Source organism: Cryptomeria japonica, chromosome 8 (assembly GCF_030272615.1).
Source record: "Cryptomeria japonica chromosome 8, Sugi_1.0, whole genome shotgun sequence".
Taxonomy (NCBI): domain Eukaryota; kingdom Viridiplantae; phylum Streptophyta; class Pinopsida; order Cupressales; family Cupressaceae; genus Cryptomeria; species Cryptomeria japonica.
This window is the reverse complement of record NC_081412.1, coordinates 94,652,359-94,724,447: the sequence shown is the minus strand read 5'-3', so window position 1 is coordinate 94,724,447 and position 72,089 is coordinate 94,652,359.

Genomic DNA, 72,089 nt, shown 5'->3' with positions numbered 1-72,089 from the left:
CCATGATCTCTCCCTCTAAAATGTATCGGCCGTGTGATAGGCAGATGCTCGTATGCCCAAACCTGTAGTAGTGTCACTCCACAGCCTAGTCCCACTGATCCATGGTAGACAAACTGGTGAAGCTCATAATATAGGTGGGCCAACAAACATGGACCCCACACATATCTGGTGTGATGCGTCATCAGTGTCTCCAGTGCTCCTCCCCAGCCCACTGCCAACCCCCGTGTCGCCCTGTCCGGACATAGGAACCCACTGATGGCTCCTCCGATCACAGCTGGCAAAGCTAACCCTGTCGCGGTCATGGTGTCCCATGCCACATGTCCTGCTCTCATCTCTAGGCCGGGATCCTGGAACACCCATCTCAAAGCCTCTCTGTCGCCGTCACAATCATATGGAATCAAGTCTCCATCAATCGGTATCCGCAATATCCTGTACACATCCTCGAGGGTCACTGTCATCTCCCCCATCAGCAAGTGGAAAGTGCATGTCTCTGAATGCCATCTCTCGGCCAACGCAGTCAGCAAACCCATGTTTGCCCGAAACTCAGGCACATATAATACATGTCTAAGGCCCATCTCCTCAATGGCAGCTCTATCCTGGAATGACAACTCCGGTCGCAATCTCTGTGTAGATGGGAATCTCTCCCGTGACTCTAGCATAGGCAAATACTCCTGCAGTCAAACAATCAAATCATGTCAGTCATCATGGCATTCACTGTTCATCACAAAATGCTACTTGCTATCTAAATGTATATGGTTATCTATCCTAGTGACACTCACTGTTCATCACAAAGTGTTGCTATTTATCCTAGTAGTGCTCCCTGTACATCACAAAGTACTACGTGTGTGACACTCCCTGTTCATCACAAAGTACTCTATCTTGGTACTCCTTGTTCATCACAAAGTGCCTTGATCTATCCTAGTCTTCCTAGAGGACCTGCTTGAGTGTATCCTCTCAGTAGCTTATCCAATCGATAGCGTATGTTCATCACAGAACTGCCGATTTGACCAAGAAGATAGAAACTTGTATTTTTCTGACACAAATGCGTTTCTACCTCACAAACGCGCCTATAGACTACACAAGCGCGCCTACACAATGCAAACGTGCCTATTTGACATAAACGTGCCTACATTATGCACAAACGCGACTTTGGCACACAAACGCCCCTTTAGGACGTAGACGCGCCCGCATATTGCACAAATGCGGTTCTAGATGTAGACGCGCCTGGCACCGACACAGGCGCGCCTGGCGGACACAGACGCGCCTGGCACCGACACAGACACGGTTGCACATTTTTGCACTTTTTTTGTGCCCTATTCCTAAGCGCATTTATTGCTAACTAGCATGCATTAATGACAAAATTGAATGCGTCAAAGTACGAGGAGGTTTGGTGGTACTTACCGGCTCTCCTACCTCTGCTGGTCTCTGAAATCGGTGAACGCGGTCGAATCTGTGTACGAAAGCCATCGCTGCTAACTACTGCTGCTCTTTTCTTGCTCTGCACTATGATCTTGTGAAGCTGTAGATGACAATGAGGATGTATTTTCCCCCGTGGTCTATCTTATAGCCTACCCTAGCCCTCGCCTTCATTTCCCAAGTCAGTCTTCGTTATCCCGTGACTCTGTCACTTTATCGGGTCAATCCATTCTAGCCTTTCTTTCTTATCGAGAGATTGTCTGCAATCTTTTCAGACATTTTCATCCAATCTCTCGAGGGGGCATATCATTCCCATTCTGGGGCAACTCTGTATCAGTACATCTTATCTTCTTTGAAACAACGCGACAAGCCGCATTGTCTCAAAGAGGGGCAAAATGTAGACACCTAAAATTGTCCAGTCTAATTAAATAAATATTTTATTTATTTAATTATCTAAGCCTAATTCCTCTATTAATTAAATAAATCTTTATTTATTTAATTAATTCATTTATCCTCTTCTAGCCTTATTTCTCATTTAAATAAATACATTTATTTATTTAAATTATCCTTTTCCTAAATTAAATAAATATTTTTATTTATTTAATTATCCTACTTCTTCTATTAATTAAATAAATCTTTATTTATTTAATTAATTCATTAGCCTTTTCTACCCATGACACATGTCATTCATCTCTTAATTCATACACTACCTACCCCTTTCATTATTTTGGTATTTCTTTTACCTACCCTCTAATCTTAGCCGACCTCTCTTTTTACACCTCTCAATCTTATCCCTCCATTTCATATTGTGTCTTCTATTTAAGGAGATGCCTTCTTCATTATAAAACCCTAATGACCTAATGCCTAATCACTCATGCTAATGATCATTTTGACTACACTACGATCCTACTTGCAACCACATTCCGTTCTTTGTTGAGCTCTTGTGCATATAAAAATCTAAGAGCAAATATATCCAGCAAGATCAATGGAGATAGGAAGAATGGAGATCAAAACCCTATTGGACATGTGATGGCATAATCTTTGTGATTTTGTTTTATTTTGCATTGTCTTAGGTAATCTTCATATGTTATGGTGGATCTTTGTTGTTGTTAGGCTAGGGTTTAGTGGTTGGATTCATTTAGCCTTTCAATCTTGTTATTATTGTTATCCATTTTCACCATATACAATTAGTATCAGGGATGTCTACAAAATCTTAGATCTTTGGTTTTCCTTTCTCCACTCTTCTTATTTCTCCCATCACTAGCCTTTTATCTTTGGCTATTGATTTAGAGGACTCAGGTTCCCCCTCTTCTATGATAACCACCCCTTTTTTGGATAATGTGGGGATATCAACAACATGTTGCTCCTAAAATTTCTCTCGCTTACCCCTTGCTTCCTTCCTCTAGACATCCTTTTGGATTATCTCATCAGCATGTTGAATGAGAATGATCATTCTGGCAATCTCATATTGGAATTCCTCTCTGAAAAGCCCCTTGTAGTTTTTGTCTTCTTTCATTCTCTCCTTCTCTATCTTTTTCTGCAACTCCCTCTTCTTCTTCCTTTGGATAGCTTCACCTAGAAGAGCATTTCCTAGTAGGTATTCCATCTCATAGAATTGGTGATGGTAGCCTCTTTCTTTGAGCTTATTCAGCCTTAAGTCCCCTATGTACCCCTCAGGATCATAATTTTTGGCTATAGCAACCTAAAGTTTGTAGTTCCTGATCAAGAAACCCTAGATCTTCTCCAAATTATCATATCCAATGTTGAATTCTCTAAAGCTAGTGGAATTGGGGAGATTCTTCCCCTTTATTTTTAGGAACTAATCCTTATCCAGCCACATCATCGGCCACATGAATTCCAAGAATGCAAACCTAGGAGATACAAATATTGGTATCATATGAGGAGCCTTCTCAAATGAATAGCACCTTATAATTGTGCAGTCATCATAAAAGAAGTCTCCAAAATTATGGCTAAAATCCCCCTCTACATACTGTACATCTTGAGCTCTACAAGATTTTATTCTTAATACCTTAATTATGTGCACAGGTAGCCTTGCCATCACAACAATCAACATATCCAAAACCCTTTTTACAAAATAAGTAAAGAAGACACAATAATCCCTAAAGTGAGATCCCTTGTCCCAAACTTGTGTCCATATTTGAATAGGCCATAGTAACCCTCTCTGTGGATCTAGCATTGTGATGTTCAATTTTGGTGACCGTGTTGACCTATTTTGATAGAAAATTAATTGGCACACCAAAGAATAGTGCTTGAAGTCCAGTGGAGTTGTTTCATCCTTTGCCCTCATTAAGATCTCATATAACTTGGCTTGGAGAATTGTAGGAAAGTCAAAAACTTCATTGGTGTCTAGGTGTTGAATGGATACTGCCAGCATCATGTAATCCACTGGCAACAAGGTAGGCCTACAATCTTCTCCTAGGTCCTAGTACAGGGCATAGTATATCCTTATAAAATAAGTCTCACACTTATCTAGTGAAAAAGGTTCAGTCTCGAAGGGTAGGATATAGCTTGGGACAATCTTGGAGAGCTTTCTCAAAAAACATAGGTAGATAATCCCACCTGATTCTCCCCTTATTCTTCTCATACATCCTCAACAAGGCCTACTTGTTGATCCCCTTAATGGCTGACCCATCTAGCCCAAATAATTCAATGACAACCTTCTGAGAGATATCCAAACAAACTTGTCCTTGAATTTTTCTGACAGTAAGAATTGGGGGGTCAAATTTCTTAGCCAATTCTCTGATTAACATTAGTTCAATAAGTATATTTGCGACCACTAGCTTTCCTAATTTCAACTTCTAGGGGTTGGATAGTGGGCTACATTGGTCCTTGTTTCTATAAAAGGTGTGGAAGACATCCCACCCCCTATATCCCATAATGGAATCCCTCCATCCAACCTTGGTGTCTCCCCACCTTATCCTAGTTGACTCCAATAAGCTTGAGTCAAGGAATAGGTCTAGCAAATCCTTGTTCAGGACCTGGGTCACTCTATTCTACCTCTTAGATAATTCTTCCAATTTAATCTCTATTTCTCTCTCCACTTTAGCAATTGTCTTGGGAAGCTCAATTGGTTCTATTGGTTCTTCCTAAGGTTGTGGGGTTTTCTCTGCACCAGAGGTAGATTCAACCTTCCTTTTGAGAGGGGTTCTCTTCTTTACTTCCCTCTTCTTTGGTGGCTCCTCTACCTTCTCCTTGGGTTCCTTAGTTGTCTTCTCTACAAATTCTTCCTTTTCAATCACTGGTGGGGTCTATTGAGCAGGTATTTCTTCCGTGGAAGCTCTAGCATCTCTGTCCTTGTTTGATTTCCTTTTCTTAGGAATGGGCCTCCTTGCTTTTAAGGCTAGGGTTTCCTCCTTTGTCTCCTCCTCTAAAATCATAATTGCAGCCTTCCTTCCTTCCCTCTTCCTCTTTGCTTTCTTGGGGGGCATTGGCTTTAGCCTCCTCAGCTTGTGTAGGAGCTAGCTCAAGGTTTGGCTGAACATCTGGGGCATCTAGTATTTCTTGCAATGGGGCTATCATACTCAAAGGGATGACATGGGTAGCACTAGGGACACCTGAGTTGGTTCCAACCTCTTGGGTTCTCTTAGCAGCAAATCTTGTGGTTTTCTCAATGGGGGAGGCCATAGCTAACTTATGGAGAGTAGGAAATAAAAAACCTAGGGCTCTAAAAAACACCTACACCACAAAGAGGGTGCTTGAAATTAACTTACTGGTTTGTTGCTTGTGTTTGGATGCCTTAAGACTAATTGAATTTGCTTTCTTTTTGCTCTACGACTACTCTTCAATCACCTGAATGCTTGGTGAAGACGAATGTAGAAGATTTTTTCTTTTATTCCTATGCCATTAATTCCTTCATGTAAAAGACAGTTTTCGTTGGCTTCAAAAGTTTGAATTTCCATCGTAGAAGATCAACTGAATGACCATGATCAATCCTTGACTTCCTTTGACTATTGAGTTGGTGCCCTTTGTATTTCCTCTTTGGCCACCTTTGCTTTTTATGTTATATCAATCACCATGCGGGGCAATAAATGTCATGAGTTTGTTGTATTCTCTTTCCCCGGGCATCCTTTTGCAACTTTACTTACTACTCCGGGATAAATTTTCACCATCTCTAGCTTTTTTCTTATCCTGGGGCCTATTTCTCTGATTATTTTATCTCTACGAGATAAGAATTACTTTGAATTTCATTCCTTTCTTATCTCAAAGAAAAGCTTTATCCTTCTTTATTTATTCTCACTAAAACCGAAAATCAAGCTACCACTACGCCTTGTGTTTCCCCGGGATAAGCTTTTCACTTTTTCTTCCTTTGCTATTTTTATCCCAAAGCTTGGAAGGATGCACCTCCCAGCCCCCTGAGATAGGCCTTCTATTGTATTTGTTTTTGCCTTTTTTTTTTTTTAATCCCAAGCCTCTTTTCTTTGACATTCGCGATCCTCTGGGATAAAGATTTCATTGCTCATTTACTAATTTTCTTATCCCAGAGCCCAAGTATCTATGTGCATATTCTCATTGAAACCCAAAGTATCGCTTTGTATATACCCTCTATTCCTCTGAGATAAATTTTTCTTTGTTCCATCTTGCTTCCTTACCCCAGGACCACAAGAAATGCTTTGCTAACCACCGCGGGATAACATTTTCTCTGTCCACAGCCTTATATTCTTTTCCCGAGACCCAACCTCTATTCTTGATAAGTCAGTCAGGGAAAAGAAAACCCTCTTTGTTTCTTTGTAAAATTATCCTAGGGCCTTTCAAGGCTAATTGGAAACCTCCCTAGGGCAACTTTTCTATAGTGATTTTACTTTCGTAAGTTACCCCGAGATAAAAATTTATCCTCTTGCAACTCTTTGTTAGGAGTTACCTCGGGCAGTCTTTGGATGCTCCCTTTTGCTCCTTGGGATAACTTTCCTTCCTTTGTTTCTGTAAAGTGGAAAATCATGATTGAACCCTAGTTGCTCTCCCCTCTTCCAACTCCAAGGAGAGAGAAGGGAGATTCACTAGGGTTGATGGTTTTCACTTAGGGGAGAGACTTTACATTCAAAAGAGGGGTTGAAACCCACAAGATCCAATCCCACACAATGCAAGATTGGATGCTAAATGTGTTTCAAGGGTTATGACAGCAAGGCTACCCTCTTTTGTAAAGAATGTGCATAGGAGAATTAAGCTAGGAATGCGTAGAAAGTGACAAAGATTCGCTTGTAAACTGAGATAGGGATATAGGATGAAGCTGCGGACCAGGAATTAGCAGTAAAATGTCGATACGGCGCTGTCCTGCAAATTTGAGCAAAAGTTGTCGGGATGATGGTGCCCGGTGCCACAGTCCTCTGAAAAATCCGCGAAACAAAGGGGAATCTGTTCGTCTCTGCACAAGGATTCTAGATCTTCAATTTCAGCCATGTACCTGCAACCTACACACAGAAAAGCGAAGACGATTGGGGGGTTAGGGATTAGGGGTTTGCCTTTAGGTCAAACCCCAGTTTTGGAATTAACCAAGAAATGAGCAATGCTGTAAATGTAAATGTCTGTAATGTAAAACAAGTACTAATACCTTGTTGTAAGGATGTTTGTATCCTTATGTGCGAAGGTATAGATGTTGTATGTTGTAAGTGATCTCCTCTTCAATGGTTGAATCCTTGTCTTGAATGCAACACTTAGCCTTGAATGGAGACTTAGAAGGAATGCTTGAATGCTTGAATGCTTGAATGCTTGAATGCTTGAGTATAATTTCCATGCTTGTATATCATATATCCTTCTTACCCAAATGGGAGAGGAAAATGTAGTTTATATACTTGTCATTTAGGGCTGATAGACTAATTTTCCCGACCTTAGGCCGACCAGGAAAGATAATTTTCCAATTTGCAAACATAAAGACCCGAAGTCCAAAAGAGTCCGGGCCCAAAATAGGACCCAGGGACCAGGGCGTTGGGCGCCATGGTCCTGGGGGACCAGGGCGCTGGGCGCTCTGGTCCCACCTCCTGGGACAGCAGGGTGCAAGAAAATGCAGTTTTTGGTGTCGTGAGCAAGTTTCGGGGTCTCCATTCAGGTTGCGTGTTGCGTCGCCATCGTGAAGACCGAAATTAAGTCGAAATTGCAAGTGTCGCAATTTTAGGACGCTACATTTAGCCCCCACTTTAGCGGGAGTATGTATGCTCATACTTCTAGTAAAGTACAAGGAAACAATATTGAAAGACTTTCACCACGTCAAGGAGGCAAGACACACCAAGCCCCCAGTGGACTAAGGATCTTACAACTTCGATTGACAAAGTAAAAGGGAAGATCACGAGGGAGAACCATGACTGTCAGTAGTAAGGTTCCCTCACTATGAGTCATGCAAGAAAGATGTCAAAAATTTTCAAGGCAAAGCTAAATTTGTCAAGAAATTTTCAAGTATCTTGAAAAGATATGAACGGGATGTATGCCCCCCTACGTTAAAGCGATCGCACATGCCTCACCGGGGGTGATTGTTTTAACGTAGTGATACACATAAGAAATGAGAAAGGAAAGGAGCACGTTATTGCAAGGATTTAGCCCCCAAGTGTGAGATAAACCCAAGGATAATAGACACAAAACATAAAGCACGAGGTGACTTCACTTTCCTCGGGGTCAGTATGCTGTATGATAATTCATGTATATCATATGTATGTATGCATAATTGTTCTTCATTCCCCAATCAAGGAAGGTCACCTAGAAGAAGGGAACACGTGTCTTTTGAGTCAACATGAGAGAGACCAAAAGAGATCTCAATGCTTTGCATCATCCTCAAGTAGACAACACCAAGGACAACAAATAGAAGAATGAGAATAACATATAGAAGAAGTAACACAAGAGAGGAGGAGAGAATCTGCTATGCTAATGTAACTAGTCTAGCACGTCATCTACCCCCCGATCTTGCTGATCAATGTTTCGGGAAGGCAGGGAACACGCTAGAGGAGGAACATTCAACACAGCAGATGGAGCTATCACAAGATCCAAACAAGGGCTATGTTCATGTTCCAAGCCACGTTGTTCTTGTCTAGGAGCTAGGATAAGTGCTTTAGAAAATTCATTAGATAAATGGTTATCAACATCAACAAGTTCATATTCACTATCAGAATGAACAGGAGAAGTAGCATTTTCATCATGAATAACATTTTCATCTATAGCATCATCAAAATTTATAAAAATAGGGTCTTTAATTCACACAGGATCAAGACCATCATGCATCTTATGTTTTGGAGATTTCGGCTCAATCGTCAGCTGAGGAGAAAATGGAATAAAGCTAGCTGAAGGTGTTTTTGGGGATTGCAAAGTTTGAGAAGCAGCTGCTTGAGCTCTAAGATGATGCCTTCGTCGGCGTTCACGTGCAGAACGATTTCGTCTAGTCTTAGTAGGAAGATTAGGAGAAGATTGAGGAGGAGGAATGTTCTCATCCTTATCACTTGGGTGTTTAGGTTGTGGTCTCTTAGGCTAGATAATAGGAGAAGAAGAAGGTCTCTTCTCTCTATAAAAAGAAGGAGGAGGAACTGCTCCATATAAAGGAGGAATTTTTGGTTTAGGAAGAAGACCGAGTCCATCATGACGAGGAGGTATAGGTCTACTTTTAGAATGTTTATTAGGCATAGACATAGTCAGATCCATAGGAATGGGTTGGGAATCTTCTTGAGGAAAGACATTAGTTTTATCTTTCAAAGGAAGAACCTCCTTCTCAAGAATGATAGGAATGTCAAGTTTGGGTGTTCTAGGTTCACTTAGAGATAGGATCATATCTATTTTCCACTTTTGATAAGATTTGAAAAGATGATCACTTCGCGGAGGAAGAGATTGGAATTGTTTAGGCCAAAAGTAATCAATAGGAACGCTAGAAGTTCTTTCAGCTGGTTTAAAGAGACTATGATTGACAGTAACAACTTCACCATTATGGGGAAATTTCAAACACTTGTGAATAGGAGAAGCAATAGCTTTCATGGAAGATAGCCAAGGATAGCCAAGCTTCACACGAAATTGTTCAGAAGATGGAATAATAGCAAAGTTCACATCAAGGGATTTGTTACGGACCTCAATAGGTAATGTAATAGAACCAATTGCGGGAGAAGAAAATGCATCAAATAGTTTCACAACCACATCTGTTTTGTCATAGACCACTTGATTCAATTGCAAAGTAAAAAGAAATTCTTCAGTAATAACATTAACCATACAAGAAGGATCAATAAGCACTCGACGGCAAGGTGTGTTCTTGACTTTTGCAACTATATATAAAGGACCATCAGGTGCCCTGATAGTTTCACTAGAATCAAATGTGATGGAAGGTTCTTTAAGGTTTTCTTGCTGCTCTACAAAGTTAATCACATTCGGAGTCATAGACACAAGACCATCAGATGAAAGAGAGGAATCATTAGTCTCAATCGCATTAGAGGTATGAGAAGGTAATGGATCAGTGAAAATCTGAAGATTTTGATTAGGAGGAGCTACAGATGTATTGCCTTTATCATTCACTCCAGAAATAGAAATAGTATTATTATCAATCAAATCTTGAATTTTACCCTTTAAAGAAAAACATTTTTCAATATCATGCCCAGACTGACGATGAAATTGACAAAAAGCTTTGTTATCAAAATAAGGTGAAGTAATCTTTGCAGGATCAATTTGTCTTATAGGAGGAAGAGTAAGCACATTTTGTTCCAATAACTTATTCATAATACTATGCAATGATTCATTCAAAGGAGTATACTTTCTTTCTTTCTTGAAAAATTTAGAAATAGGAGGCACACCTGATGCTGCATTCACATTGTTGTTGATGATGTTTTCATTGAATTTGATGGAATCTTTGTTCGGTTTAAACTTCCCAAATGGTTGTTGACTGCTATCACCCTTATCACTCGGAGCCATAGGATGTGATTGTTCCATTTGACTCACAGTCAGTTGATAATTGTGAAGAGTTGCACACAACTGTTGGAAAGAAGTAAACTCAGAAAATAGAAGTTTGTCTCGAATATCTTTTTGTAAATTAGAAATAAAGATTCTTTGAATATCATTGTCAGGTACTGGAAAGGAAATTTGAGCATACAAATGCTTATATCTACCAATGAAATCAGTCACTTTTTCTTTAACACCTTGTTTACAATGCATTAAATCAATCAAAGTAACTTTAGGACTTATATTGTTTTGAAATTGTTGAATGAAAGCATTTGCAAGTTGTTCGAAAGAAGTAATAGAATAAGAAGGCAACGAGCAATACCATTGTAGGGCTTTGTCTCTTAATGTTCTAGTGAACAGTTTTGCAAGCAACCTTTGGTCATAAGCAAAATCAGTACATATTGTTTGAAAAGTCTTAACATGTGTTAGAGGATCACCTTTACCATTATAAAGCTCCAAATGCGGGATTTCAACATGTTTAGGAGGGATAGCTCGAACAATGTCAAGAGAAAGTGGGCTCACAACATCAAATGTGGGCACACTAAACTTAGATTGATTCATAGAGGCAATTTGTTGCTGTAAAGAAGAGACAGTTTGTGCAAGATTGTTAATGGTCGCTTCAGTCGAAGAATTCATATTAGATGTGTTAGATTGAGATGGAGGTGTTATGTTATTGAAAGAAGGTAAAGAGTAAGGTGGTGGGACACTATGATAGTTAGTCATAGGAGATGATTGGACAAGAGGAACACTACAAGGAGGAATGGAATGGTTAAATGAATTGCCCCCTTGCGTCATGTTCATTTGTGGAGATATAATAGGGACACTCATTGAAGGAATGAATGAAGAAGTCGGATTAAATGAAGGAAGAGGGTTAATTGAAGAAGAAGGATTGCCCCCATGACTGGTGATCACAGGAGGAATGTCTTGTGTAGAAGTAGCCATTATGTTTGATGTAAAGGTAGGTACGCTAGCAATAGAAGTCATCAAAGGAATAGAATGATTGACTTGTGTAGGAGGTTGTGTATAACCTAAAGTTTCGGCACAACTCTTCATAGGCATCACATTCGAATCCACAATGTGTGCAATACCATGCAAAATATCAATTCCATTCTTATCACTTTGAAGCATATGTTTTAGACCCTCAATTAAAGGAAGAGCTTGACTATCAGGGTATTCTTGAGACATCCAGTGTCGAAAATCGTCAAATTGGTTATCCAATTTCGAAAGTTGTTCTTCAGAAACCTCATGGAGAGCTTCTTCATCATTAGGAGGATTAGAGGAATTACCCATGTCCTCGTTAAAAAGACTATTCAAATTAGGTTCCATCTCCTCAGTAGTTAAACCTCGGAAAGACTTAATTCTACGGCTTCGTCTAACGGGAATAGTGTAAGTAGGGCTTATTGTTGTAAAACTCATGCACTAGAGAGAGAGAGAAAGTTTTGAATTTGGAGGTAGCAATTTTCAGTAAAATCAGCCAATCTTCTGGATTTAAGCTGTTAAATATAATCAAGACAATCTCCCGAAATTTCAGAAAAAATGTCAGGGACCGTGGCGCTTCGGAGTGCACACGGTCCTGGCAACTTTTTTTGAAATTTGCAAGGATGAAAGTTATGATGATTTTAGAGCTAATCTAAAAAAATTGAGTGATTTTACGATCTGTAGATAGGCCAAATTAAAGTTGCAATCTCGAAATTGAACCCTACCAAGACTGTCGAAAAATGCAAAAATTTGAATTTTGAAAAAGAGAGGGAAACTGAAATTTTGAATTTTATGATTTTAGAGGGAATGTCAAGAGAAATGCAAATTTTGAAATTTAAAAATTGACTCAATTTCACGCAAAATTCAATTTTGAAAGCGGAAATTAAAGTTGTTGTAATTAAGCACTTAATTTCAAAAGTCACAAATTGCAAGAATTTAAATAAAGCACTGAAATTTCGAATGAATGACAACACACTTTTCAGATTTAGGATAGTAAGAACACAATTTTGACACAAAATTTCAATTTCAATGATTTTTGAATGATTAGAAGCGTTAGTCCAAGCAATCCCTAGACCAACTTTGACTTTAATTTTGAAAGTGTTATAATTGATAAAATCAACCAAAATTCTGGATTTTAGCAGGAAAATACAGTAAGATCTAGCTCCCAAAATTTCAGAAAAAATGTCGGGGACGATGGCGCTCGGAGTGCACACGGTCCTCGCAACTTTTTTCCAAATTTTTAGGGATGAAAGATATTGTGATTTTATTGCGGAATCCAAAGTTACAACTGATTTGGAGATGTTTTGATCAGTGAAATTGTCGGACAAAGGTTGAATCAAGAGGGTTTCAACAATTAGGGTTTTAACACTTAACCACTTAATTTTCAAAATTAAAGCACAAATATGAATTGATAATTTGTAATAGAAGGGTAGATCTGAAACAAGCATTAACATTTAGACATTTCACAAACTTAATTACTAAAAAGAAAATTTAGGGTTTTTATGCAATTAACCTCTAAAATTTTGCAAAAGATCAACATGGAAATGTAATCAAGGAATCCAATTTTTAGATCTAACTATGAATAATCAGAAAGGATGTTCACATTGGGTTCACCAAAATGTAAAGCGGAAAATCGCGATCGAACCCTAGTTGCTCTCCCCTCTTCCAACTCCAAGGAGAGAGAAGGGAGATTCACTAGGGTTGATGATTTTCACTTAGGGGAGAGACTTTACATTCAAAAGAGGGGTTGAAACCCACAAGATCCAATCCCACACAATGCAAGATTGGATGCTAAATGTGTTTCAAGGGTTATGATAGCAAGGCTACCCTCTTTTGTAAAGAATGTGCATAGGAGAATTAAGCTAGGAATGCATAGAAAGTGACAAAGATTCGCTTATAAACTGAGATAGGGATATAGGATGAAGCTGCGGACTTGGAATTAGCAGTAAAATGTCGATACGGTGCTGTCCTGCAAATTTGAGCAAAAGTTGTCGGGACGATGGCGCCTGACGCCACAGTCCTCCAAAAAATCCACAAAACGAAGGGGGATCTGTTCGTCTCTGCACAAGGATTCCAGATCTTCAATTTCATTCGCATACTTGCAACCTACACACAGAAAAGTGAAGACGATTGGGGGGTTAGGGATTAGGGGTTTGCCTTTAGGTCAAACCCCGGTTTTGGAATTAACCAAGAAATGAGCAATGCTATAAATGTAAATGTCTGTAATGTAAAACAAGTACTAATACATTGTTGTAAGGATGTTTGTATCCTTATGTGTGAAGGTATAGATGTTGTATGTTGTAAGTGATCTCCTCTTCAATGGTTGAATCCTTGTCTTGAATGCAACACTTAGCCTTGAATGGAGACTTAGAAGGAATGCTTGAATGCTTGAATGCTTGAATGCTTGAGTATAATTTCCATGCTTGTATATCATATATCCTTCTTACCCAAATGGGAGAGGAAAATGTAGTTTATATACTTGTCATTTAGGGCTGATAGACTGATTTTCCCGACCTTAGGCCAACCAGGAAAGATAATTTTCCAATTTGCAAACATAAAGACCCGAAGTCCAAAAGAGTCCGGGCCCAAAATAGGACCCAGGGACCAGGGCGCTGGGCACCATGGTCCTGGGGGACCAGGGCACTGGGCACCCTAGTCCTAAAGGACCAGGGCACTGGGCACTCTGGTCCCACCTCCCGGGACAGCAGGGTGCAAAGGAGGTTCAGGCCAGGGTGCAAGAAAATGCAGTTTTTGGTGTCGTGAGCAAGTTTCGGGGCCTCCATTCAGGTTGCATGTTGCGTCGCCATCGTGAAGACTGAAATGCAGTCAAAATTACAAGTGTCGCAATTTTAGGACGCTACATTTTCCACTATTTATGTTATCATGGGCAATTTTTTAATGATCCTCATGATGCCATGTGGCAATTTTTTGTGACTAGCCTCTTTAAAATTTTATCTCAGGGCATATTTCTCCATCCCCTATTCGCCTGCAAGGTAAATTCCCTTCACTAATGATTTTTTATCTTAGAGTATGGACCACCAAAGATGCTTCACTTAAGATCTGAAATAAGCACATGGGGAAACCTTAAGGGTTTAAGACCATGGCACGGGGAAACTCCTTAGGACCCCGTGAATACTTAGACATTAATAAAAGGCCATAACCAAGACAAAGGGTTTTCAAGGGAAACTGACCCGACACAAAGTTCTAACACTCGGGGCCGTTAAAAGAATGACATAGACCCCTTAATATGGCAACTTAAAATCGGGAATCACCAGCAGCTAGTCAACTTAAAATTAAAATAGTGCCCAAAGGGAAAACAAATAATTTGAAACAAAGAAAAACCCATGTCCTTAAACCCTAAACCCTAGGGTTTTCAAAGTTCTTATAGGCTATCCAAGGAGGGAAAAAATCATTCCAACACTCCCTAAGGTCTCTAGTGTATTGGATCTTGGTGTGACTAGATAATTTAAAGGTGAATACATTATTTCTTTTGACAAACGGACCTACCTAAGATTTCTTATGGATTTTCTTAGAGTTTAAAATAATCTTACATTTAGGGGTTATAAATTTAATAACGTAGAGAGAAAGATGGTTCTTATAAGATATAATATATTTAGTGTATTCATTCATGATAATAAACAATGAATCACAATTACCATTTATTAAGAGACTCTCTTTTATGATAAAAAACTATGCATATTGATTAGCGTATCTAGATTTTATTTGCACCCATAAATAAACAATAAATTATTCCTACAAACTACATGAGTTAAATAAATTAGGTATTCTAAGTTTCTTGCAAGGAAAGCATAAAATATTGAAGGTTGGAATAGATTATACTTTTATTAAATCTGAAGAAAAGAATTATCTCGAGGATGAGCACATTATAGTTAATCAATTCATTAATTAAAATACTATTACAAAACTTAAGTAAAATAATTTTTTATCTCAAAAAATAAAATCTATTACAAGAGTTCAGAACCATCAATCATCATATACATGCACATGATATAGGCTTTATCACTAGTAATTTATAAAAAATATAGATATTTTACTTTGTATCTCACTAAAATTAATTGTTCACATCATAAGAACATATAGAAAACTCCTAAGACAATAAAAAGAAACTTATACATTCTATCTTTAGTTACAACAGAAGACTTTTAGGGCTTCTATTTTAAAAATATCTATCCATTTTTTCTTTTTTTTTTGTATACAAGAAAGGACATTATACCGTATTACCATCATATCCTTTTCTAAAAGAAACAAAAATAACCATGTTAATTATATATCAAACTCTATCTTTTCCACAAGCTAACATGGGTCTACTAGTGTAAGAGTTTATGCTAAAAAAGATGTTGACACATATGTCTTAATCATATAACATGAGACAACTAAGACTTCTAGAAAGACACCTTAAACCTATGATAACCTAACATGTGAATAGGGTCCACTAATAAATTAGTTACATGAAAAACCTTATTTACACCAATGTATTCTAATTACTCAAGCGCTATTTAATTTTACTTTAAAATTATTTTATTTACTACTTAAACACAAAAATATATATATATTTAAGAATTTCTTTATTTTTATATGAAGTCTTTTTTATGTATGGGTAAAAATAATTATATTAATTTAATAGAAACATATTACATTTTAGAGCTATAAGATTTTCAAATGTAAGAGTCATTACTAAAGAAAGAAGAGGGAAAACTTGAGAATGTTTACCTCTATCTTTAACTCTAGGTAGAATCTAGAATACATCAAATTACCTAACTAATAAAAGAGAAAGTATTTATTCCTTTTCAATTTGATTGTTGTGAATAAGTTGGAAGAGATGAAAGTATTTACTAGAAGGAACAAACCTAAGTTAGAAACATATCAATGACAATTTGTTCTCGCAATTCCACTAGGCAAGGCATGTTACAACATTCTATTTCTTAGGAATATGAACAAAGGAGATGAACTCAAAATTCAAGGAAAGATGCAGGATCTAGTCCATTAAATTTTTTTATCTAGGTCATGAGAACCCTTTTTATTCAAAAGGGAAGTCAATATCATGTAATTAGATTCATAAATAACCTTCCTCCAACCCAATCCACAAGACTTTCAAGAGTAACCATAATAACTCTCACTTTCATCAAATTACTGGAACCATTGCCCATAACATAAACTAAATAGAAAGGACACCAAAAGAACCATTAGTATTAATTTTTAAAAATATAGAAGGGGGAGAGAACCACTTACCACAACTATTCACCTTCTTGGAAGACTAAGATTTAAAGCTAGATAAAAAAAAATTAAAAAAATTGAAAGCATTTGAAAGAAGAGAGTTGGAAGAAGATAAGATCCCACAAAAGAATATTTGGACAAAATATTTCCATTGAGAAAATCCATAATCTTCACCTAACCTATTCAAGAAGATATCAATGACTCTAAAATATTTTATGATTCCTCTCTAACTAATCTGCCAACGAGTAAAAATAGGACTAATATCCTAGGAAACTACAAGGAAAAAAAATGATGTTAGAGGGTGAATAAAACTCATTAAAAATTTAGTTAATGATGAAAGATGAATAATAGGTCAATACTTTAATTAATTGAAGAGGCGAGATACTTAAGAAAAATGAACATTTTCTTCACTATTGCCATAAAAAAACATATTTTCAAAGACCTAGAAACCCTCCTTTCAATATTATCCAAAGTTAGAACTATTTATTTTGTATATTAATTTTAATTATTTAAATATCATATATTATTTGAAAGTCTACTTTCTTGTTTTTTTTATTTGAAATATATAATAAATATAAGATACCTATATATTAATCTTTAAGTTTACAAAAAATAACCCTAAAATTTAAATTAAATAAATTTTATTTATCTAGTGTTGCTTTATGGTTATTCTTGCACTCATTTAACTAGGCTAGATTAACATTATAAGAAATTAATTTTGTTTATTGTTACCAAAATTTTGCACATGCCAAATTTGGTGCCCTAATGAAGCATGGCACTCATTCATTCTAAAGAGATCAAATCATGAACCAGGAAGAAATGCACTATTTTTTCTAACTTGTTTGCTTCATGTGCAGATATAGGAAAAGCAATGCATCATGTGGGTTAAAATGGGCTCCCACAAGGGTTGAGCTCAGCATCTTGTAGATCATAGAAATATTTATGCTCCTTCACAGATGAAATGGCAGGGCTGATGTAAGGCCAAAAGAAACTCAGAGAAAATGCAATCAGCCTATGTAAAGTTTTTACTTGGGTGCCAAAGAGGGTTATTTAAAAAGCCAGAGAACTTCCAAGTGTTTTCAGTCACCAGGCATGAAGAACATTTATCCCACATTGGTTGTGGGGAGGAGATTTTTTGTATTTAAAACCAAAGTCACATATAACTATAGTGTCAAATCTTACAAGATTTTGGCAAGAAGAGGCATCTTGTGGCCTGGTGGACCCCACGCGTGAGCACATCTCAAGATGACCCAAATTTTGCATTAGACTATAAAGAAGAAGGTAAAGGTTGAGCAGATTGATCACATTCAATGGTCAAACAAAAGATCTAACGATGGTCGCTAAGGAGCTATGGTTAGATTCTCATCGGATATCATCATGACTTGGCGACTGATGACATGGTAGGCAGGTGGTGCCCAGGCAGATCTCCAGAGCCAATCAAGCACTGACACATGTTTTCTACTTGTTCTTTTTCATCTGCAGTCAAAGTGTCATACAATTTCTCTATATTCTTCAATTTCCCTTCCTCTGTAATTTCATTCAATAGTATGTCAAGAGGAGCCAAGTTTTGTTTTGTTCTCTTCTTCTTCTTGGGTGTTAGTTTCTTCTTTGGTGTAGTCTTCTTAACCGGAGATCTCACTGCTCGTTGTTTCTATCTTGTCCTCCTAGGTGAGGGTGTGGTTGTCGGTGAGGGATCCCTTTTCCTTACAACTCTTTTGAAAGCTGTAGGCATGTCACTCTCCGAAGAAGTTCCTACCGGTGATAGATGAGTCTCAGGCTATAGAGTTCCTAGCTCATCCTCAGTGATACAGGTTTGTTTTAACACATCTTCTTTAACAACTTTTGCCTATCTAGAGCCTCTTCTCACAACTGCCTCAACCTTTTTCACTCTCTTCTTAGATTGTATTTGTTTTTCTATAGTCTCAGCACTACCAAATACTTCTTCCTTTAGTTCGTTTGGAGCTTCCAAAAGTACTTTAGCATAAGTTTCAATTATATGATCATCTGTCTCATAGCCCATCTCTGTTACCCAGATTGTTCTTGGGATGACTGCTTCCATCCAGATTTCATCCTTATATTTGTCAACAATCTTTTGTGATAATCTGATTCTCTTCTTCATTTTGGCCTTAAGTTCTTGAAAGAAATCATGGATATTGTTTTCTTTATCTTCTCCCATATTGTTGAATAGTTCTATTATCTGTTTACCTACCAGTATATCAAATCCAAGTTCTTTGTAGCCTATACTGGTAACCTGTTTGGTTATATGTACCATCAAACATACTAGCAGATTTCTAAATGTAAAAGTTCCTTTCTTATCCTTCTTAATCTTTCCTAGGTTGTCAATTAACTCATCCTTCAACCACTCACATATATCAATCTTTACATTATCTGTGATCATGTCATAAGCACTTTTAATGCATAAACTTGAAACTAAATTGAGTCTATTTGCATGAGGTGCCTTATATCCTAATATCATGCTAATAAACCTTACATTGATGTTGGTTACATCATTGACTCTTAAGGACCTTTTATCACATGTAGCACCGGTTAGCTTAGTAACTAGGTCATTTGAGACCTTCTTGGTTTTATCTGGCCTTTTATCGGTGGTCGGTAACCTTGTGATAGCTTTCACAACTTCCTTGGTGATTTTGTTAATTGCATCTAACTAGAATAATTCACCATGTACCCTGCTTAAGACTATCCTAATCACATCCTTGGGAAATTCAGGAATGCAAAGGATTTTAGTAAATCCTAGGGTTTCAATGATTTTATGTTCTGGTTTCACATTTGATAGTTTTATACATAGTTTTGATCTCTTCATCTCCCAATTCCTCTATGTTGCAATGAATGTAAATTCTGGGGTCTTCAGCATAAACAACTCCTTTTGGTATTTGTGAGAAAGCACCTATATTGTCATCTTTCTTTGCTACTTTGGCAACTAGTTGAAATATGGGCCTAGGGCATTTTATGACCTCGACTATAGTAGGATATGCTATATATTCAAGTGCAGAGGTGGATGCCATGATGATAAATACCTTTTTCTATCTTGGATGGATTGATTGCTTGAAGTGCTTCACCTCTTTGCTTGAAATTCCTTAGCTTTGCAAATTTTGTGCTCTACGAATGTTTGAAATCACAGTGAAATGAAATGGAGCCAAAACCACAAATTTATAGTGTTTATTTGCCATCTACCACATTTAATGCATGCCAGTTAAGTATTTAGTTAACATTGTCTGCCGATAATGAAGTAATTTCCAACTTCTCATCTCTAACTAAGGGAATAATAGCACATGTGTCATTAGATTGCCAAAACCTCAAGGAAACTTTCTTCAATTTGATGAAGAACTTCCTGCTGATGGAGCACTACTCTGTCCTGTTGGTGAAGTATCACTCTATCCTGCCAGTGAAGCATTGATTGGTTCTACTAGTGGAGGAGTATTCCCAACATTTAGATCAGCTTTTCTAATCCATTATTTTGAGAATTCTTGCTTAACCTCTTCAACTTTTTCTTTACCTTTCAAGCTAGAACTTTTGTTGTCTATCGGTGATCCTTTACTTCTATAGAATTTTGCAATATGCCCAATCTTGTTACAAGCATAACAAGTCACATTATTCTTCTGAATAGCTTTCCCATAACCTATGCCGGTTTGTGTTCTGCATTGATTAGATAAATCTCCAAATCTTCCACAAACATAACATCTCACATTCATTCTACAATTTTTAGAATTGTGACCAACTTTGTTGCATTTTCAACATTGACTGGTGGGTGTGTTGATATTCTGATAATTTCTAGATCTACATTCATTTTCTCTATGACCATACTTATTATAGTTAAAGCATTTTCCATTGAATTTATAAGCATTAGGTTGCCTTATCAGTTTGTTGTGATCCTGTGTGTTTGCAGTACCAGAGCTTTCACCAACTTCAAAGCCAATTCCAGAAGTGTCACCTTTAGGTTTTTGATTCTTCATTAAGTTACCAAGTTCCTCTGAGCTTTTCTTAAATTTTTCTTTATGTTGATTTGTAGTTTCTAGTTCTCTTTCTAAGACTTCTTTCTGTCTCATCAGTTAATTGGAGTCATTCTGAGTGTGCATCAGATCTGTCTTTAATAAATCATTTTCATAGCTAAGTCTTGTGTTCTCATTTGTTGCATCACTTAGTCTTCTGGTCAATTCTTCTTCATTCTTCTTCCTATCTTCAATCTCTTTACAAAATCTCATGGTCATATCTTGCATCTCATTCTTTGTAGTTATGTTCTCCAGTTTTAGCTTACTTAACATGTCATTAAGTGATTCCTTTTCATCATTCTCATTTTGCATCTTTTCACAAAGTTCTCTTCTCTTATTTCTTGGAATAGTAAGATTCTCTTGAAGTGCCTGAATGATATCCTAAGCTACTTTTAGATCATCTTCTAGTTTGATATTTTTCAATTTTTCTGTATCATAGTCTAAGAGCTGCTTCAAGTTGCTTCATCAGATTTTCCATCTTTATCGATGTCAAGATCTTCCTCAAGCTATTAGGCTTCTGAAAATAGAGGACCAAGTTCTGATACCAATTGTTAGGAATCCCATAGATACTGAGAGGGGGGGGTGAATCAGTATCTAGCCAGTAATTAGAATTTCTCAACTTAAAACATGCAGAACATATTATAATAGTGTACTGGTATGCAAGAAATAATGTAATAAACAGAATTAAAAACATCCACATGAAAATCACACCATAACACAAGGATTTAATGAGGAAACCCGGTGTGGGAAAAACCTTTGTGGGATTTGTGACCCACAATATCCACTTACTGGCCAATAAGAGAATACTACTTACAAAAGGGGGCCTACACATGCAAGAAGGCCAATTGCCTAGAGCTCACTGCTTAATGGGAAGTCTCACTGACTTACAATGTGGATTATACAGATCCAATATCTTGTACTACTTTATAATAGCATCTATAATGCCTAATCTAGTGTCGGTTTCTGCTCTATTCTTACATAAAAACTTTAATCTATATTTCGCATAATAGGTCTGCCTAATATCTTCCTTTTCTTCACTTCCATTACTTACAAAATGTCTACAATGATCTCTTTTATATATAAGAGTCATTTTACAACTTGCCAAGTCAGCTTACAAAGTTTTTACAATAATAAACAAAATTTAATATAACAAAAATCCTATCGGCCTCTGTGCTGATATGCTTCCTTTCTCTGTGTTGGTGTCGGTGGTTTGAGTGCCGGTGTGGAGTGTGATCGGTGTAATGCCTTGCTGGTGTAATAGGATTGTAAGGTTGTCATCAATGACAAAACCTTCAATCACATACAATGTCTCATTGGAGTGTGCATATGCCAACATAAACATGGCACAAGAGAGAAGATTAGTCGGTGCTAAAGATCAAGCAAGTTCAGGAAAGATCAATGGTGATCGTAGAGATCTAACGGTTGTTGCTATGTCGCAATGAAAAGATGTACACTAAATTATCACCATGACTTGGTGACTGATGATGTGGAAGAATAGAGAGTATAAGACCAAGGACAAGTGGCAGATAGGTGGTGGTCCAATGGCTAGTGACATGGCACAGATGGGCGACCTCGAGTAGATCTTGGTCACGATGAGTCCCGTAAATGTTTCATCAAAATCCTAGTTCCATCAACATCAAGCAGATCTTGGTCACGATGAGTCCCAAAAAAGTTTCACCGAAGGCTCAGTTTCATCGACATAATAATATTGATGAAATTGGTAAGCGGCTCACTGAAGGAGTAGTTTGGCCAAAAGAAGAGATCCGACAGAGAAAGATGCGTGGTGACTGATGATGTGGCCATCTAGGTGGGCTCAAATAAAATGAGGATGTACCACATGGTATAGAGAAGACAAAGAACTGTGGGCAGACCAAGAGTAAAGATTGAGCAGATTGATCACATCCAACGGTCAGGTAAAAGATCAAACGGTGGTCACTAAGGCACTAATGAAAGCTGCACACTAGGTTATCATCACGACTTGGCAACAAGGTGGGTCCAGTCTAGATGGCGGTCTAGATGGAAGACAAAGTGGACTCACAAGCAAATTAGAGGCTGACACGTGGAAAAAAAATTCTACAGATGAGGGGATGTCTAAGTCAACCTTGAACTTGAACTTCAAAGTGGTTCACCATTTCAAAATGGTTCAATGGTTATAAATGGCTCAATGGTTCAAACTACAAAGTGGATCATCATTTCTAAATGGTTCAATAGTTCAAATTCCATTAGCATCACTCATTCCCATGGGCCCAAGAAGATAAAAGCAAACAAGCATACTAAAAGGCAAGAAAGTTCCTGACAGATCGATGGTCATTGCTATACCACAAGATAAAAATGCTCGATGGATAATTAAAGCGACTTGGCGACAAACGGTGGGGCCTGCAAAGAAGTAAATGAAAAAGTTAAATGCAAGCAGCCATGGTCAATGTAACCGATCCAGTGGCTGGCAATAATATTAAATTCCACGGTGGACTCAGAACTGGTTGTTCAAATAGTGAAAATCCTACCAAGTAAGGGGATGATTTCTACATGAAAGATTAATACAATTGATTATCTGAATATGCAAGTGTTACATATCATTGGAAAGCTCACAAAATAGGGAGATCATTTCCACAACCATTTTTAACAGAAGTTTTCAACTCGGAGAGCAGTTGCCAAGGGATGCATAAATTTTTTTCAATGAGATTTCTTTTTAATATAGTCATAGTTCAGTTCATCATGCAACTTTCACATGGGGATAGCTATTTTTCGCATTTAGATATGCAGATTTTTAAATAGGAGGTTCATTTTTTTTAATGGAGCTATTCAAGGTGAGACTAGCAATTCCACATTCAATAATGAAGGTTTCTCTTCATGCAGGATCAGTGGCAGCCTTTCTGAGCAAAAAGATTTGTATTTTACAGTATTATGCATGAGTTTTTATGTCATTTTGGGGTAGATTCGCCCAAGAATTTTCTCATGCAGTCACTTTAGGGTTTTGAAGGGGATTCATTATGATTTCTATATATTCCTTCTCTCCTTTTTTCCCTCTCGTTCTTTCTTTTTTGCATACACATTTTTGCAAAAAAGCATTGTATCTCAACACTTTTTTTCAATTTTCAGCACTATAATAGAGATTATTTTCAGTTTGCAATAGAGAGTTTCATTTTCCTTATCAATTATTTTTTATTTTTCCATTGTCAGATGAATGATTTGACAAACTTATTGTGATTTAATTCTAAATCCTTTTCTTTGTCTCATTTATGCTTTGCAGAGATAGGAAGATTTCATAGTAAATTTAGGTTGTGGGTTGTGTTCATTTGTTTTCTAATTCTTTACATGTTTGTGAAAAATCACTTTTCCTACATGTAGAAGTTAGATAACTTCGAGACTTCACATGAAATGTTTATGAATTTCATGATCTTATTTGATCCATGAGATAATTTTTGGGTCTTGTTGCACCTGGTTATAGTTTTAGGAAAACAAGTAGAACTGCATCATTTTGGTGTATCACCTCCATTAGGATAGGTTTTTTATTACATGCAAGACTTTTTACCATTTTACAATAAAAAGTTAGTGTAGGAGATCCATCAGAACAGGAAGCCAACCTGATCTTTGGAGATTGACTTTCACTTTGTGCAACCTATAGGCTCGAAGTTGTTTCCATGTTTCATAGGATTGCTTGTTTTCAAACTTAGCATCACGAGTGCAATCCTCAGTGACAATAGTTTTTGGCAATCCCGATGGAACACATTTGAGCTATCACTGCTCAAAGAAAATCCATTTTTGTTTTTGTTTTGGTATTGATAGCAACATTTCAGCCTATTGAGGTTTTTTTTTCTAAGTACCTAGCGACTCTATTTTTTGGTTTTATGTGAGAAATAGGTCTTAACAACATATGAAAAAGTATCAAACCAGATAGAGTGAGGATCCGGTTGAGCATATTGAGCTACCACCATCGTAGAGAAGGTCAAGGACAACAAAAAAGACAAAAAAAGCAACAAATTCAGCAGTTGAGTTTCGAGAAAGTTTGTCAGTTGAAGTTTTTCTTGAAACTCTAGATTCTAATCTTCTATCTAATTCTTCTCCTTCACCTAATAATTCTCAACCCAATTTTTTTACCCGCATAAATCCTCAGTTTGTAACTACTCCAATTCAGACATCTATTACCTAGAATCCACTAGTAAATCCTCTAGTATTTACAATGGTTGTACCAAGAGCACATGCTTTTGTACCCTTCAATGGAGGCAACACTTTGAATTTGACCCAACATGATCCTATACTAGGAGCAACTCTGAAAATTCTTCGTAGTTTCACTGGTGAAGACCACGTTACACCCATAGAGAACATAAGAGATATATCATCTCTATGTGCAGTTCACCATATAACCCAAGGGAACATAGCACTCAGGCTACTGGAAGCATCATTCAAAGACAAAGCACTATAATGGTTTAGGGGTTTGCAAATTAATTTAGTTATTGATTGGGATGATTTGGGTGACAAGCTCACAAAGCAGTTTTCAGATAAATTGGATCACCTATCATTGGTTGAGCAGATGACCACTATCAAGAAAGCACCTCAAGAGTAGATGATTGATTTTAATTACCATTTTAAGTGAACCTGGAATAGAATTCCTACAACAATAAAACCCTCTCCTGAACATGCATTTTTATATTATTTGAGAACTTTAAATAGCGATATTGTTGTTATGAGTCAATCTATGGATGGGGTTACATTACCAGCAGCTTATGATTTATCTATTAGAGTAGAAAACAACCTTATACAAGCTGGTAAAATTTCCCCTAGGCCTCCTATGCCTATTTTTCCTGATATACAGCCATTGATGCCTTTACAAGTACCCCCTATAGCTGCAATACATGTTGTTTCAACACTAGGTTTTCAAAATTATGTTCAAATAGTGTTGTAGTAGACTCGTCAAACCAACTACAGATGTTATAAGAGATGTTTATAAAAAATGTTGAAGCAACCCAACTAATCCAGTAGACTATGCAAAATTTGGGTAATGAATTGGTGAACATCAAGAAAAATCATAACCAAAATCAAAGATATCAAGCTTCTTATCAACCCAATAGGCCTAACTACCAAGTTGATGCTCAGAATCAAAGGAGAAACTGCAACAATAGGCAAAACCAATAGTATAATCAAAATACTACTAGCAATTCTAAAGAAATTGTTCCTACTCATAACAATATGGCAGAAGAGTGGTGTTTTTCTTGCCAACAACCTCAAATTCAAGCATCATGCCAAAATGCAATGAATTCTCAATCACAAGCTTTGATGGTTCAGAATAACTTGTCTTATCAGGATGCATGTATAAATGAGGAACCAAAAGGTCCCGAGGTGGCTATGATAAATTGGCAAGGTGAGGAATTTTATGGAGTTAATAATCCACGAGCACAAGATAGACCTTTTTCACCTGTTGCAGAAAATACAAGGTCAAAGAAATGTGCTATTGACATTGGAAAACAAGCTGTAAATAATCAACAACAAGCTATAAATAATGGACAACAATAAAATGAATCTGAACAATAGCTAGATAAAGGGAAACAACAAGCTTCTACAAGTCAACAAGCTGTTAGTACACCCCCACCTATCCAAAATGTGTAGATTTTACCAAGAGGACAGCCTGCAACACCTAAAGAACAACAAAAAGTTTAATCTCAGTCAAAACTAGCTCATCAAGAGCCTACTATTCCAAAAGTACAACACAAGGTTAGTGGTGTTCCATTTAAAATTGTTGAATCTATGGCAAAAACCAATGTTTCCATGACAATGATAGATGCATTGCAAATTTCTGGACAAAAGGAATTGTTGAGAGACAAATTGGATAATCTTTCCATGACTAATGAGCCTCAGAAAGATCAGCCCATAGTTGCATTAGCTAATGATATCCTAGTTAAGAATAATCAACTAATCCAAACACCAAAGCCTCCTCCATTTTTTGTAACATTGATAATTAGCAACCATCTAGTCCACAATTTCTTGATAGACTCAGGAGCCAATAGTTCAATTATGTCCAAAGACCTTGCAGATAAAATTGGTCTAATTTATGAGCCTGTTTTTAGAGGAGTTGTACAATTAGATGGAACAACAGTTAAGTCAGTTGGATTGGTCAAAGATCTTGGTTTGATCTTGCATGCTTGTCCTAATTTTGTAATACCTCAGGACATGTACATAGCTAACTTACCTCCACATTTTATTATTTTCCTATTTAGAGATTTTATAGCAAAATTAGGAGGATACATTTTTGCTGATTGGTCACACATTTTTTAGAACCCGATATGGTACTAAGGTTACCATTAAGTCATAACCCCAAGCCACTTGCCACTTAGAACCATATACCCCAAGTCCTATAAATGCAGATCTTACCATCAAAGACCATGAGGAGTTACCACCTATCTAGGATCTAGATACATTTGTTCAAGGCATACCTAATGTGAATTTGGATGAGTGGGCAGCCCAGAATACTACAGAAGATCCTTTCATTAGCATGGATGAAATAGTTCTTGGTGTTTATATGATTCATGAGGAGGATTATGTTTTTCCTAAGCTTGAAAAAGAGGATATTCTGCTTGACTAGCAGTCAGAACAACAAAGAAATCAGGTTTGGCAGCTTTATTTTGATGGTTCAAGAGGTAAGAATGGTTTCGAAGGTGGTGTTATTCTAGTTTCACTCGAAGGTACGAGATACTACATTGCTCTCAGATTTTCTTTTAGCTATACAAACAATACAACTAAGTATGAATCATTATCATGTGGCTTAGAATGGGCTAGGCAGAAAAAGGTTAAATGTTTATGATGAATCAATGATGAACAGTTAGTACCAAACCGGTACTGAGAGGGGGGGTGAATTAGTATAGGCAAAAACACTTTTCCTTGAACCATTTTGACTGAAAACACTACACTTGACTAGCAAGCAATAACACTGGTCTAAACCAGATTATTTCCAGATAAACATAGTAAGAATGTGAAAGACATAAACTGGTAACTCTTATCTTTCCACATAATCTAAGATCTTATTTCCACTTCACCCATATACATACACTAGTAATACATCAACAAAAATGTAAAGACCTACTATTTCAACATGCTTTACTACTTGACAGAAAATAACAAAGCATCACATGAAAAGCATCACACATAACACACATATTTTTTCACGTGGAAACCCAACTGGGAAAAAGCATGGTGGGGATGAATACCCACAAGCTGTTCTTTGAACCCTTTTGAAGTCCACTCTATTAGGAGCCTAGTCCGGTTAAAGAATTTACAATAGGTTTTGTTAGGAACCGATCCTGCTAGGGATCACCTGGTTAAGGGTTAAACCCTGTTAAAGGTTACCTTGTTAGAGGATTTTAAGAACTCAATGATTTTGAATCACCTTGTTAAACGATTTACAACAAGCCAATTAAAGCTACCTTGTTAAGGGATTTTCCAACTATTGAAGTGGTTAGAGGTCAACAGGTATTACAATGATCTTGTAACAACACTCAATGCCAATGCAGATCCACTTTAGTTCCTTCCTTCTGCAATCATACTCTGCAGGTATCTATCCTCTTATCTAGTCTGGCAAGAATCATGTATCTCTGCACTTAGATACACACACAACATTTTCCAATAGCCTCAACATGAAAAACAACATTGACCTTATAGGAAATAGATAGGTCGGTAGCATAAACCCTAAGCCCTAAACATTTAAGGTTTAAGCAATTCAGTTGATTCAATCCTAACCATTGAACATATTGCATTGATTACAATAGTCTTGAATAGATCTCAAGATGTTCTCCAACATTTTTTCTTCACTGCTTCTTGGAGGCTGACAACCCATCACATGTTCTCCACCCTTTACAGAGACTTCACACATTCCCAAGGTAGATAGGATCAATCTCCTTCATGCAAGATCCTTCACACGCACAAGGTTGATGTGGCAACACAATATTTTCTTCATTACAATGCTAACTCATCACACGTTGTCATCAGTTGAATCACACAGGCTTGGAATCCATCAACTAGAAACCCTGAAGCTAAGACTACCAACTAGTAGTCATGACACCCCAATACAAAACTTCCATTTACCTATTCTTATTCCAACATACCGGTTCACCTTCCAATAGACATACCGCTTCACTTTGAGTAGATATCGGTTCACATCATCATATCGGTTCTCCTACCAGTTTGCTTACTACTCCATACTGGTTCATACTTTAGCATATTGACATCAATGACAACATACAATATCATCATGTTATCATGCTCTACACATATGCCAACAATCTCCCCCTTTGGCACTGATGGCAATATACAAAGATATCTTACTGCTTCTACTTCACATCTTCTCCCCAAACACTACAAATATCTTCTCCACTTCACATCTTCTCCCCCTTTGACAACAATACCAAAGTGGAGGCATATACATCTATGTTCTACTATGTTGCTTCCCCTAAGGAGTAGCATCCTTCAACACACCAATCCTGAAAAAGATATATTAATGTAATTCATGACTGATGTGGAGCACACACCTTTAGTTCACCTCTTGAAGGGGCAGTACCCCTAATTCACTTCTCAAATAGGTAAAGGTAGCCTTCAGTAGAGGCTTGGTGAATATGTCTGCTAACTGCTCCTTATTGGAAACATGTTCTAGTATAAATTCTTTGTTCTGAACCTTTTCCCTCAAGAAATGATAGTTGAGCTCAAAGTGCTTGGTTCTAGCATGTAACACCAGATTCTTGGAGATGTTAATTGCACTTGTATTGTCACAAAATATACTTATCAGTTCAGATACAGGAACTTTGAAGCCATTTAATACATGCTTCATCCAAATTGTCTGGGTGTTGTTCATAAATGCTACAACATACTCCGCTTCTGTTGTATACTGAGAGATACAACTCTACTTCTTACTCATCCATGAGACTATTCTACCACCAAGAAAGAATGCACTACTGATTGTGCTCTTTCGGTCATCCACATTACCAGCCCAGTCAGCATCTGTAAACACTTTCAGCTTGAAATCATTAATGTATGGATACCAAAATCCATAGTCAATAGTTCCCTTTAGATATCTTAGAATCCGCTTGACTGCTACCAAGTGGGATTCTCTTGTGCTTATTTGGAACCGTGCAGTAATGCCCACTACATGTGCAATGTCTGGTCTGCTATGTACTACATAGTGCAACTTACCAATCATTGATCAGTATTCCTTCTCATTTACCAATGCTGAGTCATCTTCTTTTGATAATTTACAACCGATCACCATTGGTGTACTAACCGATTTGTTTTCTTCCATGCCAAAGGTCTTCAACACCTCTTTGACATACTTAGACTTAGTGATAAAGATTCCATCTTTCATTTGTTGAATTTGTAGTCCAATGAATAATTTAATCTCCCCTATGAGTGACATCTCAAATTCCTTCTTTATCTCATCTGCAAAATCATGACTCATCTTGTCATCTCCTCCAAAAATTATGTCATTGACAAATACCTCATAGATTAGAATCTAATCTCCTTCTGACTTAAGATAGATATTGCTATCTTCACTTGTTCTCTCAAATCCAATCTTCACAAGATGGGAGTGCAAGCATTCATACCATGCTCTAGGTGTCTGCTTTAGTCCATACAAGGCTTTATGTAGCCTACACACCATGTCACTATCTTCTGATAGGGCAAACCCATTTGGTTTCTCTATATACACTTCCTCTTCTAGTATTTCATTCAGGAATGTAGATTTTACATCCATTTGATATACTTTGAATCCATTGAATTCTATATATGCAAGAAGCATACGAACTCCTTCCAATCTGGCTACTAGAGCAAGGGTTTCTCCATAGTCTTCTCCTTATTCTTGAGCATATCCTTTGCACACCAGTTTGGCTTTGTTTCTTACCGTTGTTCCATCTTCATTCAACTTATTTCTGAAAACCCATTTGGTGCCTATGACATTTTTATGCTCAGGTCTGGGTACTAGAGACCATGTACCATTCTTTTCTATCTGGTCAAGTTACTCTTCCATTGCCTTGATCCAATCTTCATCTTTATGTGCCTCTCTGAATGTTTTAGGCTCAAATTTAGAGATCATGCAAGATTTTTCTCTGACCTTTCTTCTTGTAAGAATTCCTGCATCCTTGTCTCCTATGATCTACTTTGGATCATCATTCAGATTTACATACCTAGGAATGATCTTAGTTGTTACCTCTTTCTTTTCTTCTTCATCCTCATCTTCATCAGCATCATCATCTCTCGATGTAGGAGAACTATTACTGGTGCTAGGCTATTTTGCAACCGATTCCTAGAAGGTTACTACCGATTCATCTCCTACTTGCTCATTGTCAGTTTCCTCAAATTTCTCAGAGGTTTCATCAACTCTAAAATTGATGCTTTCAACAATTCTCTAAGTCCTATTGTTGAAACATTTGAGAGCTTTTCTCTTTGTGGAATACCCTAGGAATATTCCTTCATCACATTTAGCATCAAACTTGCTCTGATGTTCACTCCTCTTGACATAACATTTGCTACCAAACACTCTAAAGTAGCTTACCACTGGTGTCTTACCTATCCAATACTCATAAGGTGTTTTATCCATACCCTTTTTTATGATTACCCGGTTCATTGTGTAGACTACAGTGCTCACTGCTTCTCTCCAAAAAGTGTGAGAAACTTTTCCTTGGATCAACATTGTTCTGGTTGCTTCAACTATAGTCTAATTGTTTCTCTCTACTAGGCCATTCTATTGTGGAGTCTGGGGGGTAGATAGTTGCCTCTTGAAGTTGTTCTCTTCACAGTACTTGTTGAATTCACCGGAAGTGAATTCTCCTCCTTGATCATTTCTTAGGCACTTAATCCTCTTACTGCTTTCTTTTTCAACTAGTGCTCTGGAGGTTTTGAACTTTCCAAAGGCTTCAGACTTTTCCTTCAAGAATGTGACCCACATCATTCTTGACAAATCATCAGTAAGAATCATTAAATACCTATCTCTCTACATACTCCTAGTTTTCATAGGACCACACAAATCAATATGCACAAGATCAAGTAAATTGTCTGCAGTGAAAGGTTTACCTTTGAAGGTTGAGGAAGACATTTTCCCCAGTTGACACTCTCTGGACAAAGGATTCTCTAGTTTTCTCAACATAGGCAATCCTCTAACTGCCTTGATCTTACTGGCCCTCACAATATTATCAAAGTTTACATGGCAGAGTCTCCTATGCCATATCCAGCTATCCTCAAACTTAGCCATTAGACATGTACTAACATCAGCATTTAGCTGAAATAGGTTACCTTTGGTCTGCATACCGGTAGCCATCAGTTTACCATTCTTTCCTTTGATTTTGCACACTCCATTTTTGAATTCCAGAGCGAGTCCATTATCATTCAGTTGAGAAACACTCAAAAGGTTGTGTTTGAGACCTTCTACTCATTACACATTGTCAGCACTTCTTCTTCCATTTAGAGAGATGGACCCTCTGCCTTTTACCATACATGGTGCATCATTACCAAAATGAACCACACCACGATCATACTCTTCTAGAGATTGAAACTTACTCTAGTCACCAGTCATATGGTGAGAACAGCCATTGTCAATAATCCACTCATTGGAATTATCAAAGCGGGAGACAAGAGCCTTCTTGTCTGACACATCTTCCTTAACTGCTACAAACATAATGTCTTCACTTTCTTCATCTTCTGACTCATCATCAGTGACACCTTCATCAACTGCTACAAAATAGTTTCTCCGGTTTCCTCCTTTGAACTTCTTGAACTTTTCTGATTTGTCCTTATTATCACCATTAGGACAGTTTACAGCAATGTGTCCTATCCTATTGCAAGAAAATCATTTCAAAGGAAGCTTACCTCTGTATTTACCGGTTCCCTTGGGAAGTCACTTGGAAAGAAGAGATTCAAATTCCATCAGGATCTCCTCATCATCCATTTCTTTACTTTGTCTTGGTTCACCACTGGTACTAGCTTCTTTGCCTTTTCTAGATGGTGCAGCAGATGCTTTGAAGGTTGAATCAGTCTTCTGAATACTATCATCATAATTATTTAGCTCATATGTTGTCAAATTAGCAATGATGGAGTCTAGGGATACCTTTGTCTTATCTACAGGCCTCAACTCTTGAATAGCAGCAACCCTTATTGCGTAGACTGATAATAAGGATCTCAAAACTTTGCTAACAATAGTGGAATCTTCAATTTTACCACCTACACTCTTGATATCTCCAACAATAGTTTTGATTCTTATTCCATATTGTTGAATGGTCTCTCCTTCAACCATCCACATGTCTTCAAACTTTCCTATAAGGCTTTCTTCCTTAGTTTGTTTCACATGCTCATCACTGCCATAGATATTCTCAAGAGCATCCCATACTTCTTTGGGATTCTCTTTATCTTGAACATCAATAAACTCAATGTTAGATAAACTATTGATTAGGGCTTCCATGACTTGCCCATTCTCTTGAATCCCTCTCTTTTGATCATTGGTGAGAGTACTGGTAGGGATAACATAAGCATTCTCAACATAGCTTCAGTGTTGAACACTCATGCTTCTGATGTATATCTTCATGCTGTCCTTCCATATTTTAAATTTGTCTCTATTGAACTTTGGACCTTCCCTCTTCATCATTAGAGTAGGATCTTTACCTCAAGTGGTTAAGCTTACAACATAGAGGGCCTGGAAGATGCTCTGATACCAATTGATGAATCAGTGATGAACAGTTAGTACCAAACTGGTACTAAGAGGGGGGGGTGAATTAGTACAGGTAAAAACACTTTTCCTTGAACCGGTTTGACTGAAAACACTACACTTGACTGGCAAGCAATAACACCGGTCTAAACCAGATTATTGTCGATTAAACATAGTAAGAATGTGAAAGACATAAGCCAGTAACTCTTAGCTTTCCACACAATCTAACATCTTATTTCCACTTCACCCATATGCAAACACTAGTAATACTTCAACAAAAATGTAAAGACTTACTTGTTCAACATGCTTTACCACTTGACAGAAAATAACAAAGCATCACATGAAAAGCATCACACATAACACATATTTTTTCACGTGGAAACCCAACTGGGAAAAACCATGGTGGGGATGAATACCCACAAGTTGTTCTTTGAACCCTTTTGAGGTCCGCTCTGTTAGGAGCCTAGTCCAGTTAAAGACTTTACAATAGGTTCTATTTGGAACCGATCTTGCTAGGGATCACCTGGTTAAGGGTTAAACCCTGTTAAAGGTTACCTTGTTAGAGGATTTTAAGAACTCAATTATTTTGAGTCACCCTATTAAAGTATTTACAGCAAGCCGATTAAAGCTACCCTATGAAGTGATTTTCCAACTGTTGAAGTGGTTAGAGGTCAACAGGTATTACAATGATCTGGTAACAACACTCAATGCCAATGTAGATCTATTGCAGTTCCTTCCTTCTACAATCACACTCTGCAGGTATCTATTCTCTTATCTGGTCTAGCAAGAATCACGTATCTCTGCACTTATATACACACACAACATTTTCGAACAACCTCAACATGAAAAACAACATTGACCTTATAGGAAACAGATAGGTTAGTACCATAAACCCTAAACATTTTAGGTTTAAGAAATTCAGTCGGTTCAATCCTAACCATTGAACATATTGCATTGATTACAATAGTCTTGAACAGATCTCTAGACGTTCTCCAACATTCATTCTTCACTGCTTCTTGGAGGCTGATAACCCATCACACGTTCTCCACCATTTACAGAGACTTCGCACATTCCTGAGGTAGATAGGATCAATCTCCTTCATGCAAGATCCTTCATGCACACAAGGATGATGTGGCAACACAATCTATTCTTCATTACAATGCTAACTCATCACACATTGTCATTGGTTGAATCACACGGGCTTGGAATCCATCAACTAGAAACCCTGAAGCTGTGACTACCAACCGGTAGTCATGACACCCAAATACAAAACTTCCATTTACTGGTTCTTATTCCAACATACCGGTTCACCTTCCAATAGATGTACCACTTCACTTTGAGCAGATATTGGTTCACATCATCATACCAGTTCTCTTGCCAGTTTGCTTACTACTCCATACCGGTTCATACTTTAGCATATTGACATCAATGACAACATATAATATCATCATGTCATCATGCTTTGTACATATGCCAATAGTTTACAAGTTTTTGGTGATAGTGAACTAGTTGTGAACCAAGTAGGGAATATCCATGTCACCAAAATTGATGTTTTGAAGATGTACAAGTTTAGAATTTGGGATTTAATTGAAGATTTTGATGCATTTAATCTATTGTCCATACCTAGAAGTCAAAATAAAGAAGTGGATAGGCTTGCTGCCTTGGGTGCTCAATTTGACATACCAAATGAGGTAGGAAATATTGATAGACAATAGCATGTTAAAGTTGCAGTAAGCCCTTAGTTCTAGATAACATTGTTAATTGGCAAGTTTTTGACTTAGATGAGCAGATTACTAATTTCCTAATTGAAGAAGCTGAGTTTTCTACTAGAAATCGGTGTAAGTTCGATGATCAATATGAAAATTAGTTTCTCCAATTGAAAACTAACAAGCTGCCCAAGAGTCTAGTAACCCTTGAATCTATTTTTAATACAGATGATCAGTTCAGGAAGGATAAGGGTAACATATTTGTGAAGGAAGAATATTATGAACCTGTTGAAATATTCAAGGACAAGCTACTGAAAATTGGCAAGGTATGTACTCTTGAAGAAAAACATGCTTTTGTAAAACTTTGTCAAGAATTCAATGACATATTTGCATGGAGGTATGAATATTTGAAAGGATTTGATCCTCATTTAGCCCAACATACAATAGAGTTGGTAGATAATGCAAAATCAGCAAGGTAGAAAAAAGGCCTCTTAATCCAAAACTAGAACATCTTATGAGGACTGAGTTAAATAAGCTAATTGAAGGAAACATCATATTTCCAATCAAGCACACATCCTGGGTATCCAATCTATTTCCTGTTAGTAGAAGAATGGTGAACTGAGATTATGTGTTGATTTTAGAGACCTAAATAGAGCATCCCTGAAAGACCATTACCTGCTGCCCTCAATGTAGCAAATTTTGTAGGTTGTATCAAGCTCAGAGAGATTCTCATTACTTGACGGTTATTCAAGATATAACCAAATTCTAATCAAAGAAGAAGATCAGTACAAAATAACATTTACCACCAAGTGGGGTACAATGGCTTATAATAAAATGCCATTTGGACCGAGCAATGCAAGGGCAACTTTTCAGCGTGCAATGGATATGGCATTTCAAGGCCTAATTAACAAGTTTGTTTTGGTTTACCTAGATGATGTAACTATTTTTTCTAAAAAGGCTAATGAACATCTTGACCATCTTAGACAGGTATTTGAGAGATGTGGGGAATATGGAGTTTCATTAAATCCCAAGAAGAGCATATTTGTTGTTCATGAAGGCAAGTTGCTGGGATATAATATTTCAAAGCATGGGATTTCAATAGATCTTGAGAGGATCATAGCCATACTTGCATTGGCATTACCAGCACATAAGAAGGGACTCCAAAGTTTCATAGGTAGGATTAACTTTATCATAAGGTTTATTCCTAATATTGCATCATTGATGCAGCCACTTACAGCCATGCTTAAGAAAAACATTCATTTTCAATGGACTAAGGAAGGTAAGAACAATTTTGAAGAAATTAAAGAAGTAATTGTAGTAGCCCCTACTCTCATTAATCCTGATTTTAAGAAAGATTTTATTCTATATGCTTTTTGGAGTGAAGATACTATTTCTACAATGTTGTGTCAGCAAAATGATGAAGGTTTAGAACAACTAGCTGCTTTCTTTAGCCACATTTTGCATGATTATGAGACTAGATACTTATTTGTAGAAAAGAATGTGTTAGTAGTAATAAGAAGCCTTAACAAATTTAGGCACATGCTCTCTAACAATAAGATTCATCTTATGGTTGCTCATCATACAGTGAAAGAGTTTTTACTTAGCAAAGACACAAATGACAAAAGGGCGGGTTGGATTACTAAGGCAATGGAATATGACATATCTATCAAGGTAACTAAGATAGTTAGAGGCAAAGGTTTATTTGAACAACTTGCTGGAAGTACAGAAAATAGTAAAGAAGTGGAGCAACAAGTTGAAATGGTGCTTAATAATGAAGAACAACCTATTGCCCCAGCTTTGCCAGTCACTTGGAATCAGTAGATTGCCTATTATTTACAAACTGGTGACTGTCCAGAAGGCTTAGATAGATCAAAACAAAGGTATTTTAGACTACAAGCCATTCCTTATTCTTTAATAGATGGTATTTTGTTCAAAAAAGATTATAACGAGGTTCTATTAAGATGCATTAAGCCAGATCAGATAGAAAAAGTTCTAAAAGAATTTCATGAAGGACCTACAGGAGGTCACTTTGCAACAAGAATGACAGCCTTAAAAATTATGAGAGCTAGTTATTATTGGCCTGCAATGTTCAAAGATGCTCACTCATGGGTAAATAAATGTGAAAAATGTTCATTGTTTGCAAGCAAACAAAGGTTGACAGTCTTGCCTTTGCAACCAATTGAAGTAGAGAAGCCTTTTGCAAAGTGGGGGCTTGATTTTATAGGACCTATTAATCCACCTTCAAGTGCAGGTCACAAATGGATTCTTACAGCAACTGATTATTTCACAAAGTGGATAGAAGCAATTCCATTGAAAGAAGCTAATGACTCTTTTGTTATGAATTTCTATCAAGACTTAGTGTCCAGGTTTGGTACCCCAGAATCAATCATTTCTGATAATGCTTTAGCTTTCATTGGTATTAGAGTTTCATATTAGTCAGTTAAGCATTATATATATTTGAAAACTTCATCCAATTATTACCCTTAGGGTAATGGACAAGCAGAATCAACTAACAAGAACTTGATCAACATCATTAAGAAGACCATTGTTGAGAATCAAAGAACTTGGCATGAAAAGCTCAAGTTAGCCCTTTGGGCTGATAGAATTACACCAAAGAGATCAACAAGTAACTCTCCTTATGTTTTAACTTATGGCAAAGAAGCCAAGTTACCTATTTTGGGTGAATTGCCAACTTTGAATTATGTAAAAGAGTTTGAGTTACTTGAAGAACAACCAATACAAAATAGGCTTTCTCAACTTATGGAGTTAGAAGAAACTCACAGGGAAGCATACAAAAAATTAGAAATTCACCATGCTCAAATGAAGAGAACCTTTGATAGAAAAGTTGTACCATGCATATTTAATCAAGGTGATCTTTTTCTCAAGTGGGATGAGTTAAAGAACAAACCTAGTAGGCATATCAAGTTTGATGCCATGTGGGATGGTCTGTATGTTATCACAGACTGCAAACAACATAATGCTTTCCAGCTTGCTAAATTGGATGGAGAAGTGTTGCCAATCCCTATCAATGGGATTCACCTCAAATAATGCTATTGAGTACTATCAGTTTGGATATGTACATAGTAGAATAGTTGTAGCTCTTTCTTATCAATAGTTTGCAATCCTATCTATAAGCAGACCTGTAGTAGTTTAAATTGAATAAGTCCTTTCAAAGATTATATAGTGTGTAGGTTCAATTGTATGCAAAGCCTTTGTAGTTTCTTTTTCAGTTTTTTGTTTAGAATAGTGAGATGCAGTTCCAGATTTTGAGGAAAGAAAAATTGACTCAATGCCCAATGGATATGCAAGGCTACTAGATTCTACTATTTAGCAAGAAAACACCCCTGAGAGGTCGCCAAAAATGGTACCAAAATTTTGTACATGACAAATTTGGTGCCCTAATGAAGCCTTGCATTTATTCATTCTGAAAAGATCAAATCATGAACCAGGAAGAAATGCACTATTTTTTCTAACTTGTTTGATTCATGTGGGTTGAAATGGGCTCCCACGAGGGTTGAGCTCAACATGTTGTAGATCACAAAAATATTTATGATCCTTCATAGATGAAATGGCAGGGCTGATGTAACGGCAAAAGAAACTTAGAGCAAATGCAATCAGCCTATGTAAATTTTTTACTTGGGCACCAAAGAGGGTTATATAAAAAACTAGAGAACTTTCAAGCATTTTCAGTCGCCAGGCATGAAGAAAATTTATCCCACATTGGTTGCGAGGAGGAGCTTTTTTGTATTTAAAACCAAAGTCACATATAACTATAGTGTTAAAGCTTACGATATTTTGGCAAGAATAGGTATCTCATGGCCTCGTGGACCCGCCACACGTGCAAATCTCAAGATAAAAATGCTTGATGGATAATCATAGTGACTTGGTGAAAAATGGTGGGGCCTGCTAAGAAGTAAATGAAAAAGTTAAATGAAAGCGGCCATGGCCAATGTAGGTGATCTAGTGGCTGGAAATAATATTAAATTCCACGGTGGACTTAGAACTGGTTGTTCAAACAGTGAAAAGCTCGCTAAGTAAGGGGATGATTTCTACATGAAAGATTAATGCAATTGATTGTCTGAATATGCAAGTGTTACATATTGTTGGAAAGCTCGTGAAATAGGGAGATCATTTCCACAACCATTTTTAACAAAAGTTTTCAACACGGAGAGCAATTGCCAAGGGATGCATAATATTTTCTTAGTGAGATTTCTTTTTAATATAGTCACAGTTCAGTTCATCATGCAACTTTCACATGGGGATAGCTATTTTTCGCATTTAGATATGCAGATTTTTAAATAGGAGGTTCATTTTTTTTAGTGGAGCTATTCAAGGTGAGATTGGCAATTCCACATTCAATAATGAAGGTTTCTCTTCATGCAAGATCAGTGGTAGTCTTTTTGAGCAAAAAGATTATTATTTTACAGTATTATGCATGAGTTTTTATGCCATTTTGGGGTAGATTCACCCAAGGATTTTCTCATGCAGTAACTTTAGGGTTTTGAAGGGGATTCATTATGATTTCTATATATTCCTTCTCTCCTTATTTTTCCCTCTGGTTCTTTCTTTTATGCATACACATTTTTGCTAAAATGTATTGTATCTCAGCACTTTTTTCAGTTTCAGCATTGTAATAGAGATTATTTTTAGTTTGCAATAGAGAGTTTCATTTTCCTTGTCAATTATTTCTTATTTTTCCATTGTCAGATGAATGATTTGACAAAGTTATTGTGATTTAATTCTGAATCTTTTTCTTTGTCTCATTTATGCTTTGCAGAGATAGGAAGGTTTCATAGTAAATTTAGGTTGTGGGTTGTGTTCATTTGTTTTCTAATTCTTTGCATGTTTGTGAAAAATCACTTTTCCTACATGCAGAAGTTAGATAACTTTGAGCCTCACATGAAATGTTTAAGAATTTCATGATCTTATTTGATTCGTGAGATAATTTTTGGGTCTTGTTGTAGCTGGTTATAGTTTTAGGACAACAAGTAGAACTGTATCATTTTGGTGTATCACCTCCATTAGGATACGGTTTTTATTACATGCAAGACTTTTTACTCTTTTCCCATAAAACATTACTGTAGGAGATCCATCAGAACAGGAAGCCGACTTGATCTTTAGAGATTCACCTTCACTTTAAGCAACCCACAGGCTCGAAGGTGTTTCCATGTTTCACAGGATTGCTTGTTTTTGAACTTAGCATCATGGGTGCAATCCTCAGTGACAACATTTATAATAAAATTGACCTAAATTATTTGTTATTTGGTAGAGCAATTGAAATCTTGTTGATCATTTTATGGCACTTAATTAATTCCATGAGTATTTTCAAAAATTTTACAAGGCATTATTTGGTTTATGTTATATTGATATAAGACAAGATTAATGAAACACAACAGGAAATAATTTTGGTTCCAAGGGGATGCAATTATTATCATTGTCTAGTGGACTAGTTTTTCTTAATCAACAACATACTGATATGGCTAAACATAACCCATGACTTTTTTACAACTCCCATGAAAAAGTACCCAAATGTCAATACACTTAAAATAAATTAAAGATATTCATATGCATTTTCTTCATACAACTAGTGGTCGAATAAATAAATAAATTTTGAGATCTAGTCAAGATATACATAACAACCAAGGCTTCATCTAAAACTAATATATATGTTTTAGGATTGGATATATGCAAACAAAAAATTTAAAATTATATCAAGAAAGGATATGAGGACCTTAAACAAATTGCATCAATAGGGTCCTTGGAGTAAACCAAACCATTTTTTTTTAAATACAAAATAAAAATAAATAATCCACATCTTTAGTTATACTTAGAATATAAATAGACCACCTATACAAATATAAAAAATGAAACCTTAGATCAGGTGAGTTTAGAATGGGTCTCCTAACTCAATAATACTAATGCATGTGTAAAAAATAACAATAATTTTTATTTTTTAGTTTGAATTATTTATAAGACATACGAAAACACATTGCAAAAGGTTGCATAAATAAAAGAAAATATTATATGATGTGGCTTAATCTAGGACTATATTGTAGGGAACAATCCTAATGCGAGTAACATGAAGATATCAACTGTATTGCATATATGCAATCTCAATTCAATGTCAAAACTCAATTTTAAAGCTTCTCTTACTAATGCTCTTGGATCTAGATGATCAATTTTTCAAGTGAATATACTAGTTTATGCATCATGCATTGATACATTACACAACGTTCTTAGAGAAGTTTTAAGAACTATTATGAACCACATATTACCAATGTTTAAATGAATGAATGCGTTGTATTAGTTTGTGAGTTTCACAGGCTTGGAGAATAAAATACAAACTAATTTTTTAACATATTGCAACAATGTTCATTGAAATTCTTTTAGATCCAAGTGATTAATTTTGTAATTAAATTAGATACTTATGCACTGCATACTAGTGCATCACACAAATATCCAAGATAAAATGTTAGCACTATTGTGAATTTGTATTGTGAGTGTTCGAATCAGTGGTTGAGTTGCATTGTTTTATGAGTTTTATAAGGCTCATAATAGAATAGACAAACTAATTTTCAAATGCATTGTAATGCCATTCTTCCATATGCTCTAAGCTCCTAATGATTAATTTCTTGATTGAATTGGATAGTTTTTGCATCATGTATTGGTAAACTAGATAAGAGTCCAAGATGAAATATTAGTATTAATTAGCCTCATATAATTCATGCTTAAATTTATGAATGTGTTACATTATTTTGTGAGTTTTATAAAGCTCATAATACAATACACAAACAGTTTTTTTTTATGTTGTAATTTTATTCTCACAAATACTTTTAGATCTCAATAGTTTATTTTTTATTGAATCAATTATATTATATATATTGCATATTATTATATTAGACAAATCTCTAAGATAATTAAGAATATTTTAAATTTCATATTATTAATGTTTATATGAACAAATATATTTTACCTTTATTAAATTTCTACATCACATAATGTAATACACAATCTACTTTTTCAAAAAATAACATTGATATTACAAGTTATAATCCTTGGAAAAAAATAATCAATTTGCTAATTAAATACAACTGTTGATACAAGAAGATTCATAAAAACCAAGATAAAGGAATGAAATAAAGTACAAACCCTATCTCATAAGTAGAAGCATTTAGGACATAATAAAAAAACTATAAAAACAAACAGTCTTGAAAAATTGTTACTTATTAAACTTTTGATACTTTCAAGACAGACAATCTGTCTCATTTTGACTATTGTGTACTTCTTCTCAAATGTGGGCATTGTAATGCCCTACCAGGAAACCTTGAAGGAATAAAGCTAAAACAAAAGAATAGAGTGCAAATAATTATTTTTTTTAAGTTAAAATAGGATAATGATACATTGAATTATCATTAAGTTCAGATTACACAACGAAAGACTTAACTAACACCTAAAGAGTTTCCCAACATGATTAATTGATTCACCACTTAACTCAACTCATGCTAATTAATCCAATTAAGTTGATTAACTTAATGACAAGGTAACACTTAGAACAAGAATAAATTCTTTCGGTAGGTTAAAATATAGATAACTTGATTAGTTTCATCCATTCCAATTTAACCATACATTACATCCAATCTTACATTAAAACATATGCCATGCATCTAATTTCCATGCATACTTTAATTGCATTTTCAACTAATGAATACATTACATTATTCAATCTACATTCTACATGATCCATATTACTCCCTTTGATAAGATAACTACATGCATGCATTTAAGATCAACATCATCTAATCCATATTATAAATTTTATCCATAATACCATCCATACATGCTAAATTAAAAAGGAAATAGAAGAACATAAACACCACATAACACCAAAATGATATCAGAGTTCACCCCTAGTGGGCTACATCTCCAGGTCTGCTCAACTACAAGACCCCTCTGATAAAATAATAGGGTGAAGAATACATAAGGTTCACATCATTTACATCCTTCCATCACGGCATACATAAACCGATAATACATACAACCACATCGGTCCAATAGATACATGAATGATCCCAAAGAAAGGAAAAGGATCCAACTAAACATGATAAGAAACAATTACAAAATATCAACTGGAGCACCCATGAAACTAAGTCCTCACAACCCATCATAAGCAACCCATGGTCTAACATAAATATCAGGTTCTCACAAAGGCATAAACAACCAGTTATGACTCCACAATAGTGATCCTAGCAAAGACAACATAAACTGCACACTAGCGGACATAAGGGACAAGTGTCATCACATAACCTGTTATGGTTACCTTGGCAGGACTCCATAGGTCCCAACCCGATCTACGAGGTTACCCTGGAAACCTTTCCCAAACCTCCAGGCCATCCAAGTCTCATGTGGACCCAACACATTCTTTTGTGAAGACAAGGTTGTTGGTTTGCCATTTCAAGCCTTCTCACTACATGCTGAGTCTATACTAGCCCTCATCCCATGCATGCGGCACAATTATCTTACTTAGTGTTTTCATCTATTAAACTCTCATTAAACTATTAATTTATCACAATTATCTTACTTAGTGTTTTCATCTATTAAACTCTCATTAAACTATTAATTTATCACTTATTTAGACAAACTTTTGATGGGTTACCTTGCAACCACTTTGGGTGCAGCCCCCACTCAAAAGCCACTCTCCCATATGACACTAGATGATAATCAAATGAAACTCCAAAAACCTAGGTATACACTAGGACAAGCATACAGAGTTCAATATGGTAGGAATACCCACTTGGCCAAACAAGTCCTCATACGAGGTGCACTGACTGATGGTTCTCTGACTAGAGACATGACCGACTTCAGTCAACCACATAACAACAACCAACACTTGCAATCAAGGACATGACCAGATACAAAACCATCACATGAAAACAGTCAATACTCAAGTTCAAGGACATAAGCATATACCAAAATAACCATATGACAATATCCGACAATTACAATCAAGAACTTATCATTTCTTAATCAAATGCGAATACATAAAATTAAACACGCATAAACATAAATCTAAAACAACAATCTTTTTCCATATTGTTTAGAAATACAGATTGATCAAGTTTTCTAATTGATCTAAACTTCCATAAACAGTTTTGGACAAAATCACCATTACATAACAATTTCACTACCAAAATTGCAATTGTATGATCATTCCTATAATCCAATACATAAAACAAAACATTATTAAATGTGTTTTGTCATCTTACATCCATCTATCTTCGAATTTCCAAATAACATATTATTTAATCTCAAAAATATTCAACTAATATATTGTTTAATTTCCAAGAATTAACACTAAATATAACATTTCTTTTTCCAATATTCAATACTATATTATTTATTTTCTTAAGATTTTCCTAGTAATATAAATATATCAGTTCATTGCTCTAAAACTTATTAAATAACATAAATTAATTTTACTCTCCAAAATTACCAAAAACCATATGTTATTTATTTTCAACGAGCTATATGTAAAAGTATACAATTTAAATTCCAATTTAGATATATTTTAATTAAAATTAAAATATATATATAAAAATATTTTTGTTAACATCGCAAGAGGGATTAGTGGGGGGAAGCTACCTATCGGTAGTGTTGCTACCAATCAGTAGCGAACACTACCAATCAGTACTGCTTCTACCAACCAGTAGCAGGCACTACCCACCGATAGTGCTGCTACCTTACGATAGCAACAACTACCAGCCCATGTGATGGGTATACCTTGCCACGTGGGTTAACATATAGTTTTTTTTTTTAATTTTCTTATTAAAATAAAACCCCTCCAATCTGCATAGTCTCAGACCGAGACAAAGGAAATAAACTTAAATTTCTAGATAAACTAAGATTTTCAATATCATTATAATTTTGGAATAACTAGTCCTAGAAAGTTAAAACTGGGAAGAATTCTCCAACAAAATTTCTTATTGGGCAAATGGAAATCAATTTACTCACAATCATCCAACTAATTTGCCAAACACAAGCTAATTTCACAATTCATGAGCCAAAATAAGAGATTCAAAAGAAAATTTCTTAATCAAAACCTACACACCCACTTTCAGTATAAAAATCAATTTGCACAAACAAGAATTGATCTGGAGGTAGAGAAATAAAACAAGGAGGTTTCAAATTCGAGATTTAACTACTACTCTTCCTTATTCCACAAATCTAAAAGATTTTTCAATACAGACACTTAGGTTTCTTCCAAATCAAGACAATCTCTTTAAGCAAAAACCAAGGAGATAAATAAGAATCCAACCTCTATCAACAATCCTGGAGAATGATTCGATGAAGAGCTCAACCTGCAAGCTCAAGAAATTCCCTCTCCCACAAATTCCAAAAACTTTCCATTCCCAAAAATTAACTCCCTCAACATATTTTTTAAGACCTAGGTTAAAAGGAAATTTTTTCACCAAAAGTCCATTTTTAGGTTTAAAAATATTTTCCTCCAAATAGAAATCATTTCCGAATAAATTTAAATATGCAAAACTTGCTTTTTCTTCCAAAATAGATTTTCTCAATTGAATTAAAACTAACATTTCTATTTCAAAATGCCAAAGAGGGTAAATATTAATTTTCCAATACTATTTAACCTTTCCTTCAAAATACATACCAATGAATTAATTTACATTTAAAAATAACCATTTAATCAAACTTGCTACAAACATGAATTTAGCAATCTGATTATTGATTAACCACACAAAGGGGTCCTATTTAATTTAGTCCCTTAATTTACTAATGCATTATAACACATTCAATCTAATTAAATACTAGGATTAAATACTCAATTTTACCACACGCAAAACACGCAACCCAAGAAAGACAACCAGATACACGACCCACATACCCAACCAAAGGGGAAACTAATGGACGTTTGATGATGCTCACTTGAGCATCACTAGGGTAGCACGAGGGTCTTATGGCTACCTAATCCAATTCCTTAGGACCAATAAGGTACACTCAAACTTGTGAATCCATGTGGAGATGAACCTCGTACCTATGCGGTACTGTACCTGCAATCTCCTGCAACCATATATATATATATATATATATTCCATGAAAGTGTTAGCCTAGGTTTAATAACACAAATCAAAAGAATGAATAATCATACATAATAATTGATGCGAAATCAACATTTACATGTACACACAATAATCATAATACCTGACTTTAACATTACAATCTGGTAAATCAACTATTCAAGAATGCCACTTAAAAATCAACCAAGGTCAAACCAGTTTTAAACTCTAATTAGGGCAGGGGTACTACAGGCAACGCTAGACATCCTCCAATGCATCCTCCTTTTGTGGGATATGGGGCCAGTGAAAGCTTTTGAACATAATCCTTTGAAATGGGAACCAATGAATGTAGAAACAAAAAAGTAAAATTGTCACTGGAAGTCAGGATAAATGGGCCCCACATGGTCCAACCACCCAAGCGGTCAATGCTTCGAGTGTGCGGGTTAAGCCTGGGCATCAATGATAAATCGTGTTTAGATATCGACCTTATTTAATGATTTATTTGAGTGTGGGATTTTATGTTATTTTAATTATTGATATTAATTCTACTTTGTGTATTATAAATTAATTCATAATTTAATTTTCTTATTGTTGTTTTGATTGTATTTTTGAAATAATAAATACATATTCCTATTACTGGATATTATTTATTAATTGATTAACTATTGTGCATGTGATTAAATTTTATTTTATTCTTAGTAGAAGTGATTATTCTATCTTGGTGGAACATGTTGTCCTCTCTTTATGGATAATTATATTTTTTAGTTGGAACTAATTAATTATTTATTTATTCTTTTCTTGTTTGTCAAGTGGGAGTCAACTATTTTTAGGGGATTTTTAATTGGTGATATCATATTTAATAATTATTGTTTAATTCTTTTTGAGGGGATTTTAATTTGGGAATTAATTTAATATTATTTATTTAATGCTATTTCTACAATTTTTGAATTAGGGTTTTTGTGTATGAATTTTATGAGCTTTATTTAGGAGATAATTGATCTTTATTTATTATTTATGAGAATTATTTGATGTGACTTTTATGAAATTTTTGGGAAGAATTGTGGTTGTAATTTTGTGAAAAAATTTTGAGGGAAATTTTTGTGTCATGGAATTGGAGAAGGATTGTTTTCTCAATTTGCTAGAAATATGCATTTATTTCTTTGAGCTTTCTTTTTAGATTTTAATGTTGGTTGGAGCTAGATTCTTGTTTTAAAATTTGTCTACAAATCTTCTCTCTTCTTTATCTTTCTTCACAGGTTTTTCATGTGGGTCCCTATTTCCCAGTTTTAATTTTAGATTAATTTGCAATATTGGTTAAAATGGAATATTAGGGGGATTTGGGAATGTGTTATTGAATGTACTTATTATTTAAAATAAGTTATTTGATTCATATTTTTCAAAGATTGCATTTTTACAAAATCGGGTGTAGGGATTGAGCTTTTTAGTTGTTTAGTTTTGCTTCATACTTTCATTATTTGTTATTTTTGAGATTATATTCTTGTGGTTTAAATTTTGAAGATTTCTATTTAAGTTGTTGAAGGTTAGGACCGATTCACCCCAAACTCTCTTAGTTTTGTGGTGTATTCAACAATTGATATCAGAGCAAGGTTCCTCTTTTGATGCTTGACTGCTTGAGGAAGATATAGGATGGCACAATACTATATTCAAGGCTCCAAAATTTGATGGAAAAAATTATGCTTATTAGAGATAAAGTATGGAGTATCATAGGAATACTATGTCATCTAAGATTTGGGAAAGCATTATGAAAGGTTATACTGCTCCATAAAATGGCCTTACAACTCTAGATAAAAATCAAAGCATATGAGAGTAATTCAAAGGCTACTATTACAATTGTTACTTCCTTATAAGATGTAGTGCTCAACAAAATTACAAGGTCTAAGTCAAATAATGAAATTTAGGACTATTGGCAATTTGGAGGAATTGATTATGTGTTGCATTCATGTTTGTCATTGATGTCAATACTAGCTTGTTTGGTTACTTACCGAGATCTAGTAGAGTGGTTGGACTTTGATGATGATCGAGATATTTGTCTTTGATATGTTTAGATTGGTGGAATTGGTTTGGTTCAGTCATTCATGTGCAAGTCACATTCAGTTGGTTCAAGATTTGGTGATCCAGAAGATATCATATGTTCTAGTAAGCCTTTTGGTTACCGGTAAGGGTTTTACCAGCAGAGCTTCGTTGAAGATATTTCAAAGAATTTGATAAGTAGTGTTGGTGTGGATTCTAGAAGGTTCTTAGGATGTTGGTGGTTATCATGTTCATCTTCCAATTTATCGATGGTGTTTCATTTAGCACCAAACCTAATGCTATTCTATTAGGCTATGCACCAGTTTATGTAACATGTTGGTGAATGCTCCCGATGCATTATCGGTTGGATTTATTATTTTGTTAATGTTGTTTCAATCTTAGGATGACTTTGATTATCATTGGTTTGTGGTTTTATGTAATAGATTTATTGTATTATATTTTGGATGGCTGACCTAATTGTTTAGGTCTCGGGTTGGTATAAATAAGATGTAAGATCTTTTTTCTAGTTGGTGGTTGTGGGTTATGGGATTATCTGTGTGTGAGTAAAGTAGTAAGAATATGCAGAGAATTTAATTGATCATAGGTGATCGAGTTGGGTTTATGAAAGAGGTTTAAGACCTCTAGAATTGAGCTTAACTGGAACTGTACTCAGGCATAGGAGACACTATTCTTGCAGTTCATTCTTATTTCTAGATTATAGTTCGAAGATCTCTGTAGTCAGTGAGACTCCTTTTGTGATGAGAAGTGCACTTTAGGCTCTTGGCCTTCCTACATGTGTAGGCCCCTTATATGATATATTTATTTATCTTATCAATGGATAGTGATAATTTTTATACTTAATGTAAGTACAGATGCCAAGCTAATAAGATGAGAGGGAGGGGGGGTGAATCATACAAACTTAATCTTCCATAAAAACATTAGATTCAACCTCGGTAACATATATTTCAGTAATATATCCAAAACAGCTAAACATGCAAACTCAAAAGCATATAAACATAATAACACTCATAACACCAGATTTAACGTGGAAACCCAAATAGGGAAAAACCACTGTGGGATTTCGGACCCACTAAGAAATATACTATTCTAATGTATGCTCGGTTAAAAGAAAATCATGTTAAAGATTACAAACACATTGCTAGATGTGACCCAATTAAGGGATTTCCCTCAGATCTGTTAGGATCTTCACCTTGTTAGAAGTGACCTTGTTAAAGGATTTCAAACACTCAATCAGAATGTCACCTTGCTAGAGGGTTTTACAAATAAGACTGTTAGGTTCACTCGGTTAAGAGATTTTTTGTCACTTCACAAAATAATAGTAATAAAAATCTATCTACAACTTCACATCTTAAAATGCTAGAGAAGATTCTTATTTGCTCAATACATAATAGGACTCATCTTGTCCATCTACTAGGCTCTATACTTTGTTATACAGAATAGGTCTTCAAGCTTCAATGCTCGGTAATCACTATGTAGCATCCCTGCGCATACACTTGCCCACATACATTGTTTATCAACAGTTCCCTATTTATAAATAATTTGCCAACTGCTTAATCTCCTTGATCACATTTCCCATGATCAATCATAGCCATCAAATATTCAAACTTTGTCCAAGTTCAATGTATTCGCTGATCTGAAAATGTGTTACCCTGCCTTGGAACTTGCATACATTTCTTGGAACTTGTGCTAGGGTATTCCGGTTCAATCTAAGCCGTAGATCTTCCTGCTGATTTTCGTTTGCCATAGATTCTTTAACAAACTTCATTCATGGTATACCAATCATTTAATCATAGCTAGCTCATCAGCTTCCTTCATTAAATAATACTTTTATTCATTCAATGCATTCTGTTATTACTCGGTTGCAACTTGGTAAATAGTAAACTTCACTCGGCAGACATTTCACCTTCATTAACCGACAACGATAACCTTAGGGTTTACTGACTAGGTTCCTTAGGGTTTATCGACTAGGTTCTTTGCTCGGTAATATAGTATGGTATTAACCTTACAATCAATAACATATGCATGATATCAAAACAATCTAAACATCATGATCTCATCATTGTCTAACTCGGTAATAGTTGCCCATTGAATAACTTATTTCTCCCCTTATTCATCATATTCTTTCTGTGTCTTTTATCGACATCTTTATATTCATCAAATCATACTCCTTAAGATATGGAAACATCATACTGAATTAGAAAATCAATTTCTTGACATCAATGACAAAATAATAATATTAAGACAGTAATCATCCTTAATCAGTTGTATCCATAATCATCAACAACCTTGTCAATATCCTTATTGAAATGCCAACAATCTCTACTTGTCTGTTATAATGCCAACAATTCCCCCCTTTGGCGTTGATGACAAAACCAATTGATTTGACCTAATTGATTTAGATTGTTGTGAGATTCTGAAATGCTGAAATGCTCTCCTTTTGTCATCAGAATTCTCCCCCATACATTAGTCTTCTCTTCTTTTCTCTTCAGTCTTGCTTTTTTCTTTTCTTTAGTCTTCTCCCCCTTTGACAACAATGCCAAAAAGTAAAGAACTAAAACATAATTTCTTGCCGTATAAAGTGAATTCCTGCTATTATGTATCAACTTAGTCTCAGTTAGAGCATTGTGTCTTCAATTCCTATTCCTTGTATTTGTTTCCTACACACCTTTAGAAAACCTCCTAAAGTGTGTAAATCAGCATCAACTCTTAAAGATATTCTATAGAGTCATCGAATTGATTCCTTCACCAAACTCGGTCAGTGAGTAGAAGATTGGGGTAGGACCCCTAACTTAATTCTGAGATACTCAAAAGTGTCCCTTGGTAGTGGCTTGGTGAAGATATCTGCTATTTGTTCCTTTGTGCTAACATACTCCAACATCACTTTCTTTTCTTGACCTTCTTCTCTAAGATAATGATATTTGATAGAGATGTGCTTTGTCTTAGAGTGTATAACAAGATTCTTTGAAATGTTAATGGCACTAGTATCATCACAGAATATAGTTACTAGCTTGGTAACTTTCTCATGTATACCTTCCAACAGTTGTTTGATCCATGCTATGTTGGTAAAATTCAATGCTGTAGCAACGTATTCAACTTCTATTGTTGACTGTGAAACACATCCTTATTTCTTGCTAAGCCAACTCACTAGTCTTACTCCTAAAAAGAAAGCTCCTCCACTTGTGCTTTTCCTATCATCAATGTTGCCTGCCCAATCAGCATTAGTATAAAATTTTAAATCAAATCCATTTCCTTTCTGATATACTAAGCCATAATCCTCAGTGCCTTTCAAATATCTGAAAATTCTCTTGATTGTTGTCATGTGTGTTTCCTTGGGATTGGCAGAGAATCTTGCAACTATACCTACTGCATGTGCTATATCTGGTCTGTTGTGAACAACATATTGTAACTCTCCCATCATGGATCAATAAAGTGTCTCATCAACAGATGAAGATTCATCATTCTTTGATAATTTGTAGTTGGTAGTCATAGGAGTACTTACTGGTTTTGAATCCTCCATTCCAAATTTCTTCAAGATTTCCTTTATGTATTTGGATTGAGTAATGAAAATCTCATTTTTCATTTACAGTATCTGTAAACCTATAAAATACTTTATCTCATCGATTAATGACATCTCAAATTCTTTTCTCATTTCATTTCCAAAGTTCTTACATAGAGAGTCATTTCCACAAAAGATAATTTATCATCAACAAATATGGCTGAGATCAGTATTCCATTTTCATCATTCTTCATATACATATTGTTGTTTTTACTTGTTCTTATAAAACCAATCTTGATTAAATAAGAGTGTAATCTTTCATACCATGCTCTAGGTGCTTGTTTCAAACCATATAAAGCTTTGTTCAATTTACATACCTGATCTTCATTCTTGTTTTTAACAAATCCTTTAGGTTGTTCAATAAAAACTTCTTCTTCTAATATACCATTCATAAATGTAGATTTGACATCCATTTGATATACCTTGAAATTCTTGCAAGCAGCATATGCCAACAATATTTTTACTCCGTCTAGTCTAGCCATAGGTGTAGAAGTTTCACCATAATCAATTCCTTCTTCTTGAGCATAACCTTTGTAAACTAGTCTAGCTTTATTTTGAATGACCTCTCCTTTCTCATTCAACTTGTTTCTAAAAATCCACTTTGTACCGATTACATTTTTGTCCTTCAGTCTTGGGATTAGTGTCCATGTGTCATTCTTCTTGATTTGATCAATCTCTTCTATCAAAGCATTTATCCAATCTTCATTGTTAAATGCCTCTTTCACTATTCTTGGTTCAAATTCAGATATCAGACATGTATTCTGTCTCAGTTTGTTCCTTGTCATCACTGGATCATCCTTATCTCCTATAATTTGACTTGATGCATGATGTCTTCTGACATACTTGGCTAATATAGGCTTGCTAGGCTCTGTATGATCTTCTTCATCACTCGATAACTGAATATTCTCTTCATTTCCTTCAACAGTTCTCTCGGTAAGACTTGTCGGTTGAACATAGACAAATTCATCATAATCTTCTGGTTGTTTGGAGTTTCCTTCATCATTTCTTTCTGTAAATTCATCAATTTTTACATTTCCACTTTCTACTATTTTGTTAGATGATTTGATCAGACATTTAAATGCTTTACTTTTAGAAGAATAACCAAGAAATGTTCCTTCTTCACTTTTTTGATCAAACTTACCATTTCTATCATCCTTGTGTACATAGCATCTACTTCCAAAGATTTTAAAATAACTTACATTAGGTTTCTTGTCATACCAGATTTCATATGGTGTCTTCAAAGTTCCTTTCTTTAGTTGTACTCGGTTTAGGGTGTAAACTGCTATGCTTATTGCTTCTCTCCAAAATGTTTGTGGTACATTCTTTTCAATCATTAGGGTTCTGGCACATCCACAATAGATCTGTTTCTTCTCTTAGCAATTCCATTTTGTTGTGGAGTTCTTGGTGTAGAGACTTGTCTTTTAATACCATGATCATTGCAGAATAACTTGAACTCATCAGATGTGAACTCTCCTCCTCTATCTGATCTAAGACATTTTAGTTGTCTTCCTGTTTCATTTTCAACTCTTGCCTTGTACCATTTAAACATTTGAAAAACTTCTGATTTTTGTTTTAAAAACATAACTAACATCATCCTTGAGTAATCATCCACAAATAATATGAAATATTTATCTCCATAATAACTTTGAACTTTCATAGGACCACAAAGGTCGGTGTGCACAAGATCTAAAATTCCCTTAGAGATGTAAGACTTACTTGTAAAGCTTGATCTTGTCATTTTACCCATCTGGCATCCTCGGTACATAATATTCTCAGGTTTTTCAATACTTGATAGGCCTCTTACTTGGTGCTTGCTTATTTTTATCAGATTATCAAAATTTACATGACAAAACCTTTTATGCCATAACCAGGTATCATCTATCTTTGCATACAGACATTTGTTCCAAGTTGAGTCAAGGTGAAATGTGTTACCTTTTGTTTGTTTCTCGGTGGCAGCTAACTTTCCATTCTTGTCATGAACTTTGACAATTCCTTTCTGAAATTCTATTTGGTAACCTATGTTATTTAGTTGTGCTACACTCAACAAATTGTATTTCAAACCTTCAACCAAATAAACATCATTGCATCTTGCATTGTCAAGAACTGTTATGGATCATTTACCTTTTACAGGACATGGTGCATCATTACCAAATCTTACATAGCCTTCGTCATAGTCTTCTAACATAACAAACTTGTGTTTATCACCTGTCATGTGATGTGAGCATCCACTATCTATGATCCAAGAGTCATTAGTATTTATGTGAGATATTAGGGATTTTTCTTCATACCTTTCTTCATCTGATCCATCTTTGATAGCCACATAAACTACTTCCTTTGTATCAGTTTCATCTGATTTATTATCATTGGATTCCTCATTAGCTATTAAGCATGTCTTTCTAGCTCTTCTTTTGAAGTCTCGGTGTCCTCTATAATGATTATCTTTCTATCTGTCATCTCGGTAATCTCTCTTTTTAGTAGATTCTTTGTTAGGATAGTTAGAAGCCATATGTCCTATCTTATCACAATTGAAACATTTCAAAGGTGTTTTTCCTTTATACTTACCTTTGCCTCTCGGTAACCTTCTGGCTAATAGTGCTTCAAACTCTTCTTGCTTTCTGATTTTCTCATACAGTTTGTGTACTTCCTCCATGTTCTTGCAAAATCTTTCACTTGCTCCATTGTGATCTGCTTCAGAGTACTTATACTTTTTTTCATTGTAATCATTAGATTCATCAAGATGAAAAGAACGAAATGCAGATTCAACTTTATTTACCGAAGACCGACTGTTATCAAAATTACTTAATTCAAATGCATGTAGCTTACCAATAGTAGCATCTAAAGAGACTGGCATATTTGGTACAGACCTCAATTCATTGATTGCAGAGACTCAAATTGTATAAGCTAGTAGAAGGGTTCTTAATAGCTTACTTGTTATGTTCTTTTCTTCAATGGTTCCACCTGCTCCTTTGATTTGATTGACAATCTCCTTTAGTCTTGTACTATACTGGGTTATGTTCTCACCTTCATTCATCCTCATAGATTCAATTTGTCCTCTTAGAGTATCCACTTTTTCTCTTTGAACATGTTCATCTCCTCCATACACATATATGAGCTTGTCCCACATAGCCTTTGCATCAGTGCAACCTTCTAGATCATTAAATTTTGAATCGGTCAATGCAGATGTTATTTCAATCATTGCTTGGATATGTTCTTGATTTGCCTTTATTTCTTCCATTGTCAATGGATAGGTGTTCAGTGTGATGAAATCATTCTCTAGATAATATACAGCATATTCTCCAACTCCGGATAGGTGCAACTTCATCATTTTTTGCCATGTAGAGAAACTTGACTTGTTCAGCTTCGGTGCATCCCTCTTATAAATCTTTGGATCTTTGCCTCAAGTACCTTTAACTTTTTTTTCAGAGTCCAAATCTTTGATACCAATTGATAGTTTTGATACTTAATGTAAGTATAGATACCAAGCTAATAAGATGAGAGGGGGGCGGTGAATCATACAAACTTAATCTTCCATAAAAACATTAGATTCAACCTTGGTAACATATAATTCAGTAATATATCCAAAACTGCTAAACATGCAAACTCAAAAGCATATAAACATCATAACACTCATAACACCAGATTGAACGTGGAAACCCAAATAGGGAAAAACCACTATGGGATTTCGAACCCACTAAGAAATATACTCTTCTAGAGTATGCTCGGTTAAAAGAAAATCCTGTTAAAGATTACAAACACATTGCTAGATGTGACCCGGTTAAGGGATTTCCCTCAGATCTATTAGGATCTTCACCTTGTTAGAAGTGACCTTGTTAAAGGATTTCAAACACTCAATCAGAATGTCACCTTGCTAGAGGGTTTTACAAAAAAGACTATTAAGTCCATTCGGTTAAGAGATTTTCTGTCACTTCAAAAAATAACAGTAATAAAAATCTATCTGCAACTTCACATCTTAAAATGCTAAAGCAGATTCTTATTTGCTCAATACAATATAGGACTCATCTTGTCCATCTACTGGGCTCTATACTCTGTTATATAGAATAGATCTTCAAGCTTTAGTGCTCGGTAATCACTATGTAACATCCCTGTGCATACACTTGCCCATATACATTGTTTATCAACGGTTCCCTATTATAAACAATTTGCCAACCGCTTAATCTCCTTGATCACATTTCCCATGATCAATCATAGCCATCAGATCTTCAAACTTTGTCTAGGTTCAATGTACTCGCCGATCTGAAAATGTGTTACCCCGCCTTGGAACTTGTGCTAGGGTATTCCAGTTCAATTTGAGTTGTAGATCTTCCTGTCAATTTTCCTTTGCCATAGATTCTTTAACAAAATTCATTCATGACATACCAATCATTTAATCATAGCCAGCTCATCAGCTTCCTTCATTAAATAATGCTTGTATTCATTCAATGCATTCTGTTATTACTCAGTTGCAACTCGGTAAATACTAAACTTCACTCGGCAGACATTTCACCTTCAATAACTGATAGTGATAATCTTAGGGTTTATCAACTAGGTTCTTTGCTCGGTAACATAGTATAGTATTAACCTTACAATCAATAACATATGTATGATATCAAAACAATCTAAATATCATGATCTCATCATTGTCTAACTCGGTAATAGTTGCCCATTGAATAACTTATTTCTCCCCTTATTCATCATATTCTTTCTATGTCTTTTACCGACATCTTTATATTCATCAAATCATACTTCTTAAGATATGGCAACATCATATTGAATTAGAAAATCAATTTCTTGACATGAATGACAAAATAATAATATTAAGACAGTAATCATCCTTAATCAGTTGTATCCATAATCATCAACAACCTTCTCAATATCCTTATTGAAATGCCAACAATCTCTACTTGTTTGTTATAATGCCTATGGATAGATATTATGGGTCTCCAATCCCATCGTGGTTTTTCCTCATTGATGTTTTCTACATATAAATCTATGGTGTTATGGTGTTCATCTTTGTGGTTGCATTATTAATTATTGTTATCTACTTTTATGCATACCGGTTAATAATTTGTGTTAATAAGGGTAAAATTAATTATTCCAAGAGAACATTGATTCACCCCCCCCCCCCTCTCAGTGTTCTTGGATTCCAACAATTGGTATCAGAGCCTGGTGCCTCAAAATAAGTCTAACAACTTGAGGAAGATCTTGTATCCAGAATCTATGGAGATGAGTTTGAGGAACAAAATTCAAGTAGCACTTGAAGACTATGATGTTGAAAGGTTGAGGAACATGAATCTACAAGATGAGTTGAGATATGTAAAGGAATTCATCTTTACTCTACAAGAGAGGTTGTCATTTGCACAAGCCAAAAGGAAAGAACTTTGTGATCAATTACAAAATCAGGATGATGGAGAAAAGAATGCTTTAAAGGAACTATGTCAGAAGTTGAGTCAAGAAAATGGTGTCATGAAGAATGAAATGCAAGCCCTAACCATGCGCATATCCAAGGAGGTTGAAGACTGAAAGAAGAAAATATTGTCAAATCTCTCAAAGACAAATCTGAAGAATGAATTAGGTTGGCACATGAGAATGATATATTGAGAATTGAATTGGTGCAATCTCATAATAGTGAGAAAGAGTTGGAAATAATGGTGATAGTACTAAGAGGTGATCTGGATGGTGCAAATGAGTACAAAGATAAGTTCAAGGTTAGTTATACAAAGCTTGATGAATTACTAAAGAATCAAAGGGATAGTGGAGACACTAGAGGTCTTGGATTTGAGCATGGAGAAATATTTGGTACTGCAAATCAGGATGATACATCCAGTCAGAAGAACAATCAAGAGAATCCACCAGCCAACTAGAATTAGAGGTCATTGGTAACACAATCCAATGCACATAAATTTAATGGTAGATGTTTTGTTTTCAATAAGTTTAGTCATGTGGCAAGTCAATGCAAAAATAGTGTCAATCAAAATAATAATTCAGGTATTGGTTAGTGTTTCCATTGCAAAAAGTATGGCCATAGGATAGCAGATTGTAGAATGAATGTAAAATGTCACGCATGTGGAAAGTTTGGACATATGGCTAATCAATGTAGGTCAAGGAATGGTCAAGGTTACATCAAGGAAATTCAAAATAACAATGTCACTTGTTATGCATGCAACAAAGTAGGACACATTGCTAAATTTTAAAGAAGCAAGAACCTACAGGCAGGAAATGACAAATCTAATGAGAAGGGAAAGCAAAAGGTTGATGATATCTAGAAGGAGCATGAGAAGAAGTGGGTTATGAAGTTTGAATATCAACCGACTGAAGCATATACCTCGGTCACTCAATCAACAGAGAAGAATGTTCATGCACTAGCAGAAATCTCATCCAATAACTAAGGCATTAGCCTTGGGGGAGGCAAATTGATGAAAGATCTTGCATTACCCCTGGTAGTGGTCTAAAAGCTTGTTTCACACTTTGGAGAAGTCATTTTGAAGGTTAACTAGTGAATATTTGTTCGATCTTGGATCTGGTTTGGTTTATCGGTAAGTTACTTTATGAGTTATGGTTTGGTCATACATCTATAGTGAAGTATTTCAGAATCTTTGGTAGTGAATTGGAAAGTTTGCTCCTAGATATGATGAAGGGATATTTATCGATTATTCAAATGAAAGCAAAGCATATAGATGTTATAACAAAGATTGTAGAGAATTGTGGAGACTGCTAATGTCAATGTGGATGAGCAGTACAAAGGTCAAATCATAACTTATGAGAGAGAAACAAAAGTGAAAATGATCATAACTGATCCGGTAACACCTATACCATATTAGAATGTTGAACCAGTTACCTAGACAGTATAAAAAAATTCAACAGTACTTGAAGATTAGAGCAGAGAAACAGAAAGTTAGAAGACTCCTAGCTATGTAACTTAAACCATTCAGAAGATCATATCATTGGAGATAAGAGAAAATGAGTGATGACAAGAAGAAGGTTGGCAACTGAAGAGGACTGCTTAATTTCTTAAATTGAACTAGCATCAGTAGTTGAAGCATGTAAGGATGAATGTTGGATGAAAGCTTTGGAAGAGGAATTGGATCAAATAGAAAAGAACAACACATGGACTTTAGTTCCTCGACCTAAAAACAAGAATGTTATTGGAACTAAATGGGTTTTTAGGAATAAATTGAATGAAGATGGACAAGTTGTGAGGAACAAGGCTAGATTGGTTTGTAAAGGATATTTTAAGATGGAAGGAATTGATTATGATGAATCTTTTTCTCCAGTAGCAAGGATTTTTAGGTATGGTTTATGGTTTATGATGACTTTACACTATTTGCATATACAGATGCAGATTGGGTTGGAGATATAGGTAACCAAAAAAGCACATCTGGTGGAGTTTTCTTTCTTGAAAAGAAATTTGTTTCATGGATCAACAATAAATAGTCATGTACTTCTTTATCTACTGCTGAAGCTAAGTATGTTGTTGCTACTACTAGTTGTACACAAGTTCTATGGATGAAGCAAATGTTGAAAGATATAAGGATAGATTGTAATGAACTGGTAGTTATTCACTGTGATAACTCTACTGCTATTGACATATCAAAGAATCTGGTATTTCATTCTAAGACAAAGAACATATCAATCAAGTATAAGTTTCTGAAGGAAAAGGTAGAAGCAAATGAAGTCAGATTGGTTTATGTGAACACTAAAGAGAAAATTGTAGACATCACTAAAGCTTTGCCCAAGGAATCATTTGAGTACTTTAGAGACAAATTGGGAGTCTCTACCCCTCTGGTAGAGACTTAACTGATGTTGATAGGCATCAGTCTAACATGCATTATCAAAACTATCATTCATTCAAGATTGATGAGTTGGTGCTACTACTCAGGGGGAGTAGTCAGTTGTGTGGTTCAGAGGATCTATGGTTTTTCTTTAGTGTTTATGTTAGATTTTTGGCATTGATGTCAAAGGGGGAGAGATATATATGTGAAAAATAGAGCTTAACAAAGATATCAGTCAAAGGGAGAGGAACAAAATTTTAGATTGGTTGTATCCCACTGGGGGAGTTTGGTTTAGGTCTATGGATGGTTAATTGGTATAGAGATAATTGGTTGAGAACTTCATTGATATATCATTTGTTGGGTGTCTGCCATTGGGGGAGACTTGTTTGGCATTTCTTGGCACTTGTATATTTTTTACATCTAGTGTTGCCATCCATGCCAAAGGGGGAGATTGTTGGCAATTTGGAGGAATTGATTATGTGTTGTATTGATGTCAACACTAGCTTGTTTGGTTATCTACCATGTTCCGGTAGAGTGGTTGGACTTTGATGATGATCAAGAGATTTGTCTCTGGTATGTTCAGATTGGTGGAATTGGTTTGGTTTTCTCATTCAGTTGGTTCAGGATTTGGTGATCCGGAAGCTATCATATGTTCTAGTAATCCTTTTGGTTACCGGTAAGGGTTTTATCGATAGAGCTTCATTGAATATTTTTTGATGAATTCGATAAGTGGTATTGGTGCAACTTCTAGAAGGTTCTCAAGATGTTGGTGGTTATCATGTTCGTGTTCCAGTTGATCGGTGGTCTTGCATTTAGCACCAGACCTAATGTTATTTTGTTAGGTTGTGGACTAGTTTATGTAATGTATTGGTGGATGCTCTCAATGCATTAGTAGTTGGATTTATTGTTTAGTTAATGTTGTTTTAGTGTTAGGCCAACTTGGATTATCAATGGTTTGTGGGTTCATGTAATGGATTTATTATATTATGTTTTAAGTGGCTGACCTAATTGTTTAGGTCCTGGGTTGGTATAAATATGATGTAAGATCTCTTTTGTAATTCGTGGTCATGGGTTATGGGATTATCTGTGTGTGAATAAAGTTGTAATCATATGCAGAGGATTTGGTTGATCATAGGTGATCGAGTTGGGTTTGTCAAAGAGGTTTGAGACCTCTGACATTGAGATTAACCGAAACTATACTCAAGCACAGGAGATGCTATTCTTGTAGTTCATTCTTATTTTCGGATTGTAGTCTAAAGATCTTTGTAGTCAGTGAGACTCCTTTTGTGATGAGCAGTGCACTCTAGGCTATTGGCCTTCCTGCATGTGTAGGCCCTATATATGTAATCTTTATTCATCTGATCAGTGGAGAGATATTGTAGGTCTCCAATCCCACCATGAATTTTCCTCATTGAGGTTTTCTATGTATAACTCTATGGTGTTATGGTGTTCCTCTTTGTGGTTGCATTATTACTTATTGTTATATTCTTTTATGCATACCAGTTAATAAGTTGTTTTGTTAATAAGGTTAAAAATTAATCATTCTGGGAGAACACCGATTCACCCCTCCCCTCGCTCAGTTTTCTTGGATTCCAATAGGGACAAGCTAAAGAATTTATTTGAAGGAGATGAGAAGACAAGGAAAGCCAAGATTACAAATATAAAGGAAAATTTATAGATTGTTAGAATATCTAATGATAAAAACATTAAAGGCTTCATTCATCTAGTGAATAAAATAGTAATTCTCTTAAAAGTATTGGTGGATTAGTAGATGTAAGTAAAGTTGTAAGAAAGATGATGACAACATTACTGAAAGATATAAACAAAAGAAGTATAGTATTGAGGAAAGTCATTACATGAATAAATACACTATGAATCAACTCCTTGGGTGAATTCCTACCTTTGAGATTGTAAAATTAGATGAAATCAATAAGGAAAGGAAGGAAGTAGGATTCAAAGACACGAAGAATCTTGAAGAAGAACTAAAAGAGAATGATGACTTGGATGAGATTTAAGTAAAATTTGTAAGGGGATTGAGGAGAGGAACTAACAAGTACAGAGGTAAATTACCCCTAAAATATTTCAATTGCTGAAGAAAAGGGCATTATTATTCTAGATATATGTATAAGGAATATTATGTTGGATGACCTAACAATGATAAGAAAGGAAAGGAAAACTATAGAGGGATTAATAAGGATATTAGAAGAGATGATAGAGACAAATAGAAGAGGAGTTTCTATTCAACAAAGACCTACTCATTAAAGAAGAAGATGACTTAAATGAAGAATACTTGTTCCTAGCTTTAGAAGAAAACAATGATAGATGATCCAAATATCTAGAAGACAACTCTACTCTACATGATAAAGTGGAACCAAAAGAATGGATCATCGACTATGAATGTTTAAGTCATATAGTTTATTAACCTTGAAAAATATGATGGTGGATCGGTCAAGTTTACATGAAAGGAAGATACACTAATTTGTGGAAAAGGAAGCATCTTTATTGATGGTAAGCATAAAATTGATGATGTGTTATATTAAATGTCTAGAGAAGAATTTAAGGTCATATTTCATGGGACTAGATGTGAAATTAGAAAGGAAGCTCTAGAGTATTGATTGTAAAAGGTGAAATAACTAAACAAAATGTTTACTATGTAAAGGGAAATAATGGAGATAATTGTTTACTAGAAAAAGTTTATGATAAGACTAAGGATGTGTCTATGATTGTTCCTACTCTTAATACTATAATAAAAATGAATATATCAAAAGATAAAAGTTGAGCAAAGAGGGTTGAAAAAGGACTGAATCAGTAGAGGAAAGTAAGACAACAAAATCAATGCATAACCATATTGACAAGAACTTGGTAGAAGACAACCAAGAGTTCAAACAAAATAAAGTTGGTAGAGAAAAGGTCATGAATGAAGCAAGGAACCATAGTCAATTTTTTTTTCTTCAAATCTGGATTAAAGAAGTGTCTTGGAGGTCTCATACTCAACTCAAGTACTCATTAAATTTAAATGGTAACTATTTTTCATGCAATATTCTTTGATATAGAGCTAGTGAAAACATAAATCAAATAAGATCGCAACTATTTAATGGTTAGTGTTTCATCTATACAAATTTGGTCATAAGGATAATAAATGTAGAAGTGGAATTCAAATAGAAGAAATGTTTAGGCATTTAATGAACCTTTCTAAACTTGTAACAGTCTGAGTTATAAAGCTATTGAGTGTAGAAGAGTTATCAAAAGAAGTGGAAGCATCAAAAGTGATAGAAATATTAGAACAAATAGAAGTATTTATTAGCAAATTCTAGTATGTTACAACTGCAACAAACTTCGACACATTGCCAAATTTTATGGAGAAATAAATGATACTTCTGATACTTAATGTTAAGTACAGATGCCAAGCTAATAAAATGAGAGGGGGGGTGGGTGAATCATACAAACTTAATCTTCCATAAAAACAACAGATTCAACCTCGGTAACATATACTTCAGCAATATAACCAAAACTGCTAAACATGCAAACTCAAAAGCATATAAGCATCATAACACTCATAACACTAGATTTAACATGGAAACCCAAATAGGGAAAAACCACTGTGGGATTTCAGACCCACTAAGAAATATACTCTTCTAGAGTATGCTCGGTTGAAAGAAAATCTTGTTAAAGATTATAAACACATTGCTAGATGTGACCCAGTTAAGGGATTTCCCTCAGATCTATTAGGATCTTCACCTTGTTAGAAGTGACCTTATTAAAGGATTTCAAACACTCAATCATAATGTCACCTTGCTAGAGGGTTTTACAAATAAGACTATCAAGTCCACTTGGTTAAGAGATTTTTTGTCACTTTAAAAAATAATAGTAATAAAAATCTATCTGCAACTTCACATCTAAAATGCTAAAGCATATTTTTATTTTCTCAATACAATATAGACATAGAACTAATCTTGTCCATCTGCTGGACTCTATACTCTATTGTTCAAACAGGTCTTCAAGCTTCAGTGCTTGGTAATCACTATGTAGCATCCCTATGCATACAGTTGTTAGGGTTCCCACAGATACTGAGAGGGGGGGTGAATCAGTATTTGACTGGTAATGAAATTTTCTTAAAACTGAATATGTAGAATATAAAGTAACAGTATACTGGTATGCAACAATTAATGCAAATAATAGAATCAAAAGCATCCACATGAAAAGAACACCATAACATAAGATGTTTAATGAGGAAACCCGGTGTGGGAAAAACCTCGGTGGGATTTGTGACCCACAATATTCACTTACTAGCCAATAAGAAAGTATTACTTACAATAGGGGCTTGCACATGCAGGAAGGCCAACTGCCTAGAGCTCACTACTCAATGAGAAGTCACACTGACTTACAATGAGGATTTACACAAATCCATTATTCTGTACTGCTTTATAATAGCATCTTCAATACTAGATTCAGTACCGGTTCTTGCTCTGTTCTTTACATATACCCTTGACCTACAATTCGCACATTAGGTCTGCCTTATAATTTTCTTTATGCTCGCTCTGTATACCTACAAATGTCTACAATGATCTCCTTTATATACAAGAGTCATTTTACAATTTGCCAAGTCAGCTTACAATGATAAACAAAATATTACATATCAAAAATCTTGTTGGCCTCTGTGCCGGTATACATCTTTTCTTCTGTGCCGGTGCGGGTGCCAATGTAGAGTGGTCTTGCTGATGCCGGTGCACTGTCTTGCTTGAATAATGCTTTGCCGGTATAATGTCTTGTCAGTGCCATAGGATTGCAAGGTTGCCATCAATGACAAAACCTTCAATCACACACAATGTCTCATTGGAGTGTTCATATGCCAACAATCTCCCCCTTTGGCATTGATGGCAACACTCATGAGAAATTTCAAAAAGATATCCAAAAATGTGTATACCAAAAAAAATGTTACCAAAAATGTGAGGGCTCCCCCTAAGCATGTGATCCATGTGTTTTGAATTTTCTCATCTACTACTCCCCCTTTGGCATCAATGACAAAGGCTAGTAGATTTTGTAGTTGTACCAATTCATAACCTCAACCTTGTAGTTGGGTAGTTATTATCTGAAGAATATCTCCCAAAATTAAGTTTATCCCATCCATAAACTTCTTGCTCTCCTTTATTGCTATCTCAGTTCTGTATACTGTACCGGTGAGATGCTGCAAGTACTCTGCCAATGTTTTGCTGCCCTGTGTTAGTGCCTCTGAGATTTCCTTACGCAGAGATGCTAAATAGTCCAATCTTGGACTTAGTTTAGATCTCAAAAATTTTGCCTTGTTTATTATTTTCTCTTTTTCTCTCTCTAATTTGAGCAATTCTTCCTCAAAATTTGTTATCTTTTCCTCAAAAACTGATAATGTATCGGGTGAGTTAACAAAATTATCAGCAAGTTTATTGATCTCTTCCTGTACCTTGCTCATCTTTTTGTCTACATTCATGGTCAAAAAGTTTATCTTACAGGTGTCTTTGTATAGAGTTTTCTTTCAACAAATTGCACAATTCTAGTAGAAGTGTGTCAAATTCCCTGTTACACTTCTTTATTCCTTCCTCAAATAATTTTGGTTTCTCTTTTTCTACACTTTCCTTTATAGTTTCTACCTTTGTTTGCTCAAAATTTCTAGAAATATATTTACAAAGTGTATCCAACTGGCCTAAAGAATCTTTGTTGGCTATATTACAATTTGGAGCTATTGATTTCAAAACTGGAATTAAATCATCTATCGCTTTATAGGCTTGTGAGCTATAATTAGTTATTTTCTTGATAGATTCAAGCAATACCTCTATTACATTTGATGGTGACCCAATAAACTGAGTGCCGGTGGAAGTGACCATACTGGTATTGACCTCTGGTAGGTCTGTTTGTGTCTCCATCTCTTTAAGCACAGTTTTTCCTACATCATTTCTTACTGGTGGCATATGTTCTGGAGCCATTAGCTCTGTTTGTTGCTTTATTTGTGTTCCAGAATCCATCTTTTTCTCTGAATTTGCTATCGGTTGCTCTTTGTTATCAGATTTATCTGTGGTATCCTTATCTACCACTATGTTGATTTTTTGAGTATCAACATTCATAGTATATAGGACTTCAGGATTAGGATTATTATCCTTTGTGTCCATGCTCTCAGCTATCGGTTGATCTTCTGCAGTTGTTTTTACCGGTGGAGTATTTAAAGGAGGTGGGGGTAAGTTGTCTCTAATCTTGATACTTGGCGGTCCACCAACTTTAACTTTCCCTTTGTCCTTTTGATATACCAGAATGGGCTTGGGATTCATATATTCTTCTTTTTTTTCTTTTTCAACCAAGAATCTATCCCAACCATTTTCTATTTTAGTTGAAACTTCAGTAACTCTACCTGCCATTAATGATATTTGTCGGTGTGCAGTGGAAAAGACTGTCCGGTTGGCCTGAGCTATCAAATCATCAATTTCCTTAGGTGAGTTGGCCGGGTATACTGCAAGTAATTTTTCTATTTTAATTTTCTTATCCAACTCAATTATTCCTTGCCTTCTGGCCTCAAGTCTTTTATATAATTCATCAGGAATTTCATTTAGGACTTGCATCAAAAACTTTTTATACATGTCCATGTGTAATATAACACTTTCCTCAACTTGTCCTTTCTCATCATCTGATAGGGTGTCATAGATTTTCCCTATGTTTTTCAATTTACCTTCCTCTCTGATCTCATTCAGCAATATGTCAAAAAGGGCCAAGTCAGTGTTTGTCTTCTTCTTCTTTTTAGGGGTCAGCTTTTTCTTAGGTGTGGCTTTCTTGACTGGAGACATTACAGCTTGTTGCTTCTATCTTGTCCTTCTAGGTGAAGGAGTGGATACCGGTGAGGGGTCTCTTTTCCTAACAACTCTTTTGAAAGTTGTTGGAATATCTCTTTCTGAGGAGGTATCTGCCAGTGATAGCTGAGTTTCAGGCTGTTGGGCTGCCAACTCTTCTTCTATTATGCCAGTTTTCTTTAATACATCATCTTTTAAGGCTTTTGCTTGCCTGGATCCTTTCCTCACATATGCCTCAACTTTCTTTACTCTCTTTTTAGATTGAATTTGACTTTCGATGTGCTCAACACTACCAAATACTTCTTCCTTTGGTTCATTGGGGGCTTCCAGAAGTGCTTTGGCATAAGTTTCCACTATGTGGTCATCTGTTTCATACCCCATCTCTGTAACCCAAATTGTTCTTGGGATGACTGCTTCCATCCAGATCTCATCCTTTTTGATTACAAAACATATATCATCCTTGTGTTTGTTGACAATTTCCTATGATAGTCTGATCCTCTTATTCATTTTAACCTTAAGTGCTTGAAAATACTCATTGATATTCTTTTCTTTGTTTTCACCCATGTTGTTGAATAAGTCAGACAATTGTTTTCCTACCGGTATGTCAAATCCAAAATCCTTGTTGCCTATACCGGGAGCCTGTTTGGTTATATGTAGCATTAAGCATACAAGTAAATTTCCAAATCTAAAGGTTCCTTTCTTATCCTTCTTGATTTTTGCCAAATTGTCAATTAACTCATCTTTTAACCATTCACAGATATCAATTTTCACATTGTCCTTAACCATGTCATAAGCACTCTTTATGCATAAACTGGAAACAGAGTTAAGCCTATTTGCATGAGTTGCTTTGTAACCTAGAATCATGCTAACAAATCTAACATTTGTATCAGTCACATCATTAACCCTCAATGATCTCTTGTCGGATGTTGCACCAGTTAAGTTTGTTACTAGGTCGTTGGAGACCTTCTTAGTTTTGTCAGGTCTGGTACCGGTGGAAGGTAACCCTGTTATTGCTTTCACAGCTGCCTTGGTAATTTTATGCACTGAGTCAAGCCAAAAGAATGAGCCATGTACCTTGCTAAGAACTATCCTAACCACTTCCTTGGGAAATTCAGGAATGCAGAGGATTTCAATGAATCCTAGGGTTTCAACAATTTTATGTTCAGGTTTCACATTTCCGGCATTGTCACATATAATAGATTTATACATGTTTTTGATTTCTTCATCACCTAATTCCTCTATGTTGCAATGAATATACATTCTAGGGCCTTCTGCATAAACAACACCCTTTGGAATTTGGGAAAATGCACCTGTGTTGTCATCTTTCTTAGCTACCTCGGGAACTAGCTGAAACATGGGCCTAGGTTGTTTTATAACCTTGACTACTATAGGGTTTGCTATGAATTTGGGTGCAGAGGAGGATGCCATGATGATAAATACCTTTTTCTGCCTTTGGATGGATTGATTGCTGAAGTGCTTTGCCTCCTTGCTCGGAATGCCTTAGCTCGAAAATCTTCACGCTCTCTAAAAGTTTGAATTCACAGTGAAATGAAATGGAGCCAAAAACCTTATTTTATAAAGTCTTTTCTGCTACCTACCACATTAATTATTTTTTGGTAATGTATTAACTCAACTTTATTTGCTGGTATTGAAGGATTTTCAACTTCTTTTCTCTAACCGAGGGAATAATAGCACATGTGTCATTAAATTGCCAAACCATCAAGATAATTTTCTTCAGTTTGATGAAGAACATCCTACCGGTGGAGCATTGCTCTGTTCTGCCGGTGGAGCATCATATTGTCCTGCCGGTGAAGCATTTGTTGATTCTATCGGTGGAGGAGTAACCCCAATATTTAGATCACCTTTTCTAATCCATTGCTTTGAAAATTCTTCCTTAACCTCTTCAACCTTTTCTTTACCTTTCAAGCTAGTACTTTTGTTATCTATCGATGTACCTTTACTTCTACAGAATTTAGCAATATGACCAATTTTGTTGCATTTGGTGCATTGACCGGTGGGAGGATTGATGTTCTGATAATTCCTAGATCTACATTCATTTGCCCTATGGCCATATTTATCATAGTTGCATTTTCCATTGAATTTGTAAGTATTAAAGGGTCTTATCGGTTTGCTTTGATCCTGGGTATTTGCAGTATCGGAGCTTTCTCCAACTTCAAATCCAACTCCAGAAGTGTCACCTTTGGGTTTTTGATTCTTCAATAAGATACAAAGTTCTTCTGAGCTTTTCTTGAATTTTTCTTTGTGTTGATTTGAAGTTTCCAATTCCATTTCCAAGATCTCTTTTTGTCTCATTAGTTCATTTGAGTCATTTTGAGTATGCATCAGATCTGTCTTCAACATATCATTTTCATAGCTAAGTCTTGTGTTCTCATTTGCTACATCACTTAGTCTTCTAGTCAATTCTTCTTCATTCTTCTTTCTGTCCTCAATCTCTTTGCAGAATCTCATAGTCATATCCTGCATTTCATTTTTTGTTGTCATGATCTCTTGTTTCAATTTGCTTATCATATCATTTAGTGATTCCTTTTCATCATTTTCATTTTGCAATTTTTCACAAAGTTCTCTTCTCTTGTTTCTTGTAACAGTAAGATTTTCTTGAAGTGCCTGAATAATGTCCTGAGCTTCTTTTAAATCATCTTCTAATTTGATGTTTTTCAACTTCTCTGTATCATAGTCAATAAGAGCTCCTTCAAGTTGCTTCATCAAATTTTCCATCTTTACTGGTGTCAAGATCTTCCTCAAGCTGTTAGGCTTCTGAAAATAGAGGACCAGGCTCTAATACCAATTGTTAGGGTTCCCATAGATACTGAGAGGGGGGGGTGAATTAGTATCTGACCGGTAATGAAATTTTCTTAAAACTTAATATGCAGAATATAAAGTAACAGTATACCGGTATGCAAGAATTAATGCAAATAACAAAATCAAAAGCATCCACATGAAAATAACACCATAACACAAGATGTTTAATGAGGAAACCCGGTGTGGGAAAAACCTCAGTGGGATTTGTGACCCACAATATTCACTTATTGGCCAATAAGAGAATATTACTTACAATAGGGGCTTGCACATGCAGGAAGGCCAATTGCCTAGAGCTCACTGCTCAATGAGAAGTCACATTGACTTACAATGAGGATTTACACAAATCCAATATTCTATACTACTTTACAATAGCATCTTCAATGCCAGATTCAATACCGGTTCTTGCTCTATTCTTTACATATACCCTTGACCTGCAATTCACACATTAGGTCTACCTTATAATTTTCTTTATGCTCGCTCTGTATACCTACAAATGTCTATAATGATCTCCTTTATATACAAGAGTCATTCTACAATTTTCCAAGTCGGCTTACAATGATAAACAAAATATTACATATCAAAAATCTTGTTGGCCTTTGTGTTAGTATACATCTTTTCTTCTGTGTCGGTGCCGGTGTCAGTGTAGAGTGGTCTTGCTGATGCCAATGCACTGTCTTTCTTGAATAATGCTTTGCCGGTACAATGTCTTGCCGATGCCATAGGATTGCAAGGTTTCCTGTGTAATGCTTTGCTGGTATAATGTCTTCCCGGTGCCATAGGATTGCAAGGTTGCCATCAATGACAAAACCTTCAATCACACACAATGTCTCATTGGAGTGTTCATATGCCAACAACACTTGCCTGCATGCATTGTCTATCAATAGTTCCTTATTTATAAACAATTCACCAACCGCTTAATCTCCTTGATCACATTTCCCATGATCAATCATAGCCATCAGATCTTCAAACTTTGACTAGGTTCAATGTATCCTTCGATCTGAAAATGTTTTACCTTGCCTTGGAACTTGCATACATTTCTTGGAACTTGCGCTAGGGTATTGTGGTTCAATCTAAACTATAGATCTTCCTGCTGATTTTCCTTTGCCATAGATTCTTTAACAAACTTCATTCATGGCATACCAATCATTTAATCATAGCGAGCTCATCAACTTCCTTTATTAAATAATACTTTTATTCATTGAATGCATTCTATTATTACTCGGTTGCACCTTGGTAAATACTAAACTTTACTCAGTAGACATTTTGCCTTCATTAACCGATAGTGATAACCTTAGGGTTTACCGACTAGGTTCCTTAGGGTTTACTGACTAGGTTCTTTAGGGTTTACCGACTAGGTTATTTGCTCGGTAACATAGTATAGTATTAACCTTACAATCAATAACATATGTATGATATGAAAACAATCTAAACATCATGATCTCATCATTGTCTAACTCGTTAATAGTTTCCCATTAAATAACTTATTCCTCCCCTTATTCATCATATTCTTTCTGTGTCTTTTACCGACATCTTTATACTCATCAAATCATACTTCTCAAGATATGGCAACATCATACTGAATTAGAAAATCAATTTCTTGACATCAATGACAAAATAATAATATTAAGACAGTAAACATCCTTAATCAGTTATATCCATAATCATCAACAACCTTCTCAATATCCTTATTGAAATGCCAACAATCTCCCTTTGTCTGTTATAATGCCAACAAATCTCCCCCTTTGGCATTGATGGCAAAACCAATTGATTTGACCTAATTGATTTAGATTTCTATGAGATTCTGAAATGCTGAAATGTTGAAATGCTCTCCCCCTGTCATCAGAATTCTCCCCCATACATTAGTATTCACTCCTCTTCTCCACTCTTCTCCCCCTTTGACAACAATGCCAAAAGGTAAAGAACTAAAACATAATTTCTTCCTATATGAAGTGATTTTTTGCTGTTATGTGTCAACTTAGTCTCGGTCAGAGCATTTGTCTTCAATTCCTATTCCCTGTATTGTTTCCTAGACACCTTTAGAAAACATCCTAAAGTGTGTAAATCAGCATCAACTCCTAAAAGATATTCTGTAGAGTCATCGAATTGATGCTTTCACTGAACTCGGTCAGTGAGTAGAAGATAGGGGTAGGACCCCTAACTTACGTCTAAGATACTCAAAAGTGTCCCTTGGTAGTGGCTTTGTGAAGATATCTTCTATTTGTTCCTTTGTGCTAACATACTCCAACACCACTTTCTTCTCTTGAGCTTCTTCTCTAAGATAATGATATTTGATAGAGATGTGCTTTGTCTTAGAGTGCATAATGGGATTCTTTGAAATGTTAATGGCACTAGTATTGTCACAGAATATAGTTACTGGCTCGATAACTTTCTCATTTATACCTTCCAATAGTTGTTTGATCCATGATATGTTGGTACAATTCAATGTTGCAGCGACATATTCAACTTCGGCTATTGACTATGAAACACATCCTTGTTTCTTGCTAAGCCAACTCACTAGTCTTTCTCCTAAAAAGAAAGCTCCTCCACTTGTGCTTTTCCTATCATCAATGTTGCCTACCCAATCAACATCAATATAAACTTTTAAATAAAAGTCATTTCCTTTCTGATATACTAAGCCATAATCCTCAGTGCCTTTCAAGTATTTGAAAATTCTTTTGATTGTTGTCATGTGTGTTTCCTTGGGATTTGCAGAGAATATTGCAACTATACCTACTGCATGTGCTATGTTTGGTCTGATGTGAACAACATATTGTAGCTTTCCAATCATGGATCGGTAAAGTGTCTCATTAACAGATGCAGATTCATCATTCTTTGATAGTTTATAGTTGGTAGTATTTGGAGTACTTACTAGTTTTGAATCCTCCATTCTAAATTTCTTCAAGATTTCCTTTATGTACTTGGATTGAGTAATGAAAATCTCATTTTTCATTTGCAGGATCTGTAAACCTATAAAATACTTTATCTCACCGATTAATGACATTTCAAATTCTTTGTTCATTTCATTTCCAAAGTTCTTTGATAAAGAGTCATTTCCACAAAATATAATATCATCAATAAATATGGCTGAG